This window comes from Rattus rattus, chromosome 9 (assembly GCF_011064425.1).
Source record: "Rattus rattus isolate New Zealand chromosome 9, Rrattus_CSIRO_v1, whole genome shotgun sequence".
Taxonomy (NCBI): domain Eukaryota; kingdom Metazoa; phylum Chordata; class Mammalia; order Rodentia; family Muridae; genus Rattus; species Rattus rattus.
In genome coordinates, this window is record NC_046162.1 from 63,014,983 (window position 1) to 63,085,452 (window position 70,470).

A 70,470-nucleotide genomic window follows, 5' to 3' on the forward strand; every position below is an offset into this window, starting at 1 on the left:
AGGGGACCTGGGTCTCTTGTTTTGTTTCCTCGCTTATCTGTGAAACTTTGCAGACCTACCTCTCATGCAGAATTTGGTCTAGCCACCTCCTGCCAGCCTGACCACACCTCATGTGACCTAACGAGGCCTGGGACTCAGCTCGCCTCGGGTACCACATCCCCTAGAAAACCCTGCCCACGCACTCCAGGTATACAATCTCTACAATCTCAAGATGAGCATCCCTCTTAATAGCATTTGTGAGGAACCCCAGAAACTGGGCACATCTTGCTCCCCTATGGGCTGTGATAGCTTCCAAGTTAGAGTGCAAGATCCTCAATAGACACAAGAAAGAAATGGAGTGGGAGAACTACATCTTAGCTCTCATAAATCATCAGTGAAGGGATAGCTTCTCTGATGAGATGCTGACCCCCTACAAGGATCCCCTGGGCTCAGCATGGAGATCTCAGATACCCTGAGCCCATGAAGAACCGACCTATTAGTGTGTTACAGGTCACAGGGGCAGCAAGTGACCAGGCCAAGCACCCACAAAGAGCCAGGTGGTTTCTAGCCCCAATTTTCAGGGCCCTGGTCCTTGTCTTTAAGCCTTAACAATTAAGAGGAGCCCCATCCTTTCAAGTCCTAAATTAGACAGCACTCAAGGACCAGGGGTGCCTACAAGTCTTAGGTACTTCGCCTTGCCACTTGGGTCATCTGTGGGAGCAGAGAGAGGTCTAGCCTTCCACCATTAGTCCGCAGGAATATTCCAAAATCCCAGGGCAGAAACATCTCACCCTCTGTCCACCAATTTATTCAGCAGACCTGCAGGAATGCCCCACCTCCTCCCACAGGCCACCCTCCTCCAGTCTGCTGTAGAAGTCAAGTCCAGGCTGGGGATTTAGCTCAGCAGTAGAGCCCTTACCTAGGAAGCGCAAGGCCCTGGGTTCGGCCCCCAGCCCCGAAAAAAAAAAAAAAAAAAAAGAAGTCAAGTCCATATAGAGTCAGCCAATATCTGCACCTACTCTGTGTCAGGTAGCCTGTGCCAGGTGGGTCCCAGGTAGAGAGCAATGCAGAAAACAGGATAGCAACTCTCTGGCCGTTCTGGAATAGATGGAGCCACAGGAACCCTCGGGCAATCCTGTTAATGTGATCTGAGAGTCAGTAGGCACCAAGGGGTGGCCCTGACAAGACCCCTTCAAGGTCCTAGTGTTGTCTTCTAAGAGATCCATGAGGAAGCTCAGTCCCCTTCTCTCACACTGGGCCAAGGCTAGTCACTCTTAGCCCTACCTGTGGCAAAGGGGTACATATCACATCCAGAGGGTGGCCCCAAATTCTCACTCAAGCGTGGAGAACCATGAAAAGGTCAGAGCCATAGCTAGCACACCCTGAAATGACCTTTGCCTCCAGAACCTCCATTCACCTCTTTCCCCACCTCTTACTCTACCCCTTCTCTCTATGCAGGGACCACAGACCTCAGCCTTTCAGCCACAAATGCTCAAAGGCCACCTTGGCCTTTCACACCTGAGAGGAGGGCCTCATAAGAGAATAGGCCAAGTCTGGGTAGGACCTCAGTCAAGTTTCCTCTTCCTGGCTTCATATCTGCTGCCAAAAGGCTACCTACCACTTGTGGGGCAAAAGAGGCTGGGAAGGGAGGGGGTAAAGAAAAGTAGGGATCCCCAAAAGTTACCCTTGTTTCTGCATCTGCCACCACTGGCCTTGGAACCCCAGGGACACACTGACTATCTTCATCGTGGTCCTGGTCACTGAGACTGAGTGGGTAACCGTAGGACATGGTCCCAGTTAGGTCATCCCCCAAGACATTGAAAAAGTCGGGCACTTAGGAGTAGAGCCGTCTCCCTCATCCCACTCCCCAGGATGCCATTTGTATCCTGGGACAGCTTTAAGCATCAACATCTCCCTGAGCTTCTCTCAGTGTTCGTTCCACTTCTAGGCCAGGTGTCCCTTTTCCCCTGGGCTTTTCTGTTTCTGTCAGCCCCTGATATCTGAGATGAAAAACCTTCTTCCTCCTAGAGAGTCTTGTTTTTCTACGTCTGACACGAGTCATGATATCTTCCTTAAACGTCTTTAGGTTTTCTCATATTCCTCTTGGGTCCATTCTATCTGCCGAAGTCTCCGACCCCGGTTCAGTACCCTGGTACTACTCATCATCTGAGCCTGAGGCTGAGCCTAGCTCTAGGAGACTGAGGACAAGCATCTCACAGGACAGCATGCTCCACCACTCCCTGTGAACCTCCTTCCACAATATTCAGGCTTTAGAATACCTGCAGCACACCTCTCTCTCTCTCTCTGTCTCTGTCTCTCTCTGTCTCTCTCTCTCTGTCTCTCTCTCTGTCTCTGTCTCTCTCTCTCTCTGTCTGTCTCTCTTTGTCTCTGTCTCTGTCTCTGTCTCTCTCTGTCTCTGTCTCTCTCTGTCTCTCTGTCTGTCTCTCTTTGTCTCTGTCTCTCTCTGTCTCTGTCTCTCTCTGTCTCTGTCTGTCTCTGTCTCTCTCTGTCTCTGTCTCTGTCTCTCTCTGTCTCTGTCTGTCTCTGTCTCTGTCTCTGTCTCTCTGTGTCTGTGTCTGTGTCTGTCTCTCTCTCTCTCCCTCCCCTGATCTGGAATCCTCCAGAACTGCCCCCAGGGCAGCCCTGCCTTTGCTGCCCTTGGAAAAGCTCCTGGAAGGTTTCTTAATATGGTCACTGAATAGTCCCACCACTCTGGGGACACTGGGACCATCCTGTCTTGATGCTAGGATAGCACTCTCTAGGAACCATCTAGAAACTTAACCCTGGAGACAGGGAAGGTCCTGGGAAGGGTTGGCACTGAGGTTTGGGCAGGGGCAGACCAGAGGACTCTAGCACAGAGAGGCAGGGTCCAAGGCCAGTTGCAGCCCTAAGAAGGACTGCCTGCCCTCTGGTGGCTAGATAGAGCAGAAGCGGGAACAGCGTGATCAGAGAGGACTGCCCCTATGTGGAGGGACCAGACTGAGTCTGTGCCCTGAGAGTTTCCACATTAATAGAAAGCAGAGTGATCCTGCCTACCTCCACCAACACAGTTCCCTTGGTCCACCCTGCACACCTCATTTTCCCTACTAGGAAAAAAGATCAGGAAAGAGAATGAAGCCTAGCTGGATGAGTGTCAAGGAAGAGGGAGCTGGCCACCACCTAGGCCCGTTTGGACAACACAAAGATGTCCCATGAAGGAAGGACATCCATCTATGCTTGTCTTCAGGCAGCATTATTTCCAGGGACCCAGGAGGAGTTTGTTGTTTGTTGTAATAAAATGAAATTCGGAGAGGAGCGGGGGTACCTTTGACGGGCCTGTGGCAAGGCATGTCCTAGAAATTACACCAGGCAACAGATCTAGTCTAAGAGGTTTACTAGGGGAGGGGAGAGCAAAAAGCTGTCTTGAAGTGGGGACATGAGGGAGAAATAGAGGCAGACAGGCAGACAGACAGACAGACTGACAGACAGACAGACTGACAGTCAGACTGACAGACAGTGAACAGGAGACACAAGAGAGGGAGACAAGAGAGAAGGCAGAGAAACATAAGAGAGAGATCTGAGGTGGCTGGAGGCACTTTGATGCACAGCACCCTCCTGTTGCACCTGACAGCATCAAGTCATGATGTAAGCTGCTGCTAGGTCCCTGAGAGGCCAGTGCGATTGCCTGATTACTAACAGAAAGTGTGACTGGGAGGGGACCAGGTGGTCTTCCTTGTCCCTTCTATCCCTGTCTGCTACATATATCTATAGTAACCTCGTAGGGATCTGTGTGTGTGTGTGTGTGTGTGTGGAGTAGTAGTGGTAGTAGTAGTAGTAGTAGTAGTAGTAGTAGTAGTGGTGGTGGTAGTAGTAGTAGTAGTAGTAGTAGTAGTAGTAGTAGTAGTACTAGTAGTAGTAGTAGCAGCAGCAGCTCTGCCTCTCTGACTCTCTGTGTACCTGTATCTCTCTGTCTCTGTGTGTTTGTGTCTGTATCTTTCTGTCTCTCTAACTCTTCTTCCCCCTCTCCATGTCTGTGTCTCTCTTTGTCTCTCTGTGTGTATCTCTCTGTCTCTGTCTCTTTGCCTGCCTGTGTCTGTGTCTTTGTCTCTCTACCTCTCTGTGTCCGTATCTCTGTGTCTCTGTCTCTGTGTGTGTGTCTATAGCTCCCTGTCTCTCCATCTTTATCTCTGTCTCTGTCTGTCTGTCTGTCTCTGTCTCTCTGTGTGTGTGTGTGTGAGTGTGTGTGTGTGTGTGTGTGTGTGTGTGTGTTACCTACTCTGAAAGGCTGACTGAAATTTGGAGATTCCATCTCTTCACAGAGATCTTTGCAGGAGTTTAAGCCCAAACTGGCCCACACGCTAGTGCTGGCAGGGCCCTCAGCCATTTATGGAAGTAAGCTCTGAGACTGGCCTGGAGGGCAGAGGCATTCTTTAGCCTCTGTGCTCCTGGACCACATAGGAACACTTCCTCCTCTCTGTCCAGGCTATGGGAAGCACAGGCCTCCGGCTGCTCCTCCTGACCCACAGCCCATCCTGACTGCCTGGTGACCTGACCCCAGCTCCTGCATCACACTGTAGGGGAAATCCTCCAAGACTACTCAGGCAGCCCTTAAGCAAATGTTTCTTCTCTCATGAGCCTTAAAATGCCCTCACAGCAACCAAACAACCTAATCACCGTGCCCCATTCCAGCTGATAAAAACTGTTTCAAACAACTGGTGCAGGACTTTTTGGCATCTCAAACTTCCATGAACTTTAGATAACCCTGCAGCACTTTCTACAAAGACCGGGGTGTGTAGCCTTTCCCCCACTAGAGGGCCTAGAGTAAACAGTCCTGCGTTTCCAGGAAGGTCTGTTGAGATGGTGCATTGTCCATGTGTTTAAACAGGTGGTTCTACTCATCTTGTGGGATAGCAAGGAGACACCTTCCTGGTGTTGCAACATTAGGCCCAATAAAAGGTTTCTTTTGAGTGGTCTTCTGCTAAACTTAATCTTCACTGTAGGTAGCATGAGCTGAGCTGGTAACCCAAAGAAGAGGACAGAGTTGGTGTGTGTGTGTGTGTGTGTGTGTGTGTGTGTGTGTGTGTGTGTGTGTGTGTGTATGTGTGTATACGCAAGTGCATGTGTGCAGTAGTAGTAGTGAGAGAGAGCAACCAAAGTAGAACTCCAAAGAAATGTGGGGCAGAAATTATAGCATGCAGAAGTAAAGAGAAGGTTAAATCCTGGTCACCGGCCCTGGCTGGCACCCAGGGAAGGAAGCTTCTTCCATATGTTGGAGGAACACAGAGTCTGAGTCTAAGAATGGAAGAAACACTGGGAGACACCTGCAGTTGTATCAGGGGAGTGGGCATGAGTGAACATGCAACACAAGAAGGTGAAGCCTGGGCCTTATGGGGTACACACAGGACTGCTGTGGCCTGGGCCTTGAGGAGCCTACACTGGGCTGCAGTGGCCAGCAGAAAGAGCTGATGGTGGATTGAGAATAAGCAATCAGAGGCTCCTGAGGCAACCACTATGGCTATAACTTTGTCAAGCAAACTCAGAAGCATTCAAAGCAAAGGTGTTCACACAAAGGCATTTTACCCACCTTGTCTGACAGTCCTTTTCTCAAAACATTCATGGTCTAACAGCTGTCAGGTACAAAGTCAAACTACCAAACCTCCATTATCTTAGCTTATTTTTTTAAAAGATTAACTTTGAAAAGGGTGCTTATAGTAAAGACTTAGCATCAACATTAGCCGTGCCTCAACAGAGTTTCACTTCTGCTCTGAGGAGAGATGGTGCTTTCTAATCTGTTTTTCTGAGATAACAGCCTGAGGCGCCACACCTACTTCAAAGAATCAGTGATTTTTCCTCAGTGACAGTGAATCCACGGCCTTAGACAAACTAGACAAGTGCTCAGTCTCCAAGCCACATTCCAATCCCTAGTGTCTTGTATTATCTTTTCATTAGTTGGCCAGTGTTTCCAAGTTCACATTCTCTGAGCTTTTCCCATACTCCCTGCCCATACTTCCTGGCAGACTCTGTCCTGGGTTTAAGTAAGGAAATCCTGAGACAGGATAATAAGGAGGAAGTTTTAGAAGATATGGATGTTAAATACAAGATGAAGAAGGTCATGGTTGCTACTTTATAAAAGGGGATGATACATAGTTACTCTCCGTGTTAAATAGAAGAAGAGGAAGGTCATGGTTGCTGGTTTATGAAAGGAGATGATACATAATTACTCTTCATGTTAAATACAAGAAGAGGAAGGTCATGGTTGCTGGTTTATGAAAGGAGGCAATACATAGTTACTCCTCATGAGTGAGGTTTATTAGGAGCCGGGATGTGGCCTTAAAGTGGAGAACATTAGAAGAAATAATAATATCTTAGAAACAGAATAATAATAGCCTACAAGAGAGGAGAGCCTGCCCTTTAAAATCTGGAGGGGAGGTTCACTAAGAGTGAGGATAAGGGACTTGGCTAATTGGGTAAGAACACCAGCTGCTCTTCCAGAGGACCCAGATTCAATTTGCAATATCCACATAGCAGTTCACAACTATCTGTAACTCCAGTCTCAGGGGCTCCCCTCTTCTGGTCTCTAAGGGCACTGAGCTCACATGGTGCACAGACATACATACAGGCAAAACACCATACACATAAGATAAAAAAAAATAAAGATAAAAAATGTTTGCGAGAGAAAGATGGGAAAGGAAGGCTTTTATACGTTTTGGCAGCTGGCCAGAACTGGTCTTCGTGAATACACATGGCAAAGAGGACGGAGGAGCCAGATACAACAAATTAAGAGCTGTTAACCACAGCACAGATCAGCCTAACTGAAAAGCTAGGTGGTGGAAATGGAGAGGTGCCTCAGCCATTAAGATCTCCTGCGTCGGGTGACTCTCAGCTCCCTGTAACTGTGGCTCCAGGGGATCTGATGTTCCCTCTTCTGGCCTCTGAGAACACCTACATTCCAACATATATACACATAATTTAAAAATAAAATAAATATTTTAAAAAGAGAGAGCAAGTGTAGAAGGCACTGAAAAGCACTGGAGGGGCCAGAATTGTTAAGCACTCAGCACTATGTTCTTCAAGGGAAAGAAATGGCTTTTCACCGGGAAGACTGGAGTGCTCTTTTTGCTATTCTATGAAGCCAGCCTTCACCTGAACCCCACCCCCCATATCCTGAGCATTGTTTAGGCCCTGATCCTGAGGTTTGTCTCTCAGTGAACAGAACTCTTTCCTTTGAGAGAGGCCCCATGTTCTCTGCACCCTCCATCAATAGATTCTATCCTTATGCCTAGTACAAATCATTTCTCCTTTGGCCCTTTTCCCTGAACGCTGCTTATCGGTCAATAGGACGTTCTTATTGTAAAGGTCACAGGTGCTTTTCTATAGAGGTGTACTTTGCAAGGGCGTTTCCAACAAAGCTTTGCTGTGATAACTGTCACGTGGACACCCCCAACCCCACCCCCAAGCTTTACTGCGCTTAAATGGGTAAGAAAAATTAACAGCTTGGTCAGACTCTGGAAGTTTTTGACCCAGTACCCACTAAAGTGGTGCTGACCCATTTCATTCTTCTCCTCCGGCAGATTGCTCCCCTGCTGGCTGTGAGGCTTACAGGAATGCTGATAGCAGGATATGGCTTGATTTCTTCCGGCTGAACTGCCACCCTCTTAGAGTGGCCAATGTCTTAAGGAGATGGGCCTATGTTCTAACAATGGAAAAGAGGAAGAAGCCCTACATCCCACAATCTGGCCAGGAATCAGAAAACTGAACACAATTTATAAGCCCAAGATTGCCTACAGAAAGATATCTGTGTCCCCAAGAGAGATCTCAAACAAGGGGGGGGGGAGAAAACATTAATGAACCAAGTGTATTCAGAGCAAACTGTCTGACCTTGAGTTCATGAGTGTAAACTCTCCTCTCTCATCCCCAAATCCAAACAATGAGCCTCAGAAAATCACTACACAGCTTCATCTGCAAAATGATAGGGGGGAAAACAGTTCAGGTTTTCCTCAATTCTAAATTGTACTTAATCATTAAACCTTGCTGTAAGTTATATCCTTTGAGCACTGTAATTTAGAAAGCTACAGAGTCAACTAGATGTGGTGGAGCACAGTTGTAAATCCAGCCCTTGGGAGGCAGAGACAAGAAGATCACTATAAGCTTTAGGCCAATCAAGTCTCTACAGACTGAGTTCCAAGACAACATAGGCTACATAGCGAGACCCTGTCTCAAAGAAAAAGAAAAAAAAAAAAAAACTCAAAGGGAACCACAAAATATATTTGACCATTGTAAGGATATCTAAGAGTACCTCTCTCTAGAGGTGTCTAATACCCATGCCTTGAGAGAGGCAGTGTTCTGCCCTTTTAAGTATCCCTCTCGCCTGTGCCCATCCTGGTAAATATAAATATTAATCATTCATTAGCTTTATTAATAACCCACCAACTGTTTTTCACATCAGCTTGTCTGAATGCCTTTCCTATGATGTATGCACAGATCTGGCTTTATCCATGTGGAGGTCCTTAGTTGGGATCTCCTCCTCTGCCCTCAGCAGCACTGGGCTGCATCCCTGCTGCCTCTGGCAATCGGAGGGAACCCGGAGAGTTTAGCAGAAGCTGTATGTGGTGGTTTATGCCCATAATCCCAGCACTTGGGAGATAGAAGCAGAGAGCTAAGACACGCAGGGAAATCCTCAACTACACGGTAAGTTTAAGGCCAGCCTGTGCTCTCTGAGACCTCTGTCTCACAAAACAAAAGGAAGGACCAAGTATGAAGGAAGCAGGAGCAGGAGAAAACCAGGGTAGTATGTGATGTCATGTACGCTGAAGAATGTCTTCCCTAGGCAGATGGCTTTGTCCCAGTAAACACCAATTTCCTGCTGCCCTAGCTCTACAGGATCTCGGCTACTTTCCAAACTGTTTCCACTTCCACAGGCACCTCTCCCTAATCTCTGCTCACTCACTAACAGTTAAGGGCTTCTGGCTAGATGCCCTGTGGAGGAAGCTAAAGGGCCCTAGACATGTCTGCCCCAGCTCTATTCAGGTTTCTGAGAGCTGTCTTCAGCCAGAAAATGCAAAACAAAACAAAACAAAAATAAACAAACAAACAAAAAACAACCGATGCCCTGTTTTGTAGTGTTGGGTTTTTGTTTTGTTTTCTATTCTAAGACAGAATCTGAATATTTTACAAAAGTAAAAACAGAAGCATAGGGGAAACTTTTAATAGGAATCTGGGTGAGAATTTAAGCTTAGAAAACGCCTCCGCATTTGTATCTAGTAAGTTTGGAAGCACAGACGTCATGAAAGATGAAGGGAGATTGGTTAGGTCTTGTCAGCTAGCAGCGATGGTCCAGGTGCTGTTGGCACGCACTGCCTACTGACGTCTTCCCTCCAGGGGATGTCAGGCGATTGCTCACTTCGGTCCTGAGGCAAGCAGTCGGTTTGTCTGGAACCTTTCCTCATCTGGAGGCGGCTCTTCCTGGTGGTGGGAGCCTTGGCGCTGCCTTCTGCTTTAAGCTCCTTCTGCTTCGCCACTAGAGGCGGCAAACGCAAGGTTCTGGGCTACGCTCCGCAAAAAGTCCAGGCAGAGCAGTGGGAAGACTGCAAGATGCCAGACTGTGGCGTCAGGCTTCCGGGCGATGCGCGCACTTCCTCGGGTTCGTGCTATTACGTCATGATGAACTCAGTTGGGAACAAGCGAAAGCGATGCTGCAGTAATACAGAATGGCTAAAGTCCTGTGTGGGTTGAATCACTTAGATCCCATCTGCACTTATCACGCTAGGGCGTGTTTTCTTCCACTTAAGAGTGACCCGAGCTTCTCTTTGTGTCTTTGTACTCGGGGAAAACCTGTAACGATTAAAGTCGTGAGACACCCATCCCCACTGCAGAACAGCCACAAGATGACCGAGGAAGAATAAGGAGGCTGAGAGAGAAGGGAGAGTGTGGGAAGGGTAGGACAATGTTGGCTAAGAAGAGGGAAATCAGAAATTCAAGTATGGGGTAGAGGAAAAACTTCACAAGTTAGTTTGCATAACCACATGGAAACCATAACATAAGATTTCCACAGAACATTTCATTTGTTCTGTGTTGCTGGGTATGGAACTTGGGCCTCCAGTATTCTGGGGATTCCAAGTTCCTTTCCATTGGGCTGCACCCCTCTTCCACTCGGCTGTAATGTTTTAACTGGCCTACCTGAAACAAGGTTCCAGTAAATGTACACAAAACTGCCTTGGTGCCCTCCCTACAACCTGGGTTAAACAACCTGGGTGAAAGGCAGATACAGAGTTGCCATTGCCGAATGCTATCTTTTGTTTTGTGGTTTGTTTTTATTTATCTGTAGCCCAGGCTGACTTTCCTTTTCACTATGTAGCCAAGAAGGAATCTGTGATCCTCCTGCCTGCACCTCACAAGCACCAGGATAGAGCTGTGTGTTACCACACTCACCTTTGTTGAGTTTGATATCATCCCAGTCATCCAGGCTGGCCCTCCACTTGATATGTATCTGGCTGGTCTTGAACTCCTGATCCTCAGGCCTCAGCCTCCTGTGGGCTGGGGTTCTACCAAAGATGGAAGATGCTGTGAGATATAAGGAGAAGTAGCGCCAAGGGTTGCACTGATGTGCTTTAGCAAGAATTCACAGGCAGAAGAGCATCTCAGCAAGACAAGACACTCCCCGCACCCCAAAGCAGGAGCAAGTTATGCTTAGTTAGACAACAGTGAGCTGCAGCCCCCTGAATGTACCTGGTCTTTCTCACTGTTAACATGTCCCCATCAGTTAAGAAACAGCCCAGCATCGGTGGCTGGCACACCACATTTGGCCGACTAAAAGACTTCATTTGTCTGATACGCTCTGGGATGAGTGCCAGGGATGCCTGGAGCACAAGTCTGCGATTGTACCCAAGATGACTATAATCATGCCAAGTAGATCCCTACAGCAATTCTATTTGCAATACAGAAGTCATACTAACTAGATGACTTTTTTTTTTTTTTTTTTTTTTTTTTGCTGTTTTAATCAAGGGCTTGAAATATAGTACTGTGTGTTTGAAAAAGTCTTTTCCCATGTCATAATCCATTTCACGGGCATGTTCTCTAAGAAGTCGCTTATGTTAGATGTAGAATACTGTCCTCAGAGTCATTTAGCATTACCCCCTGTCTCTGTCTGTCTCTGTGTGCATCTCCCCCCCCTCTTTCTTGTGTGTGTGTGTGTGTGTGTGTGTGTGTGTGTGTGTGTGTGTGTCTGTGGTGGTCATGTAGGGTCCTCCTCTGGCATGGACAAGGAATTGAACTTCCAGAGAAGACAGAAGACCAAGTTGCCAAGTAAGGAAAAGTAACAAGAAGGAAAAACCTTCAGGATGGGAGGGGCCCTAAGTCCTAACTCATTCTAGCTTGGGTATTCTATAGGGCCCCTGGGTTCTCCCTTTACCCAACTGGTCCTGTTTAGAAACCTGCCTCTGTCCCCACCTTCTCTTTGTTTAATGAACATAATGTTCTTCTCCCAGGGAACAGGAAGCTGCCTCTGCTCAGGGAGCCTGCTTCCACCTTCTTGTCTTTGTATATCTCTCTAACAGCCCTTCACATTCCACCTTATTTGCTTTTAATTTTTTATTGCACCTATTTATGGGACAGGACGGGCTCATCTCTACTTCCACCCTATGGGTCCTGGGGCTGGAACTCAGGTCACCAGGATTGATAATGAGCACCCTCACTCCCTGAGCCATCCTGCTGACATACCCACCACCTTAATTTCTTCTTTAATAGAGAGTCTCTCGCAGAACCTGGAGATCATCAGCTCAGCTTCACTGAGTGGCCGGCAAATCCTGGGATCCTCTTTTTCCTATCTTCCCAGTGCTGGGATTACAAGTGAACAGGCCCATAGCTAGATGTTATGCGGGTGCTTGGGGCTGTGAACTGAGGTCCTCATTCTTTCAGGGCAAGTGCTTTATCAGTTAAGATTATCTCTTAAGCTCACCATTACCATCTTAATCAGAGAGGCTATGAAAGGGGTTGGGGATTTGGCTCAGTGGTAGAGCGCTTACCTAGGAAGCGCAAGGTCCTGGGTTCGGTCCCCAGCCCTGGGGAAAAAAAAAAAAAAAAAAAAACCAGAGAGGCTATGAAATCCGAGAGGGATTCTCACAAGACACCGCCTATTGATGTTCCCTTGAAGGAGGCATTGGTCCAGTCACTCAGCCCTCCTATGTTCCCCACCACCTTGGCTGCATATCATGTCATGTGACCCTTAGATAGGTGATGATGGGGCAGGGGGGCAGGAGCACTGTCTGCTAGGCATCATAGCCTCCCTGCCCCCATGTGTGTGTGCATGTGCATGTGTGTGTGTATGTAGGTTCATGTATGTGTGACTGTGTGTGCATGTATGTTTGCATGTGTGTGTGAATGTGTGTATATGTGTGCATGTATGTAGGTTCATGTGTGTATGACTGTGTGCATGTATGTATGTTTGTGTGTGGGTATGTTCATGTGCGCATGTGTGCACGTGTGTGTGCATGTATGTTCATATGTGTGTGCAAGTATGATGTGGGTTCATGTGTGTGACTGTGTGCATGTATATATGTTCATGTGTGCATGCATGTGAGTTGTGCATGTGTGTGCATGCATGTGTGTTTCTCTGTGTGTCTATGTGTCTGTGTGTGTGTGTGTGTGTGTGTGTGTGTGTGTGCTGTAAGAATGAGGAAATTGCATGGTGCAGCTTCAGAGAGTTTTTCGGAGATACAGTTGTTTTGCTGTCACCCACGCTCCTATAACCCCTCACAACACCCCTGTAAATAAACCCAATAAACTCGTGGTTCACTAAGCTGGACTGGAGTGGAATCATTTGTTTGGTCTGTTGTTGGTGTCCCATCTTGGGTAGATGTTTGAACATATTGCCCAAGGAAAAGTTACAGTAACCTCTTCCTCCTCCTACTCATCACCATCTTCTTTAAAAATGGTTTACAGTGGCTGTGCTGGCTAGTTATTCTCAATGTGATACAAGTTAAATCCCTTGGGAAGAGGGAGCCTCCGCCACATTGATCTGTGGGAGCATCTTGTTGGTTAATGGTTAATGAGGAAGAGCCCAGCTTACTCTGGACAATGCCACCCTTGGACATGTGATAATGGGGACAGGGATACAGGAGAAGGTGTGGGGAGAGACAGGAGAGAGGGCCGAGGGCCAGGAGAATGAATGGAAATCTGCAGTTGCTGGGGGCAGGGAGAGTCTCGAGGAAGTCCCAGAGACCTGGGATGGGAGGCTCCCAGGAGTCAATGTGGGTGACCTTAGCTGAGATGCCTAACGGCGGGGACATGGAACCTGGAGAGGCCACCTCCTGTAGCCAGTCAGGACCCCCAGTGGAGGGAATAAGAACACCAAACTACCTATAAAACTTTCGACCCCAAATTTGTCCTGTCTACAAGAAATGCAGGGACAATGAAGGAGCAGAGACTGGGGGAACAGCCAACCAATAACCTACCCAACTTGAGAGACCCAGCCCTTGGGCAAGCACCAAGCCCTGACATTACTGATGCTCTGTTATGCTTGCAGACAGAAGCCTAGCATAACCATCCTCTGAGAGGCTCTACCTAGCAGCTCACTGAAACAGACACAGACACCCACAGCCAAACATTGAATGGAGGTTGAGGACTCTCGTGGAAGAGCTGGGGGAAGAATTGAAGGCCCTGAAGGAGAGAGGAAATCCCCAGGAAGACCGACAGAGTCAGCTAACCCAGACTCTTGGGAAGCTCTCAGAGACTGAGCCACCAACCAAAGAGCATGCAGGGCTGGACTGAGATCCCCAGCACACATGTAGCAGATGTGCAGCTCAGTCTTCCTGTGTGTCCCCCAACAACTGAAGAGATGGCTCTCCCTAAAGCTGTAGCCTGACTGTGGTATCTGTTCTCCAACAGAGCAGCCTTGTCTGGCCTCTGGGAAAAGGATGCACCTAATCCTGCAGAGACTTGATGTGCCAGGGTAGGGGGAGAACTAGAGGGGCCCCAGGAGAAGGAGAGAGACTCTATGAGAGGGAGACTTGGAGAGGGGGGTGTGTGGCATTTGGGCTGTAAATAAATAAACACATTTTTTTAAAAGGAAGGGAGGAAGAAAGCTAAGAGCTGTGTTATATTAGTATGTTTTTGTTTCCATCCCGGTTGCGAGCGTTGAAGCCGCTTCAGGTTGTCCACAGCTGCAAACTTTGACTGTCTCGTGCTCGAGAAGGGGCGTGACTTTTGCCAGCTGCAGATGGTTTATGTTTGGAATTCTGGGGTCTCTTGAGAGGGTATAAATTCAAGAGACCAAGACAGCCTACGGCCTGTAGTGGCTGCTGCTTTTGCTGCTATCCCCTGCTTTTCTCACCCCCCATCCCCACTTCCCTGCTTCTCGTCCCTGCTACTGCAGTTGTTCTTGCTGGATTGTTGGGTTGCTGGCTGGAGATGTATCCTGACAACAGAGATTGGACTCGCCCCAGGGAATCTGATGCTCTCAATCAGCAGGAAGTAGTCTAAAGAGGTCTACACCCCCTTTTGCTTCTAACCTTCTTTCTCTCCTATACAATGTTGGGGTCTTAAAAGGGATTGAGGTGGAATAAGGGTTGGAAGGGTGGTAGATGATAGAGCCCAATGAAGTAGCCCCCCAGAAGAATGTCTGTAAGGAGCAAGGTATGGCGGCGCATGCCTTTAATCCTAGCACTCCAGGGGCAGAGGCAGGCTCATCTCTTGAGTTCAAAGCCAGCCCCTGCTCTACATTGGGATCTCTAGGCCAGCCGTGGCTACATAGCAAATGCTGTCTCAAAAGGAAAAGAAAAAGTCCACAGCAGCTATGTTCTTGAAGCCAAGTATCGGTTAGTAAAGGGTGTGAGTGCATGCAGTGTGCTTAAGACAGTGCTACTCAGCAAGACGACTGAGACCAGCGCAGTGGCTCAGTGCTCAGAGCACCTGTTGCTCTTGCAGAGGCCCTGGGTTCAGTTCCCGGTGCCCACATGGCAGCTCACAATGGTCCATAACAGTTCCAGGGGATCCAGCTCCTTCCTCCGGCCTCACTTAGTGCACACCCACACATGCATGCAAAACTCATACACATAAAAGTAAATAAATCTGCCAGATGGTGGTGGTGCACGCCTTTAATCCCAGCACTGGGGAGGCAGAGACAGGCAGATCTCTGAGTTCGAGGCCAGTCTGGTCTACAGAGTGAGTTACAGGACAGCCAGGAAAAAACACACACACACACAGAGAGAGAGAGAGAGAGAGAGAGAGAGAGAGAGAGAGAGAGAGAGAGAGAGAGAGAGGAGGAGGAGGAAACCTTTAAAAGAACACAGACTATTGATAGATGGATACACGGGAGATCATACATGATACATAGGAGATTTGCAAACACATTGTAGAAGGATATTGACCCCATGAGCATGTGCTGATGATCTCACATGACCTTTGAGGATCTCGGAGACCCCAGAACAGCGATGCTTCATGGATAGGGTGACTTGAATAGCATGGGTCTTCTGGGCTGCTGGAAAGTTCTGTGCATCTGCAAAGCATCTTGGGTAATATAGTAATGGGTATTTGCAAGAACTCAACAGATGTGCAGTTACAATTAATCCTTTCTGTCATTCATTCACATATATATATATATATTTCTTTTCTTGGAGACAGTGTCTCAGTTTGTAACCCTGGCTGGATTGAAACTCCTTGTAGATCAGACTGGTCTCAAATTATAGAAATCTGCCTGTCACTGCCTCCTGAGTGACCAGAATAAAGGTGTGTGTGACCATGAGAGACGTACAAAAATACTCTAGTATTTGGCAGCTGATTCCCCTGCCAAATCGTTTTCTTATGCCTCAGAAAAGACCCTATACCATGAGGGTTCATTCCCTGGCCCTCAGAATCCACTGAGACTCGCCTATAACACAAAGACTATGCTACTTGTGTGTGGCTTATCTGAAGCACAAATTCATCTGGAAATTCTATGGTCACCTGTAGCTAGGTCTCCAGGGACCTCATTTGGGGAGGTGATCTTATCTGGGCCTATCTGCCCATGAGATGTCCACTCTCATATTCGTACTTCTCACTGGTTCCAAGAAAGCAGGCAGCACCCGAATTCACCCTGGACTGCATGGTTCCTCTGAATGCCCTAGACGCAGTTCTCCATGTCTTCAGATACAGTATTAAAGGGACAGTCGGTGTAATTTTAGGTCCAGTAGGATCAAAAGATTTTTCATGAGTGTATTGTTGCCTGATTTTTTGTTTATCTACTCCTAGTTCCTTCTATATATTTAAACATAAAGCCCAATATGGGGGCACATGTTTGAATCTAAAACATTCTAGAAGTGGAGGCAAGAACAACCAAGAGCTGAATGTCGTTTCAGCTACTTAGTGAGCTTAAAGCTAGCCTGGGCTACATGAGATTCTATCTCAATCTCCTTTTGTCCCTCCTCCCCAATTCTAAATCTGTAAAATAAAAAAATTTAAAAAAAGAATAGTTCTCTCTTTTTTTAATTTTGAGATGGTTATGGTGCTGCATTGGGCCTGCCTACTAGCCTTCTGGTAGCATAGCCACCTTCTGTCTCCTGATATACCTACTTCAGGCAATCCATCCTCAGGTCTTGTAATATAACCTGGTTCCTAAGCACCAGGACTCTATAGCTTCTTGTACTTCACACACACACATACACACACACACACACACCACACAGACACACACCACACACAGCACACCACACACAGAGACACACATACACACATACCGCATACCACACACACGCACACACCACACACACACACTCCTTGTCCTCATCCTCTGATCTTCAGGTAGGTCTTTCCTGGTGTGTCTTGGTTGCCTGTGTCTTTATCACATGACTAATAGAAATGTGTATTCTTAGGAAGCGCAAGGCCCTGGGTTCGGGCCCCCGCCCCGAAAAAAAGAACCAAAAAAAAAAAAAAAAAAAAAGGAAATGTGTATTCTTGCTGAAACCACTAGAGCCAGACGCAGGTTGGTAGCCCTTTGGTCCCAGAATTCTGAATCTGAGGCAGGAAGAACCTTTGAATCCAGGATGTTGAGGCCAGCCTGGGCACCTCAAACAAAACAATAAAATATACAATTATTAGCAAGCTAGGGGGCAAAGTCCATAATGTGGGACCATTATGAGACCTAAAATAATTAAAAAATATTTTCCACATCAGTATTCCACATGGCCCGTTTCCCACGGGTAACATTCTAACGAACATGGTGCTTCTGGGTTTGCTTTGTTTATTCACGTACAGTAACTGTGCAGATCAGTGGGTTTCCTGATGCCATTTTCACGGAGAGAGGCATGGCTGTTTACCATTAGGAGCCCAGCATTGGTACGTGAAAGTCATACGTCAGGGGCTGGTGCTGCAGCTCAGTTGTCAGAGCAATTTCTTAACATGCTCAAAACACCATGTTCTATCCCCCATACTGTATAAGACCCAGTAATGGAGGCCAATGTAATTCTTCCACTTAAGAGGTGAAGGCAGGAGGAGTAAAATTTTAAAGTCATCCTTGGCTACATAGCAAGTTGGAGGTCAGCCTGGGCTACATGAAGCTGTCTCTATTTTTTTTTTTTTTTCAAGATTTATTTATTTATTTTATGTACAGCATTCTGCCTGCATATGTGACTGCAGGTCAGAAGAGGGCACCAGATCTCATTACAGATGGTTGTGAGCCACCATGTGGTTGCTGGGATTTGAACTCAGGACCTCTGGAAGAGCAGTCGGAGCTCTTAACCACTGAGCCATCTCTCCAGCCCAGCCAGATTTCTTATACAGCCCAGGACTACTTGCCTAAGGAAGGTGCTTCCCACAATGAACTAGGTCTTCTTGCGATAGAAATCGAGTCAGTCCTCCACAGACAGTCCCACAGGCCAGTGTGAGGTAAGCAATTCCTCAGCTGAAAATTTCCTCCCAGATAACTAAGCTGTGTCAAGTAGACCAGGCTAACGAGGACAAGAAAGTGAGGCAGAGATCTACTTAAGCCATATGGAATGTTCTACTGGGGGACATTCATCTCTTTTCTCCAAGTTACAAGCTCGATCATTTTTCCGTTTACTGTGGACCCATGTGGACTCTAATTTAGATTCGGCTCGTGGCCTAGCACATGTTACCTATTGTACTGTTTAGAATAGAGATCGTTCCAATTTGAACCATCAGGAACACTTTCCACTCGTGTGTCTGGCCTGATGCTATCCTTGTGGGTTTGCTGTTTTGTTGATGCTTTTTTTTCCCTCCCTAGGTGTGTTGATCCGCTTGGGTCACCTGACTAAACGCCACAGAGTGGCTTCAAGAACAGATACTCCTTTCTTTCAGTTCTGCTGGACACCTGCAGTCGGGATCTGGCAGGGCTGGTTTCACCTGAGGCTTCTCTCTTCAGCCTACAGATGTCCTCTTCTCCCTGTGTCTCGCCCCTCTCCTGGCTTTCTCTCTGTGCTCCCAGGAGTCCCTTCCTCTTATAAGGGAGTCATCCACAGGATCAGAACTTCGCCCTGATGATCTCACTTAACTGTAATTACCTCATTAGATAATTTGGCTCCTAACACAATCACATTGGGGCATCTGTATGTGATTTGAGGGGAACACAGTTTGGTCCATAGGAGCAGCACTAGAAGATACTCTAGGAACACAGACATCTGCTGAGACAAGTCCAGCGTCCTCCATTTCTCCAAGTGCTGTGGGTTCTCTACTAAAGAATGACGTACGTATCTGTGGTATTTGTGTTCACTGAAGCGCCATCGCTTCTTTTTTTTTTTTTTTTTTTTTTTTTTTTTTTTTTTTTTTCGGAGCTGGGACCGAACCCAGGGCCTTGTGCTTCCTAGGCAAGCGCTCTACCACTGAGCTAAATCCCAACCCGCCGCCATCGCTTCTTGACTGACCAAAGGTAGAGACATATGTGTGCTACTCTCTGCACATAAATACGTGTCATGCATGTATACCTAAGTCTTTGCATTAGGTAGGAGCTCAACTGGTGTCTCCCATCTTGATTTACTACCACCTGGGTCACTCCACAGTGAGAAGCCATCTACCTCATTTCATTCAACTCTGTCTGCTGTATTTGTGATATCACAAGTCATAGTCCCTCCTCAGGGCTGAATTCCATCTCGGGACTCCCCACCTGCTAAATGACTAAATTTGCATACTTTAAGGTAGGGTTTCGGGTGTCTACAATTACAAAGTAGTTCCACTGTCTTGAAATTTCCAGTGCTTTACTTCTCATCCCTTCTTCCCACCCCACACCCGTGAACTCCTCGATTTCCCCATCTGCGTAGCATGCAGCCTTTTGAACTGGCTGAGCGTGTGACTCACCCGTTTCCACATTCCTTCTTTCTGTGATTAAATGTATGTAATGACTTATTTATTGCTAACATTTGAATATGACTCCTCTTTCACAGTGTACTCAGGCGTTTGGCAGCCAGCTGAGGACTTTGGAACTCTGACTGGATCCTGAGAGCTCTGACCTCATTGAGAACCAACCCCTTGATGGAGTCATGGTATGATGACATCCTGTGACCTGCTCCCTCTCCTCTCTTTATTTGCTCAGTCCACCAAGAGGTAAGAAACTTTGCTCTACCAAGCCCCCACCCTCATGATTGTGTGGCCCAACAACTGGTTGCTAAGGGACCTTTGAGACTGTGCTAAAACCTTTAAGACTGTGAGCCAATCATCCCTTAGTTATTTCTCCTTGGATATTTTGTCACAGCAGTTAAAAAAAAAAAAAAAAGCTAACACACTTATCTATCCACCTACTGGATGGCACCCTCCTTCTTTTAGTTGGGGATAATTATTATGAGAGATGCTACAAACCTTTTTCCTTTGCTCCCACCATGGTATACAGAGGCAGAGGCTCATGTGCAGGCAAGACTCAGCTTCACTTATAAACCACAGTATAGCCATAGCAGAGGAAACATTGATGCTGGAGATAAAATAGACAATGTTACTGCTTTACGGAAGGTGTTGCAGCCTACCCCTCATCCATGCTGGCGGAATTAGATGGGAGCCAAGCCTACCTTTGTGAGCTGGTATACAATTATGGTGAGCCTCTGTACAGCAAGTCGGTGGATGCCCTTTGAGCCAAGCACCAAAGCAACCTAATTAAGGTTGATGACAATAAACTTGGGGAAATGGATGGGCTTCTTTAAGGCCCATCATGAGGAGAGACCACACAAAGTGGTTGATTGGAGTTGTGTAGTGGTTAAGGACTGTGGCAGAAAAACAAAAGACAAAAATAAACAAAAAACCTCTCAGGCCAAGGATGTCAGCAAAGAGTGCTTCAAATGCAAGAAATAAAGGGAAAATTTTGAATCTTTTATTTTTTTTTTAAAAAAGACACTATGGTTTTAATGGGGGAGCAAACAAAAGTGAAAGCCACGCTTACAATTCTGGAGAACGAGGCACGGAAGTAACACCAAAGCCTGCCTGGTTTTTAAAATATATCTATTTATTATGTGTATGCAGGCATGATGTGGGTAAACCCTCCCACGGCCCATGTGTAAGGTCTGAGAACAGCACTGGAGAGTCGGTTCTCTCTTAGGTGGGGTGTAGGGATGGAACTCACTTGCCAGTCTTACATAGCAAGCACTTTTACTAGCCGAGCCATCTTTCCAGCTGAACACAAGTTTTCAATTCTATTGGGCATCAAGAAGGATGTTTTGTCTTGAAAGCTGTGTAAAGCAGGGCCTGCCTTGGAAGTGTTGGTCTAGCCATGGTCTTGGCTACTGATGTTTTTCTATTACACACACTTCATTATACATTACATATACATTGTATAACTATACAGTGATTTTAATCATAAACAAAGGAGACAAAAGTCTATCCTCTCCTATCAAATGATGTGTCTGTTGAGTTAATGATAGAAATTGTTCCCTGACACTTTTCCAGAGAAACCTAGGCCATAAAGTCTAATGTACAATTGGATCCAGCTCCTGACAATGTATTTTTTTTTCTTTTTTTCGGAGCTGGGGACTGAACCCGCTGAGCTATATCCCCAACCCCCTGACATTGTATTTTTAAATTTGCATTTGTTACATTTATTTAATCTGGGGGAGAGGGCTGCCTGTGCTATAGCATGCATGTGGAGGTTGGAGCACAATTTACAATGCACTCTCTCCTTTCAGCACGTGGGTCCTAGGGATTCAACTCGGGTTGTCAGGCCTGATTTACCTGAGCCATCTTGGCAGAACCCTATTTATCTGTACTTGGGCTCCTAGTGAAATGGGCTCTCACACATCCTTTGTTTGTCCTTTCTGGTCTGGCTTTGCAAAGTCCTGACCTTGTAAAATGAGCTGTCACCTCTATTCTACCTCCAGAACATCTTATTCAAGGCAAGGACTCACTTGTCCCAGGAAGCTGGGTGGAACAGCCCTTTCTGAGCTGTAGAAAAGGAGGCTCCTAAAGTCACTGTTTAGTCTTTTCTGATTGTTTTCTTCTGTTTTGTTTTGTTTTCAGGTTTACAGTCTTCTGGGACTTTTTTCTTCATTTAGACATTCATCTTTATCAGGGTATTGGTGTTCCTAACTCTGTTCTTCTAAACTCTGCCCCTGTGTAGTTCGCTAACATGTTTTCCTGGCATCATTCCTGTGGGGAGTCTGCCTGCTGGTGTTCTTCCAGGACCCGCTTTCGGTTTCGTTGATTCTTGTTCTGCCCTTCCTACTGACTTTTTTTCTGTTTTCTTCAGTTTGCTCTCAATTGACTAGTTATAGTTCTGGAATGGAAGCTTACCTGGAGAAGAGCTGGTCTTGTGTTCACTATCTCTGGTACCCACCCCTTCCCTAGCAATTATTTTTTTTTTTTTTTTTTTTTTTTTCGGGGCTGGGGACTGAACCCAGGACCTTGTGCTTCCTAGGCAAGCGCTCTACCACTGAGCCAAATCCCCAACCCTCCTAGCAATTATTTCTTCTCGTGTGTGTGTGTGTGTGTGTGTGTGTGTGTGTGTGTGTATAGTTTGTGCAAACATATGTATGCAACTATGTGTGGGGGTCAGAGGTCAACCTTGGGTCTCATTCCTCAGACATCTTTTATCTTGTTTTTTGTTTCGAGACTAATTTTTTTATTTTATAAATATTGTGCTTGCATGTGCACTGTTGTGTGTCTGGTGCCCAAGGAAACGAAGAGGGTGTCAGATCACCTAGGACTAGAGTGAGTTATAGATGGCTGTAAGCCACCATGTGGGTACTGGGAATGAAACCTGGGTCCTTGGTAAGAGCAGCAAGTGCTAGTAACAAATGAGCTAGTCTCCGGCTCTGACACCTTATGTTTTTGTCTCCCATTGCCCTGTGCTGAGTAGGCTAGGCTGATGTTGCTAAATTTCCTTCCCAGAGGAAACCTGTGCAATATCTACCCCCTCTCCTAAATCCTAGTGACAAAGCCAGGCATGATTTTGCCAGAACTCACTGTGGTGGTTTGAATATGCTTGGCCCAGGAAGTGGCACTATTGGGGGTGTGGCCATGGGTGGGCGTGGCCTTGGAGTGGGTGTGGCCTTGGAGTGGGTGTGTCACTGTGGGGACAGGCTTTGAGACTTTCCTCCCGGATTCCTGTAACTCAGTCTTCTATTTGCCTTTGGAACAAGATGTAGAGCTTTGGGGTTGGGGATTTAGCTCAGTGGTAGAGCGCTTGCCTAGGAAGCGCAAGGCCCTGGGTTCGGTCCCCAGCTCCGAATAAAAGAAAAAAAAAGAGTTGGTACAGACTACCATACCGGTTCCTTTGTGTCTGTTGCTTGTTTTTGACAGTATCCCTAGGTATGCCAGGCTGGCCTGGAACTCTACATATGCCAGGCTGGCCACTGCTTACTGAGTACTGGGACGAAGGCTTGTGCCACCACACCTGGCATGCCTATTTTTTGTTTTGTTTTAAACCTGGGTTCTAGGGTTGACTTGTACAGCAAGTGATTACTAATTAAACCAAGTGCCCAGCATTGTTTGCTTTTGTTTTGAGACAGCTTCTGATGTACTCCTAAAGGATTCACTGTGTAGTGAAGGATAACCTTGAATGCCTGGTCCTCACGGCTCCACCTTCTGAGTGTAGGGTTTGCAGGCTTGAGCCACCTTGTCTAGCCCCAGCAACTATTTCTGATAATCGTGGCAGTTGTGCCTTCACTGGCACCTGTGTATGGCCATCTCCCCAACCTCATATGTCCGCTTTGTCCTCCCAGTCAGGTCTTTTGAGCCTCCTTAGAGAGGATCAAAATCTTACCCTGATTTCACCCCAAACTCCCTTAGTACTACACCACGCCCTTTCTTTGGCCGCCTCCAGGGATCATGCTCAAGGTTGGACGGAGCCAGAGAGTTCTGCCAGCTAAGCTGGGTGTGATGGCTTGCCCAGAGGGGGAGCACAGACATCAGAGGCTGCCAGCACCCATCCCTTCGTGATTGACTCCACTGGGAACCAAGCCTGTTGGGGTGGGTAGGCCTCACGGAGGAGGTGCTGAAGATGTTCTCATGGCTGCCAGCTAACTGGGTGCTCACCTTGGGAAACCGAGAGAAACTGGGCTGGTGACTCACTGGTCACTCACCGGTTGGTGCCCCACAGGCTTGAGATGCAGGGATAACACGGGTGGGGAAGGGGGTTCAGAGCTCGAAAGTCAGTGTGTGTGTCAGCTTTCATGCTGGTCTGGCTGGTGCCTGGATGCAACCGGGTACTGGATAAACCTCTCATCTGCCTCCCTGCCCACAAGGAAAGACCTCAGGCCAGAGACAGGCATGGCTCTCCTAGCTTTGAATCAGGGTGGAAGCCCAGCCTGAGCAGCGAGTATCTGGAAACTACTGAGATTTTCTTCAGATCAGGCAGGTATTCCCCATTGCCTGCTGTGCTGTGGCGTCTGCAATGATGTCAGGAGTTCTTGTTACCTGCCAGGGCTAAGTGAGGGGTTTACTGAAGGGAAGGATTTTGTACCTGATTGAAAGGCCTAGGAATCAGGATAGGAGAGGATGTGGGGGAAGAGTGGTGGGCTAAGAGGAACTCTCTGGAGAGGCCACTGTGGGCCAGAAACTGCTGAAATATGCCCACACACACACACACACACACACACACACACACACACACACACACACACACACCTGTACCTGAGTGATATTCAACAGGAACTATATCAGGTCAAGAGTCAAGATTACGAGGCAGCCTGAGGGCCAGCTTTATCAGAGCAGTGCTAACTCAACCCTGAGCTTCAGCCCCTATTAAATATCAGGACTGGCACAGAAGTTCTGTGAACCCAAAATGCTGCTTTCCAGGGCTCTTACAGGTGCCTGTGTCTCACCTGAGTGCAATAAGCCCAGAACTTCCTGGAATTACCTTCAGCATTTGGCTGGGTGCTGGCTTGGCCCAACACACATACACCTGTGTGTGCGTGTACGCTGCTGGCCACTCCTGCAGTTAACCCTCCTGTTCCACTGGGGGGGTCTTCCACGGGGACAGTTCTCTACCAGACCTTAGGGTCCACACAGTGGTCACCATGGCGGCTATTCTTGGTTCTCAACTCAACTACATCTGGAAGGAACTGAAACCCAAGTGGCTGTGCACGCCTGTGAGAGGTTCTTTAATCAGATCATTTGAAGGGGGAAGACCCACTTTTAGTCCAGATCCTTTGAGATTGGAAGATACACCTTTGATCTGGGCCACACTTTCTGCTGGCAGCCTCTATAAAGGACAGGGAAGACGGGAGCCTTTGCTCTTTGTCCGTTTGCTCTCGTTCTAGCTGGCAAGTCCATTCCTTCACTGGCATTGGCGTCCACTCGTTTGGGATTCCAGTGCACACTGAAGACCAGTTGAGACATCCAGCCTTGTGGACTAAACAACTACTGGACCTTCCATTGATAGCCGTTGTTGAACTACTGTAAGCCATTCTAATAAATCATATATATATATATATATGTATTTTTTTTTTCAATTAGTTCTGTTCCTTTAGAAAACTCCTCCTACCCTACACACTGCCAGAAGTTGCAAACTGCAGCCAGGGCAAGCCCTGTGTTGCATGATGCCATTATGAGACCCTGTGTCCTTTGATAATTTGTCGATTTCTATTCACTTGTGAGTTGATTTATTCATCTTCACCCACCCCACCAGCGATGACAGGATTGGTGCCACCTTGGGTAAAGTGCATTGGCATTCCTGGGGTTCTGCAGGGATAGTAGGGCTGCAAAAGGGACCCCTGATCTTTGATGCTCATCGGGAAGCCAGCTGGTATAAGCTGAACTGATGGCCATCTCCCCAAGTACAAACCCCTATCGGTGACCCCAGGAGTACCAGGGGCTACTTCAGGAGAGGCTGGAGGCTGCCACAATTTGTGTGAATGACCCAGTTCCCTCCTAACTGTCTCCAAAGTGACAGTTTGGGCTAGCCAGTGATCTATGAACTATGATCTGATGCAAAAAAAAAAAAAAAAAAAAAGAACTGGCTAATTGCCAGCTATCACTCTTACCAAACTGAATGGATTCACTATTGGGAAGCCAGGAAAGCTGTTATGAGCAGAAACTTCTAGAAGTTAGAGTGGTCCATTGATAAGAATGGAGTCAAGTGGCCAGGGAAAGTGGAACCACCATGAGAGCTGCGAATGGATCTCCACGGCACCCTCTCATTCTGTATTCAGCCTGAGCCAGGTCTTCGGACACAGGCACACATACATACACAGCACCCTTATTTAAATGGAGTTCACACTCATTCAGGCTGCTCAACAGGAGACACCTTTCATACTTCCAGGAGGGGAGGATGTGTTTATTCTGTTCTCGGTCCCCTCTTCTTCTGATGGCTCGGGATGGAAGGCAGCTGGATCAACACTCACCAGACATGGCTTCCCAGCTGGGGTGGTGAAAGGGAACCTCACCCTGTGCCTGGGAGGCTGGGGAAATTTGGACTGAAGCCAAGTGTTCTTGTATGACTCTGGAAGCTCACACCTACTACAAGCCTTGGGGTTGGGGGATTCTGCAGACATGTACAACCCTCAGTGAAGCCCAGTGGGCAGAGATATGGCTGTGCTCGGCAAGGCCAGGATGGAGTTTACACTCCAAGTTGTTGGGGGCACCTGGAAAGTTGCCTAGCTCCCTAACTCCCAACAAGGGCTACTCAAACCTTCCTGAGACAACTGTGCTTCTGTTGGGCTTTGTGGTTAAAAGACTTTGGTTGGGCAGGGGTGCCCAGTCTACAACATACTTAGGGAGTCCACATATGAGTTTGGAGGGAGAGCCTAAGTCAGCGCCCTTGTTGGGAAGTGAGGATAAGAGGATAGCCAGGACCCTGCAGAAGCTACCCCATGTCCTCAAGGCAGTATCTGTACCTTGTTGTCTTGCTTTGGGCTGTTCTGGCCTCATGCCCCACACTGGGCTGGGCATCTGATCACGGGAGTCATTTGTGAAGCTGATGTTACTGAGTACTTAGTGTGGTTATCGCTTAGGGGGTCACCATGAACCAGAAAGCTAACAAGGCTATTTCCAGTAGAGCGCAGCACCTGGTCTGCTAAGCACCCGTGTAGGCCTTTGCGTGGGCATTGTTACTGCAGGAGAAGGGTCTACAGGCCTGATACTTGGCCCCCTCTCAAGAGTGTTCAAATTACTAGCAGTGTGGTGAGAAGGTGGAGCATGGAGTACAGAAAGAGCCTGGGCTTCAGAGGTGCCGGTGGTGAACAGCTGCTGTGAGCTCAGTCTGTGTGGTCCCTGCCAGGCATGCCCAAGGGATGGTGATGGCTTTGGCACATACTTCCTGCAGCAAGGTACTGTGATGGGAAGCCAAGAACCCCCCAGCACAGGATGCTTGCAAATGACCTTCGGAAACCAGAGCATCGATCCTGCCTGGGGCCTCCTTCTGACCAGCGAGTAAGTACAGCACAGCAAGGACTTTGGTCACTTTATCCGCTGACTGTCCTGATTACAAGAACTAGGAAGGGCGTGTAGAACCTAGGCACACGGCAGCTCACACCCTCCGTTCCCTATTCCAGACAGAGCGAGTGCCTCCAGAGGGAGGACCATCAAGGTCAGGCCCAAGGTTGTGGAGAGAGTTAGGCCAGATACCAGGTTTGCACTTTCCAGTTCAACATACGGGCTTCTCTGATGAAGTTAGGTGTTGTTCGTCAACAGAAAAAAAAATTATAAGGGAATTCTGCCAGTAAGATTATTTTTACTAGTTTGGTCCAGTCTGGCCCTGACTCCTGGACTAAAAGGCTGGGCAGTTCCCAACCTACCCGCCTCTCGGTGACCACTGGTTTCAGTTTGCCTTCTGGTGTCTTCTGTCTCCAGCTACACTGTGTAACATTCCCCAACCCAACTGTCAGCTGTGTGCAGGCAGGCACTGCGGGACCTCCAAGGGGAAGGGTGGCTGAGCCAGGAGACTAGGAGACATATGAGCTCCGTGTGCTTCTGCAGGGCAGTCGCTGAACTGCTTCTCTTGCCCACGAGGCAGGCGGTGCTGAGGTGACAGCAGATTTACACCCTGTGCAGAGAGCTCTAATGTAAGCATTCCCTTGATCTATGACTCTTCTGTTCCTAGCTGGGTGGGAGTGGGCCTAGAGAAGCATCTATTTGGAAGGTTGTCCCCTCCTGGTTAGGGTGCACCTCCTGTGTGGTGGCTCCTCCAAAGGCCCTCCCCAGTGGTCAGAATGGACAGCCAAGTCTTGGAAGCTGGCCTCCGGCCTGAACTTCAGAATTCATGTTTGTGTTTGCCAGGAAGAACATTCAGATCCAATACAGACCAGATAAAAATGTTGACTTGTTCTCCAGGCAGATGGCCCTGGAGAGAGACCAGGGTCGGGACGTGCGCTCTACACTCTCTGTGAATTCAACATTCACCTTCCTGCCCACCCAGGAAGGGGTCCCAGGAAAACTACTTTTCTTCCACCCTTGATGTGTAAGAAGCTGGCAGGCAGCAGCAGGCACGATTTGCACCATTCAAAGCCCAGGACTGGTGATTCCTACAAAAGCTAATCGTTAGAGGTTGGGGATTTAGCTCAGTGGTAGAGCACTTGCCTAGGAAGCGCAGGCCCTGGGTTCGGTCCCCAGCTCCGAAAAAAAGAACCAAAAAAAAAAAAAAGCTAATCGTCCAGGCCTGCCTGGACCGCCTTCTCTGCCCTGTTACCCTATCTGCAAAGGGCCTTTCCCGGGGTTTACAAAAGAAACTGCTGTTTGGCTTCTTGGTATACGTGGTGTGTTTAGGGGCCAGGGTCTCTGTGCCCCAGGCTGGTCTCGAACTCCCGAGAGCTGGAACTACAGGCATTCCTTACCACACATAGCTTAGCTTCCTCAGACTTCTGTTGGAGACAGATAGGAAGACCAAAGTGACCAGCTGTAGTCATCCTTCGGGAACGGCGGATACTGGGACAGAGAAACAGGCCTGGTTGCGACTGCGCAATCCATCAAGTAGCCAAGCCCCGCCCCCGAGCACGGTGGCCCCCGCCCCCTTGGGTTGCTAGGGGAAGTGACGTCACAGCGCGATGGCGGCGGCTCCTTTAGGCAGCTGAAGGGGGATTTAGGCCCGGAAGATCCGAGTCCATCCGCGGCGGGGAGAGGGCGAGCGGGGCCGGCAGGGGCCGGAGCAGCGGCGGCGGCGCTCGGACTGTCCCATCCGCCCCGTATTGAGGCGCTGAGAGCGACGGGGCGACCAGAAAGCGATGGTGAAAGCGGGGCCGTGAGGGGGGCGGAGTCGGACCGGACCCGCAGTAGCGGCAGCAGCGGCGCCGCCTCCCGGAGCGCAGACCCAGGAAGCGGCCGGGCGGGCAGTAGCGAGCCGCACCGCTGCCATGGAGCTGAGGGTCGGGAACAGGTACCGACTGGGCCGCAAGATCGGCAGCGGCTCCTTCGGAGACATCTATCTCGGTGAGGCCCAGCGCCATCGAGCACCGGGGAGCCTTGCGGGTCGGCGGGCGGGGTCCCCGGCAGGCCGAGGCCTGCGCAGGGCCGTAGTGGACACTCGGCCGCTCGGCATCTCCGCAGTCCGAGGGTCCGGCCACTGGCCGCGGCCAGACACCAACGGCCGCTGTGCGAGCGCGGCCGGGGGGCTGGGCGCGGCAGGTCGGGGTGGGGTGCGGGGAAGGGCTGGGGGACAGCTGGGCTTGGGGACTGCAGGACCGTGGGTGAAGAGCTCGGAGCGTGTCTGGGGAGTGGTCGGGGACCCGGGGGAGGAAGAACAAGGCCTAGAGGCGGGGGGCAGCGGGCCTTGGCCAGAGGTTGTGGGGTGTCAGAGGGCGTGGGAAAAGGACAGCGGGCCTGGGCCGGGGGGCAGCGAGGAGGGGGAGGGGAGAGCGGGGCAAGGGAAGGCAACGCGCTGGGGGTGGGGCTCGGAGGGGCAGGGCCTGGGCCGGGCGTCAGCATCCTCCCCCACCTAAGGTCACCGCGGTAAACAAAGGCCATGCTCTACTCTGAAAAAGGGTCTGGTACTGTTCCTCATCCCTGCAGTGTGGTCCTGGATGTTTTCCTGCGTGTGGGAGAGATGTCAAAACAATCCAAATGTAGTGTGGAGGTGGGGAGTGTCCCAGTCAGAAATGGGGAAATGACCGGCTGATTTCTAAGGGTTCTTGGGGCTGTCTGGGCCTGCCCTTTTCCACAATGGTATCTCCAGTTAGCTGACCCGCTGAAGGGATCACCCATAGCCTCCTGGTTGCCACCTTAACTCCAAAACAGGACTGAAAATGTTCCCTGTGCCTGGCCTGAAAGGCCTTGGTTTGGCTGGGGTCTTCAGGATATGTTGAGCATCTAAGTTGACTCCTGGACACCTGGAAATCAACAGGAATGAAGTTTTGATTAATGCAGATACATTCAGTGTCAAGATGTTGGCAGAATAGAGGGGAGACAAGCGGTGTGAAAGTTCTCATGGCGGCTCTCAGAACTCTAAAGGTAGACATGAGAATCCTAGACTTGGGGTTAAACTATCCTGGGTTATGTCCAACTTAATATGGTGAAAGGCTATGCATGTATATACGTGTGATTAAAGGTTTGCTTAAACCCGGTAGTTGGGATTTTTAAATGAAAACTACCCCCTGCATTTATTAGAATTATAAGTTATTCCAAAGCCCCTTGGTACTTGGAGCTTTCTGGTGGTGAACATCCTGTTAGAGGTAACCGTGTTCTGTTGAACAGTAGCCCATCTCCAGCATTTGTTTGGCTGTTGTATCTCTAATGGAGAGTCAGTAAGAAGCAATGCTTTGGGCCTCACCTTTCAAGCTTCCCAAGTTTAACAGCTTGTACTCTAACTCCTCTTAGGACCTTGGTAGCTGGCCGTGTGGGGTGAGCAACTGTCCCATTTGGGTAGCTCATAAGTATGTATGGTGCCTGGTTAGGCTAACCCTGCGATGTGCCACATCAATGCCTTTGAACCTGAACTTCTTGCCAGAGTGGTCTGATGAGTAAAATATGCTTTAGAGAGACTTAGGGTTTGCTTACTTAAATATTTATATGCCTTCTCGGCAGTGTTTGGGAGTCAAAAGTGCTGGGTAAATTGGAGCTGTTTGACTTATTTTTAGAACAATAGATTTTGGCAGAAGTTTAACCTCAGGATATAGGAGCTATACTGAAAACCAATCCATTAGCCACCCTTTCGTGGGCATTAGAAAATAGGTATTTTGAAACTTTTTGTTCCCTGAGATTTTGCCAAAAGGTTTTGTTCTTTCTGAAGATTGGTTCTAACAACCATTTGTGCTATGGTGGTCATGTGTCATTCAGAGATGTAAACCTTTCTCCAGGAGAGTGCAAGCTGTGTCTGGGATTGCACCTTACTCAGTCACATCCCTTCTGCCCCACCTGGTTCCTACAGCCTTAAAAAAGAGAAAGAAAAAAATCACCTCCATCTAGAGCAGGGGGACGCCAGGGACAGGACAAAGGGCTGAAAGACTGTCTTGAACCAGCGAATACACATGCTAGGCAGGGTCTTCTACAGTGTGTAGGTGGTGGCTGGCTTAGACATAGGCCTGGGCACAGCAGCTGATCACGTGAGCTAACCTTTTCCAGAAAGTTTTAATTTGGTGACTCCTCTGTTATGCTCCAAGATGGACACTGGGTTAGGGTTAGAGTCACTGGCTTATCTGTCATGGTATGAGTTTTGTTGTTTTGTTTAAGACATGGTCTTACTATGTAGCACTGGCTGGCCTTGAACTCAGAGATCTACCTTGTGAGTGCTGTGTGCCAACATGCTGGCCTCACAGTGTGCTTTCTGTCAGGGATTAGGCACTGCCAGTCTTCTCTCTCTCCACTTGGCTCTCATCACTGTCCTTTCAAGCTACCCCTTGGGGAACTGAGCATGAACTGAGTGATTCAGAGTAAGATAGGCTAGAAAAGCAGATCTGCAAGACGATTGGAGACAGAGGACCTGAAGACAGCAGATGGGTTGGCTCACCCATACCATAGGTCAAGAGCCACGTGAGTATGAGTGGAGTTGGATCCTCATCTTGAAGTCTGTGTGACATGCATTCTGGTGCAAGTGTAGTTGAAAAATATTCCTAAAACTCCTCTTTGGTATTCCTCATAAGGCACTTTACTCTTCCAGCGAGGTTCTCCCTGTTTTGTTTTGTTTTTTTTTTTTTTTTTTTTTTTTTTTTTTCCTTTTTTTCGGAGCTGGGGACTGAACCCAGGGCCTTGCACTCGCTAGGCAAGCGCTCTACCGCTGAGCTAAATCCCCAACCCCGGTTCTCCCTGTTTTAAGCCTGGGGTTTTTTTTTTTTTTATATTTCTTCCCGAGACATTTTTACATAGAAATATGTAAAAGTGTGGTCATAAGTCATTAAACCTGTGCTTGTTCCTTCCCTGGTGGCCTGCTATGGCAACAGGCAGGAGGAAAGTCTGTAGTGGCCCACCATGTTATTGTTCTTGTCTTCTCTAAAACTCTCTCTTCAGGGGGAAGTGACATCATGAGTTTATTTCTTGATTGCCCAGATTTTAGAAAACCCAGTCTCACTCTTTGTCTAAGCCAGCCAGATGTAGAATGGGCCACTGCCCGCATACCTGTAGATGACCCTTGGACAGGAGCATTTGCTGATTGAAGCAGCCTCTCTGCCCTAACCTCACCCCAGTGTGTGTTTCTTTGGAACTGATGTTTCTATCACTTTGGAAACCAGAGGAAAGCTCTATTGCTGGCACTGTGCCACTTGATAACTTTCTTTTCTTTTTTTAACTTTATATGAATGTTTTGTCTGAATATGGTATGTATGCAATGCCCTTGGAAGCCAAAAGAGGGCATAGAAGCCCCTGGAACTGGAGTTACAGACTGTTAATGTGCAGCTAGTGCTCTTACCTGCTAAGCCATCTCCTCAGTCCCTACTAGATAACATTTTAAAACAGAGATTATACTCTAATAATAATAATAATAATAATAATAAAAAATAAAAGTTTGTTCCCAGCCCAAAGGGAGCATGGGTAACTTGGGAAGAGTTTGCAGGATAGGCTAGGCTGTGTGGTCCATGTTGTCCAGTGTTAGGAAGTAAGTGAAGGTCTGTTCAGTGGAACAGTATAGGCCCAACCTACAAAGTGCAAGAGGGGCAAGGCAAGCATTATCTACTACTGTTTTCATCCTTATTTCTCCTCTGGAAGCAAGCAGTGAAGTCCTGAGCATGTCATTGGCAAAATGGAAGTTTATTGTCCTCTGTATAAATTTGTTCGTTATCCATTATTCCGGTTCCTCTGCACCTCAGCTGACAATGAGGTCAGATTTCATGATGTGCCTAAGCATCCCTTGGGAGTTAAAACTTACTAGCATTTTCATCTGATTTTTCTCCTCACAATTTCAAATGGTTAATGAGAGTGGTACTTCGATCTCACAACGGCATTCAACAGGAAAGATGTCTTTTATGAAAAGTTGTGTATGCATGTGGTGTGTCTACACGCATGTGTGTTTACATGTGAATGCATGTGTGCGTAGGGTACATATACATGTGGAAGCCAGAAGCTGACATCAGTGGCTTCTCAGTCCCTCTCTACTTTATATATTGAGGCAATCTCTCTCACTTGAAACCAGAACTCTACAATTTGACTAATCTAGTTAACAAGCTTGCTCCAGAAACCCAGTCTGTGCTCCTGCATGTAGGGGTGACAAGTGGGATGCCATACCTACCTGGCATTAAATAGGTGCTAGGAATATAAACTCTGCCTCTGTGCTGGGTAGTGTGTTACCCACTATGCCAGACATCAAAGAATTAAATTTACCCATTGTTGGAGAAAAGTCAAGGCTGCAGTCCTGTACCACCCAAAAAGGAACTGATTGCCCAAAAAGAATTCACACAGTTCTGACAGCTTATGTGATTACCTTGCAGAACAGATCTAGAACTGAGACAATAATGGTGGAACCACAACTTGATTTTGCCTACTTCTTGCCCATGTTTGAAGTTGCAGGAGGGTTCATCCTGGGCCTTGTGTGCCTACCATGTTTGTAGATGTCCTATATAGTCAAAACCCTAGGGCAGCATTGAACCTCAAGTCAGTACCTTAGTGATGGGGACAGGGGAGTCACTAGATTTCCTTTTGTTGTTCTGCCTGGTGCGACCAAATTAAATAAATCTCCTTTTCTTTCTTTTTTTTTTTTTTTTTTTCAGTTTTTCAAGACATAGCCCTGGCTATCTTGAAACTCACTCTGTAGTCCAGGCTGACCTCGAGCTCAGAGATCCGCCTGTTTCTGCCTCCCCAGTGAAGACCTGCCCACTGCCCAACTGTTCTGTCGTTGTATTTAGCTTTCTCTTTTTTTTAAAATATGTTTTGTCTGCTTCCATGTCTGTGCACCACGTGCTTGCAGTGCCTGGGGTAGCCTGAAGAGGATGTCTAATTTACTATTTAGAGTTATAAGACAGGTGTTGACTGCTCTGTGGATACTGGGAAATAAGCCCAGGTCCTCTGGAAAAGTATCCAGTACTCTAACTACTGGGTCATCTCTCCAGTCCAGACAAGCTAGATCCTGATGAGAGTGACCAGCATCTGGGCTTGTCATTCAGTGTTCCCTTCCTGCCCTAGACAGAGTGGTACACTGTGTTAGTTAGAGTCATATAACCTTTTGGACTGTTCAACCTTAGGGCTCCCGAATAATGTTTTTATCTGTTCTGTATCTGATCCCCTGATTACAGTGGCATCTTTAGGTACTAGTGTCTTCTGGTAGCATTTATCAGACTTATATATGGTAGAGAATCTGGTATTATAAACTTCAGAAGTATAAGTCACTACCAGAGTTCCTAGGTCCTTCTGTGTTTGGCTCAGGAACAGTGTAAGGTCTGGACTAGATTATCATGCTAGTGGGGCTTAGGAGATGTGGCCCTCTGGGGTGATAGGACAGACACACAGGGCCAAACCAGTGCCTACACTGGCACCTGTAAGACAGATGGAGCTTGAAGCTGCTTGGTCTTTCTACAAAAGTGATGAAGTGTCTGGAGTAGGTCTTAGGCTGTCTGTCCTCTCAAGTTCGTATGTCCTGTGTCCATCTGCTACTCTCCTGACTATCAGATGCAGGCAGTACAGCTCTTTTAATAGATCCTACAGGTTTTTTTGTGACAAAGTGACAAATGGCATTGGCTTTATGAAAAGATGTAATTCATTATTATATGGCATTTGGCTGCATGAAAAAAAAATGTATTTTAGCTGGACGATGGTGGCTCACACCTTTAATCTCCACAGAGGCAGGCAGATCTCTGAGTTCAAGGACAGCCTGGTCTGCAGAGCAAGTTCCAGCACAGCCAGAGCTACACAGAAACTTTCTTGAAAACCAAAAGAAAAAAAGGTGGGGATGGGGAGAAATGGTTTAATTCACATTATGTTGAAGAATTGTCATTGGTCATTTGTTCCCAAGGCTGAGCATAGCACAGAGGTGATTTGTCAAGGCGTGAGCTGTAGGAGCCACAGAAGAGTAAAGTTAGGGGCGTTTTCCACCTTCCTGAAGGTCCTGATCCAGTAGGCTGGTTGGCCCCAGCCTCTTGTCCCTGTGGACCTGCCAGCTGGCACGGGTGGTATGATGTCCCAGAGAGTACTGCTTTGGGGTTCAGAGAGTCGTTGACATAACTGGTGACGTGAGTCACCATGGCTCCTGGCTGGCAAGTTCAGCTCAGAGTCCAGGTCCTTAAAGGAATCCAGAGGTCACTTTTCATCTGAGATTCGTTCTAGATGAAGTCATTTCTTGTGTAAGTGGATAAGTTGCTCTGCCTATAGGCAAGAAGAATAAGATATATTTCTTCTTACTTATACTAGTGCCTCCAAAGATTTCTTGTGGAACAGTAAATGAAGTTCTTAAACCTAGATTGGCCAGTGGCAATGATTAGATCCTGTTATTATGGATCTACAGCACTGGAGATTGGCTTTCAGCCCAGATGTTCTCAGCAGCAGTCATCTGACAGACCAGAATGATTACTCTGTGATCTTGGGTGGCAGTAGACACAGTTTGTTGGCCTTAGGTTGTCCCTATGCTTAAGGGCCTTGCTCCACTGTCTACTGTCTACCTCAGGGACTCATTAACCATTTGTTTCTTCAGCTCCCAATGAAACTCTTACATACCCCTCCTGTCCCAGTTGACAAAAGAGAGTGAGTCACAGAGAGCTAGTCAGGCTGCTCAGTCCACACCTTGTCTACACAGCACAGACCCTGGTCATGCGTGGTTGTATCAGGCTCTATTAAAAATCCATGTTAATCCTTTTCAAATAACTACAGTCCTGGAAGTATAGAATTGCTTTTTCTTAGAAACAACCTGCCAAGGAGGAGGACTGCATGGTACATTACGCTGTTTTTATTAAGCACCTGGATGTACCATGTGGAGGCAGAGGAAAGTCCAGAGCATCTTGGAAGGTAGACTGAGGAACGTTTATGCAGGAGCCTTTAGAGCAAACATGAAAGGGACACTTACACATAAAACCCTTTTTCCTCCAAACTCCTAGGCTCTAGTTATAACATTGTTACAAACTAACAAAAACTGTACTTTGTGTTGCAGAGGCAGAACTGGCCAGGGCTTTGTCCCCAAGAGGGTGAGAGGGTGTCACTTGCCTTTAATCCTAGCATTTGAAAGACAGAGGTAGGCAGATTTCTGAGTTGAAGGACAGTCTGATCTACAAAAAGAAGGGGTAGGGAGTTGTTCCCTGGTTTAGTTGAGGGTCTTTGCTGATAAGCCTGTGGTGGTTTGTTTGGAGATGATTGTGTCCACGTAAGAACTGTTGAGATGTGTAGGTAGACGTCTGGCTTGTCTGGCCTGAGATTGGGAGGAGGGAGAATAGGGGAAAACCCAGCTCTCCTCCTCCTGGGAGACTCAAGCACACTCCAAAAGGCCATCAAACCATCACAGAAGCATCCTATTGCTCTGCCTTGGTATACCCTGAGTGGGTAGAAGGAGTGGGGCCTGCAGCTACATTGATTGGCTGGTGGGTACAGTGGGTACAGGTAAAAATGGAAGGTAGAATGCCAAAGAGATTTTCTTACATGTTTTTGAGTAAAGATCGCTTTCTGTGTTGGTCAGCCAGCAGTACCCACTCTTAATAGGAGGTACAGAGCAGCTATGCTTAGTCCGTCTCAGGAAGCCGGTGCTCTAAGGTGTGGTTCCAGCCATGTGCAAGGGTTGGGTTCCTGCCTCACAAAGATGTAGAGGATATTAAATAGCACTGGTTCTTTCTGCTGCAAGCTTTGGGCTGTGTGGTAGACACAGAATAATACATTTAATTTTCTTCCTAAGGTACGGACATTGCTGCAGGAGAAGAAGTTGCCATCAAGCTTGAATGTGTCAAAACCAAACATCCTCAGCTCCACATTGAGAGCAAGATCTACAAAATGATGCAGGGAGGAGGTAAGGTTCATTTTCGGTTAAATGTCTACCCATAGTCTAGCTTACAGATACAGAAGACACCCACCTCCACCCCCCCAAAAATAAGGAAGCATAACCTTAATGTATCTTGCTTAAGAACTACCTTTATTAGCTTCCCATTAGATGGTAATGTCTTTGAAATCTGGATTTTGTGTAAGTTTAAAAATAAACATGGTGCTGTGTGTCACAGCTCAGGGCTTCCTACATTGGCCTCTCCTGGGTTACATGCTTACCTTTAGAACTTGAGGGTAGTCCCATAACACTGAAGTTTCAGTTTTCTCTTGGATAGGAGTTTTGAACATGACTTCTCTGACTCCCAGCTAAGCCACTGTTCTCAGTTCTGTAAAACCTTACTGCAAGATCTAGGAGTACTAAATACTTTGCTTGATGAAGCAGGGGCTCTAATTTGAGGCTTTCAAGACCATGAGGCCCAGCCCTACCTCCTAGGAGAGGAGCCTGCTTGTGACAGGCTTTGTATCTGAAAAAAGAAAAAAAAAAAAACAGCAGAAGCCTCTGTGTTGCTGTGATAGTTGGAGAAGGGAGGAGAGCCCCCACCATCTGACAGACCATTGGCCTCAGCAGGGAAAGGGAAACTGTTGGTTTGGTGTTTGATTGCCCTCCCTCAGCAAAAGCAATTTAATTCTACTTCTGCTGGAAACCAACATTCTCTAACAAAACGTCTAAGGCAGTGGCTGTGTGCTGCTGCCTGTCATCTTAGTGGCCATTGTATCCTGTCCTGGGCATTAGACCTAAGGAGGTCATAGGTCGATGAACACTTGCTGGTGACATACACACATGTCTTCTAAACATAGTAGGGCTGGTGCACATGTGAACTCACAGAGACAGTTTGTGGGTTCCCAGCTTTGAGAGAGGAAGTAGATGCAAGTGACCATCCCTAAACCAGAAGCTATTTGCAACTGATAAGTTCACAACGGAAAGATTAGTTTTCTCCGACACAGGGAGTATCACTGTGCCTAGCAGTAGATGGCCAACACAAGATGAACTCAATTTTTGTAGGTTCCTTGTCTCAATGATTTGTTTGGACACTTTTGTTCCTTTTTTTCTTTTGCTTTTCCTGTCAGATCTTTTGCTTATGTGTTACAGTTTCTGGTATTGTGTGTTCATGGAGTTTCTCTGTGTTTCTGCATCTGTATGCTTCACATGCTTGCTCTTTGGTTCTTCTGTTGTTTTATTCAATTTTGTTGGGTTTACTTTTAATCTTTATTGTCCCCAAAAGAAGTCAATAGAGTCCCAATCCTGTACACCTGCCCTTTGGCACCATCCTCAGTTAGGACAGCCTTCTTGGGAGCATTAGCTTTTGTAACAAGTGGAGCAGAACAAAATAAGGAGGAAGCTTAATGCATTAAGGGTTATAGTTGTGAGAATGTGCTAGCCTGGAGTGCCTAAGGGTGAGGCGGCCTGACAGTGGGCTCCAGACAGGAAGGTGTCTGGCTGCAGCATCACTGCCATTGCTGTGGTTCCTGTTCTTTGGCTGTGGAGTGTCCTATGTGTCAGTTGCCCTCCCAGGTTATGATTAGAGAAGTCCTGGACAGTGTTAGGTACCCGCTGGTGGATAGCATTACTAATGTGTGGGACCTTAATCATTTGCCCACATCCCTTCTCTAGACTCCTAGAATCCAGACAAGATTCAGAAATGGGTGTTACCCTTTCTTGGCCTTTGAATCTTGTTCTTCCGGCTTTGCTCAGGTTTTACTCTTACTGCCTACTTCTGTTTTAGGAAACACTCTGTGTCCAGGGAAAGGATGCACAGTTATGGCAGTGTTTGTTTTCAGAGACTAAATGGAAGTTGGCAGATAAAGGATGGGGGGTACACTTTGCTCAGAAACCACAAGGTACTGCTCCCTGACGTGTCATGTTTCTCTGTATGTAGGTGATAAGTGTCGCTTTGCCTCCTGAAAGGAACAAGTGCCTCTTTGGTTGTCTTGACCTTGTTTACCTTGGCTCTGCCTGTGAAAAAAAAGAAAGAAAAAGAAAGAAAGAAAGAAAGAAAAGAAAGAAAGAAAGAAAGAGAGGCATGGCTGGCTGAAGCTTGAAGCTTTATCTGGGAGACTAGTGGTGTCACGGTGCCTAATTGAGAGCTGCTGTGCTAGGTGAAAGCCAGCATGGGGTTCTGTGCAGTCCCTGTGCAATGGATGCTGCAGAAGGGAGGACTTTCTATAGGATACAGGTTGCAACCTGGACATTCAGCCTCAGAGTTGTGACCCAAGGACTTCACCAGCCCAAAAGTCAGGAATGTAGACTAAAGGTGAAGTACGAGAAATAAATTAGAATTCAGTGTTAATGGACATCTTGAGTAGTCGCTGAGTTTTTATCAACACCTGGTGCTGCCAGATAAGCGCTGGTAGCTTATTTAACTGCTTGTTCCATTCCTAATATAGACCACACCCCCTTCAGTAACTCCTCAGCAAAAAAACATTAATGAGCTCACATAAGCTTCTGGCAAATGTTAACTTTGTGGGAGGGGAGAGAAGATCTTTGCGATAGGACCTGGGTAGGGAAATAGGCACAACATTTTTCTCTTGTTTTGTTTGACTGTTCTTTCTTTTTTAGCAGTTGTCTATGCTGCCCTGGATGGACCAGGCTGGTGTTCTTTCTTCCTCTGCCTCCCAAGTTCTCTGATAAACTACTATGCCTGCCAGTGTTTTGTCTTTTGCTTTTATCGAGATTTCAATTCACTGTGTTCCTTCTCCTCTTCCTTAGTGTTGGGGTGAATACTATGGGACTGTGTCTGGCACAGAACTGATTGTAAACATGCGGCAAATAAGGAGTCTTAGCTATTGGCGTAAAAGACGCTGTGACCCTCACCCCCTTGAGGAAGTCCAGTGCTCCCCGGTGCTGTGAAGACATGTGCCTGCCTAGTCCCCTGGTTCATTTCCTCTGGCCCTTACTTACACGTTGTTTGCCATGATTTAGGAGGTGTTGGGGGTTGTTGTGGAGCCCTAGGATGGAGCTCTGTTGTGGAGCTCTTGGCCTGTGCTAGGTTAGCACTCTCCCAGTGAACTAGAACCTCAGCCGTGGTGGTCTTCTTTGTTGTCCTCCCACATTACTTGTAAATATTTGACAGGTTTAATCTTGCTGGAAATGTAATGTTTTCTTTTGAATTAATTCTGAGTAACCACATTTACATTGAAATACTTGTCAAGTCGTAATGGAGCGCACTTGCTAGTGCCTGCTAGTGCCTGTGTGTGTCTTCTAGGGTCTGCTAGTGCCTGTGTCTTCTAGGGTCTGCTAGTGCCTGTGTCTTCTGGGGTCTGCTAGTGCCTGTGTCTTCTAGGGTCTGCTAGTGCCTGTGTCTTCTGGGGTCTGCTAGTGCCTGTGTCTTCTGGGGTCTGCTAGTGCCTGTGTCTTCTGGGGTCTGCTAGTGCCTGTGTCTTCTGGTGTCTGGCCCAAATTACTTATTTTGGCATCTTGGACCCCACAGGGCTAAAGCACCCATGTTTACAACCGTGAACAGCAGTGGGGGCAGCTCATTCCCAAGTCACAGCACAAACCAGTACTCAGGTTTTTTTCTTTAAACAACTGGCAGCATTTTCTAGGCATAAATCTACTTTGGATTCTGAATTTTGCTAGTCTGAAATACCTGGCTTCAGAGTAGCAGTGAACGAAGGGTCTTCATCCTGCATTACCAGGAACCTTCTAATTGGTTTTATAGTTACCTTCTTCTTAGGCTTTACCAGGAGTTAGTTTCTGGCAGTTTGCTGAGAGTAAAGTGTACCACAAATGAGACTCTACATCTTTTCTGGCCAGGGAGTCTGTGAAGGTAGTATTTTATCCAGTCTCCAATGCCATGGAATAACAACACTATTGTTCCCCATTGAAAAGGAAGGTGGTGCCATCTATCACATACACTGCCAGTCATGACATCAAGAAGCCATGACACCCCTCCTAAAGATGAGTTTGATGTTATGTAATGCAATCATGCTCTATGCCTTTTGTAACCTTTTGACATTCCTGGTACTTGTTTGCATATGATAGAATTTCCTAGAGTAAACATAGAAAAAAATTAATAGTTTATTCAACTTAAGATCAAAATTCCATCAGTTGGGTTGGAGAGTTATTAGCTCAGTGGATTAAATTATGGAAGGTGGAAACAGGAAAATAGCCCAGAAGTTCATGGGCCAGATAAATTGCCTGGATTTCACAGGCCAGAAGCAGAACCTAAGAGAGACTCTGTCTCGAATTCCTAAAAAGGTTATCTTCTGACCTTTATCTATGTACACAATGTGGACAGCATGTACACACACATATACAGATTAAGTAAACATTTAAAATATGGTCAGTTTAATTCAATGAAACTAGTTGGAAAATGTAATTTAAAAATATCATTTATGGTAGCATACACCTTAAATATCACAAAATATCATTTTTAAAATACGATTTATAGCCAGGTGATAGTGGCACACACCTCTGATTCCCAGCACCTGGGAGGTAGAGGCAGAGGCAGAGGCAGGTGGATCTCAGTGAGTTTAATGCCAGCCTGATCTACAGATTGAGTTCAGGATAGCCAGGGCTGTTACACTTGGAAACCCAGTCTCAACAACAACAACAACAAAACATTTATAGTAACAAAATAGGAAGTACCTGGGGTATTTAGGAATAAATGCTAAGATAGGCAAATATTCTGTGTAGAAAGTTAAAAGGCTTTGTTGGATGGCATAAAGAAGGCTCAATGTTAGTTCTCTTAGAGTCGGTTTTAATGTTAAATGAAATTCCAGTTAAAGCAACAACCTTCCCCTCTCTCCTCATCTTCTTTTTGAGCCAGGGTTTTTCTGTAGCCCTGGCTATATTAGAATTAACTGTATAGACCAAGCTTGCCTTGAACACAGAGGGTCAACCTCCGTCTGTCTCCTGACAACTGAAATTAAAGCTGTATACCACTATTTCCAGCTTTTTTTAAATCTGTATTGTATGTGTGTATGTATGTGTGTATGTGTATCTCATGAGTGCCTGCTGCCTTCAGAAGTCAGAAAAGAGTGTGAGATCCCCTGGAACTGGAATTATGTGTGCATAATTGTGAGCCACTGTGTGAATTCTAGGAATGAAATCTGTGTCTTCTGCAAGAGCAACCAAGTGCTCTTACCTGCTGAGCCATCTCTCCAGTTCTGTGTGTGCACGCGCACACCCCAGCAGCTCCCCCTCCCCCATACATTTTGGTTATATTATTATCCTTCCTACCTCCCTACGACCCAACTTCATGTTTTTCTCTTTCAAAGAACAAAAACACAGGGAAAACTTTAAAAAGAAAAATATGACAAAGCTAACAACACAAAAAGCACATAGAGGAAAAAAGTTGGAGTCTGTTGTTGTTGTTGGCCAATGTAGCCTGTCCTTGGAGAGAGTTGTTGAAACACATACCCAGTGATACTACATTGGAGAGAACTGGTTTACCTTTCGCAGCCAGTATTAATTGTAAGTAGCTACTTGGATAGGGATGGGATTTTATGCCTATTCACCTTCTCAGTGCTGGGGTTGCATGTGATTTGAACCTGTGTAATCTTGTCCAGTGGCTCTTAGAGAGAATCACTAGACTGAAACTTTCACTCACTTGCTGTAGAAGTGAAGATTAAAGTTGTGTGATTCTGAACAGGGCCTGGTCCCAAGCTTTCTCAGTGTGCTTCCAGCTGAGAGATGTCCAGACTACTTGCATTGGCCAGTTCCAGGACTGGAGCAGGAGCTCGGACAATGAGGGAGCATTTTAAATGACATGCCTCCTAGCCAACTCTGAGACAGCGAGGGCTTGAACAAATGATGACAGCAGTGTATTAACGCACATTGGGGAGGGAGTAACGACTGTCAGGTCCACGGTATGACCTGCTGTGACTATAGCCATGATTTTCTTCAGAGAAGGTTACATCTAAGAAGTACTATTGCTCCCAAAGCTATTGGTGGGAATGTGTAGTTAGGACCTCACCTGGTGCTCCTGCCCTCTTTCAGAAGGATCTCTTATGCAGGACTGCTGAGGAGGGAGCACCACCTCTCTGGGCAGTTTGTTGTACACTGGTATAGCCATCTCCATAGTTCTCACACCTGGCTTCATGGAGCTGAGTCTGGATTTGTTTTCAGATGTGAGATGTGTTGTAGATATGAAATGTGAAACTGCTTTCGCAGTTTCTTTTACCTACTTTTGATTTCATTGGTCTTTATAATGTTTAATTTGCTTGTATTTTTTTTTTTATCTTAAGAGTTTTCAACTTTTACTGTTAGATTTGTGTGTGTGCCTTTCCTTTAACTTTCTAGACATGGGATTTAGTTATATTTAATAACAACTTTTTTCTTTTGCATTATTGAGTTTCAATCTGAGTCAATTGAGTTCAATCACATGCTAGGCAGCCCCTCCACTACTGAGGTTTATCTCCATCACTTTTGTGTTTGGTTTTTTTTTTTTGAAACATGGTTTCAATAAGTTACCTAGACTGGTCTAGAACTCACTCTGTAGTCCTAACAAGCCTTGTGATCTTGCCTCAGTTTCCCCGAGCAGCTGGAATTACAGTCCCTTGCCATATTTTAATATTTTTTTAAGGCCCTTCTCTACCAGCTCTAATATGTGGGCCCGTTTCTCCATGCCTTTGCTAACATGTCTCACAACTTTTTAATTGTGCCAACATTGAGAATCTTACCCCCATATGTTGGATATTTCTGTCATGTACATTCTTCCTCTGTTTCTGGGTTAAAGTCTAGTAACATTGGTCTTTTTAGTTCTGTCTTATGGTGACAACTTGCGCATTTGTTGGGGGGGGTCTTTAAGGCATCAGCATCATCTTAATTCTCTTGAGTTACTTCTTAGTATGGGGTGGATTGAGTTCCTTAATGTATCACTGCATTAAACTGTGACTTGCGTCAAAAGTGACTTCTGCAAGTAAACATTTTTTGTTACTGTTAAGACAAGGTCTCAGTATGTAGCTTTGAACTTTGACATTTTTACAGGATAATGATGGGATCTAGGGTCAGAAATAATTTCATAGAGAAAAATGCTAGAAGCAAGCAGGACAGGCATGTCCATATAATCCTAACATAATCCTAACAGTCGAGAGAGCAGAAGACTCTTAACTCCAGCCCAGACTGGATATGTAGTAAAACCCTATCTCAGGAGGAAAAAAATACTGAAATTATTAACAACAAAAAGATACTTGCCTCACATAAAACCACACAATCTTTTTTTGAACATGCAATAAATAGGAAGGTTGTATCCTGATAGAAAAAATATTGTCAAGAGAGAAGAAAATGGGTGTGATTGTTCTCTTCATAAAAGATACATTCAAGGTCACAGATTCATTCTCCACTCTAGATACGAGTAGGGAATTGACACAGCTGAGCAGTAGCAGGACGTTGGGAGCAGAGCCTTGCTCGTGACTGCTCCATGGCTTACCCATTACAAAGCTGATGTCATCACGCCTTGTATAGTCAAATAATTTGTACTGTAACAAATGTGTTTCTAGGTACATACTCAGAGGTAAAGGGGAATTAATTCCGTGTATTACAATGGACATACATAAATAAGAGCGTACTTCAGTGTCATTTATAATAAGAAAAGCAAACCTAAACCATCTGTCCTGTCTTAGTTAGGGTTTCTATTGCTGTGAAGGGACACCATGACCTCGTAACTCATAAAGAAAAGCATTTTGGGGCTGGCTTACAGTTCAGCAGTTTAGTCCAGTGTTGTCTTGGTGAGAAGCATGGCAGCATGCAGCAGATGGTGCTAGAGAGATCTACATCTGGGGTCAGCAGACAGCAGAAAGGGTGGGGCTGTGCTTGGCTTGATCATCTGAGACAGCAAAGCCACGCCTAATAGTGGCACTCACTGTACAACTATGGGGGCCATTTTCTTTCAGACCACCACACCATTGAAATGACAGATGGGTTGTTAGAGATTATGGAGTACTGGATGGAAGAAATGTTATATAGCACAGGAGGTAGGTCTGAGTGCTGATTACTAGAGAGCACAAGTCACATAAGGCATATGGGATATAGAAGATACTGTTAGGAATATATACTAGGTCTCCAGTTAGGTTCCCAGTCTCAGTTACTTTCATATTTAGATATTTGTCATATAGGTTCTCAATGAGATATAAAATACTTTTTTTTTTTTACATTTATTTATTATGTATACGTCATACAGCTTTCTGCCTGCATGTATTCCTGCAGCCAGAAGAGGGCACCAGACCTAATTATAATTATAGATGGTTCTGAGCCACCATGTGGTTGCTGGGAATTGAACTCAGGACCTCTGGGAGAGCAGACAGTACTCTTAACCTCTGAGCCATCTCTCCAGCCCCATAAAATACTTTTATATGATATAAAATATATGATATGAGATAATGAAACTTTTTAAATTTTTCAAGTGGGGGGGGGTTGAGGATTTAGCTCAGTGGTAGAGCGCTTGCCTAGCAAGCTCAAGGCCCTGGGTTCAGTCCCTAGCTCCGAAAAAAAAGAAAGAAAAAGAAAAAAAATTCAAATGGTAGGATCTCACCGAAAACATCTAAACTCACATTGAAGCTCCACTCAATGTTTTACATGAAAGGAAAGAGAGGCCTTGGGCTCATGACAGAACCAAAAGTGGAGTGCATATGGTAAAAGCCAGTGGCAGTAGGTGGAGCTTCCTAGACCTCATGCTCTGGTGGTAGGCAGAGGAGAGCACAAGGCATCGTATAAAGCTTCTCTGTAGTGCTTGCTCTTTGACTTGAGCAAAGCTGCTTTGTGCATCCTTGTTCCTAGCAGTATTCAAGTGCTCTCAGCTTTTTTCTAACCATCTTTTTGTGACTGTTGTGTATGCTCTTAGATAAAATACTTGGTCTTTGTCCCATTCTTCAAAAGTAGAGAGTGTTTAGAATTGACTGCTTTCAGGTCTAATATCTGAAGGCATCCTTCAGTTCTTCCCTCATTTGGAGTTCTGGGTTATTCAGTGGTGTGATTGCTGTTTTCTTCTAGACAGGGTCTTAGTATGTAGCCCAAGGTGTGAACATTCTGATCCTAGAGCTCTACCTCATAAGCATATCACCACACCTGACTGGTTTCTTAATGTTGGATTTGTCCTGGTTTTTTGTTTGTTTGTTTTTTTCTTTTATTCTCTCTCCTACCAGTTGGTGTTTTCAAAATCTGAATGACTCTCCAAGAAGTTGTCGTTGTGTTTGCTTTTCTCCCATCGATATTGGAAAAAGGAAACGCTTTTTTTCTCTCTTCTCCAACCCATGGCAGTTCTTTCTCCTTAGTTCCTCAGCATTTGATTCCAGCCTCACTGGTGCAACTGTGGCATCCGGCTGGCTTCTCTGGACCTGTCTTACCTGATGTTTTCTCTTTCCATGGATGCTGATGTTATGAAATCAACTACCTCACTTGCTGCCACTGCTTGTTTGACTCCTGTCAGCTTGCTCTTTGTCACGTGCTAACTGTGTCTAGCTTAATTACAAGTGGACATCACACTCGAGGGCAGACATTGCCAGTATCGTCTGAACCCCTTGAACACCCACAGACATAATCTGCTAAACACCTAATAGAGGTGATATGATGCAATAGCATGGGCTGAAGTGCTGTGTTTGGTTTCTTTTCCAGTGGGCATCCCTACCATCAGATGGTGTGGGGCTGAGGGGGACTACAATGTCATGGTGATGGAGCTACTGGGACCCAGCCTGGAAGACCTATTCAACTTCTGTTCAAGGAAGTTTAGTCTCAAAACTGTTCTGTTGCTTGCTGACCAAATGGTAAGCAATACCCCTTTTCCTAAAGTGTTCAGGCAGTGTAGCAAGCACTTGGCATGTGCTTGCTGGCTTGCTAGAGTAAATTACTGGGTTACATTGGCAATGGTGGCTTGCAATCCCAGCACTCAGGAGGCAGAGGCAGACAGATGTTTATGAGTTTGTGGCCAGCCTAGTCTACACAGCAAGTTCTAGGCCCATAAGGGCTACATAGTAAAACCCCATCTCAAAAAACTAAACAAATTACTAGGTTGCCATCTCTCCATTATTACACCCATTTGTGCATGAAAGAAAGGGGGATTTGTTTAATCTTGGCCTCAAGATGATTGAATTAGAAAGTAACTTCTCATGGGGTTGGAGATTTAACTCAGTGGTAGAGCGCTTGCCTAGCAAACGCAAGGCCCTGGGTTCGGTCCCCAGCTCCAAAAAAAAGAAAAAGGAAAAAAAAAAAAAGTAACTTCTCCCACCCCCTCCTCCCTGTATCCATATCGAATGGACTTTCAGTTCTCTCAGGGAGCCCACATTTGGTAGCAACACTTGGATGGTTTTCATGGAAATTCTTGTTTATGACTCATACAGAGTCCATCTGATGTGAACCATAACCAAGCAGCCTGCTGTCTTACCTATTCCTCTGGGAACTAAAGAGAAAAAAAATGTCTGGGCCTGTGGCGGGACAGAGAGTTGAGGATACCTTGAGAGAAGACTACCTTAACTGAAATCACTGCTCTCCAGAAAGTAGAGAAGAGAATGTGTAATGGGAGCCTCACTGCCAAGCAGCCTCCTTTTCCAGCATGAACCACTATGAGATTCAGTCTTACCTTTGTTTCCTTGTAGATAAGTCGTATTGAGTACATTCATTCGAAGAATTTTATCCACCGAGACGTGAAACCAGATAACTTCCTCATGGGGCTGGGAAAGAAAGGCAACCTGGTCTACATCATTGACTTTGGGCTGGCCAAGAAGTATCGGGATGCCCGCACCCACCAGCATATCCCCTATCGAGAGAACAAGAACCTCACAGGGACAGCACGCTATGCCTCCATCAACACACACCTTGGCATTGGTGAGCCCTGACAGAGATGGATCACTTGACGTTGTGTACCTTTAGCTGTCCATCCCTTAGATTAGGGAAAGTCCAACTTATGTAGCAGCCTAGGTGATGAGAGATGTGGAGGCTGTTAGCCAACTTTGGTAGCAGACAAGCAGAATTGAGCAACCAGAATCTCTATATTGCCAAGTACAGTGGGGTAGCAGAAGCTGGCTTCTCCAGCAGTTCTTCAAGATGTTGATGTTGCTCCCCTGAAGTCTTAAGGGGGGGTTTCTTTAACAAATGTGAGGGACAACTTCTGGTGACATAATTCTGCAAGTATATTTTTCTGTTATTTTTTAAGTTTCTAATTTTTTGTTTGCCAGGTATTGATTTTATACACACGCACATGCCATCTTTGACATAGTTCCCTTTTTCTTCCAGAACAATCTCGAAGGGATGACTTGGAGTCTCTGGGGTACGTGCTGATGTACTTCAACCTGGGCTCTCTCCCCTGGCAGGGGCTGAAGGCCGCCACCAAGAGGCAGAAGTATGAGAGGATCAGTGAGAAGAAGATGTCCACTCCAATTGAAGTGCTGTGCAAGGGCTATCCTTGTGAGTCCCTCACATCCTTGCTGCAGAATTTGCTGGGGCATGCCAGCAGCCACCTGTCCCAGTGCTAACTAGATGCTCATATGGAGAGCCTCTGGCTGTGCTGTCAGACTTGCTCACCTTCTGAGAAGAGTTACATGAAATGGGCACTTATATGAAGGTGGCAGTGGGACCTGCCACCACCACCACATCATCCCACTCCCAATCCCTAAGCACTTTTGTCAAGGTATTCTGTGGGGCCCAGAAGAGACTGGAATGAGGCAGGACTGAGCCTTGGGAAATGACCCCCATGACTGGGGAAGGAACACAGTAGTGGGAGGCCTAAGGACATCTAAAACTGACCATCTTTACCCTCACCTCCTAGAGCCATTTCCGAGGGAGTTTTGCTGTTGAGGGAAATTGCTCCTGGGATAAGAATGCCCTCAATGTCTAAATTTTGCTCTGGTGTCTGACCCTTTGGAGGATGTGGAGGGTGCAGGATATGGAATCCAGGGCCTCACACGTGCTGTGCAAGCCTTGAAGCATTCAACCATTGAACTGTACCTCTGCTTGCATGCTGAGTTTATTTTCCAAGCAGTCTCCCTAAGGCCTGAGTTCCTGAATCTGACTAGTCTTCAGATCTCACCTTTAATGTCTTTAGTATATGCACTGTGGGAGGTGAACTGGATGACTTTGGCAACAGTTGGTAGTTCCGGGCTAGCTTTGAGTTTCTTGTTTCTTTAGCTGAATTTGCCACATACCTGAATTTCTGCCGTTCCTTACGTTTTGATGACAAACCTGACTACTCCTACCTGAGACAGCTCTTCAGAAATCTGTTCCATCGCCAGGGCTTCTCCTACGACTATGTGTTCGACTGGAACATGCTCAAATTTGTAAGTAGACTTGCTAGAGCAGGGGATGACATCAGCCTGGTCCTCAGGGCGCTGGCACTGGTGGCTGGGCTGGGTCTGTATGTAAAGCTATGCTATCTGTGCAAGCCTCATGTTTACAAGGCACAGTAGAATTGTAAAAGCCAAACACACTTGGTAGAAACTGGGCCTACAGACCACTTTGCCTGTGGTTCGGAGTACTGGGAAGGAAGATGCTGAATAAGGCAAAAACTGTATAGCATTTGGGGCACAGTAGTTAAGGCCACTTGCTGCTTTTGCAAAGGACCTGGGTTCAGTTCTCAGTATAACTAGGTGATCCAGTTTCCCTTCATACCCTCTTCTGGCTTCTGTGGTTACTGCATGCAGGTAATACATTTACTTAATGCAGCCAAAACATGCTAAATTAGAAAAATCTCTGACATTTATGGATGTGCATACGAAGAAGCCCAGTAAGCTGTGGTGAAGGTCTGCTAAGAGTCAGCTCCTTCTAGATTGGTGAGTCCTCCTTAGGGAAAGGCTTGCCTGCTGTTCTTCCTCTATTTTCATCCTCTCTTTAATTTTTAGGGAGTAAAGCTACTTCTGAAATTATTTTTTAAGGTGTGTGTGTGCGTATGCTTGTGTTGTCAAGGTCAGAAGAGGTCAGATTCCCAGAAACTGGAGTTAGAAGCTATTGTGAGCCTCTGTGGGTGCTGGGAACCAAACCCAGGTCCTCTGCAAGGGCAGCAAGTGCTCTTACTCATGAACTTTGGCTTTCCAGGTGCTGCAAGTAATACTGTCCACCTATATTCTAATTATATAACCAATTTTAAGAACTTTGTGGATTCGGCTGCCTATGGTGGCATGGCCTGGTGGTCTGGGCTAGTAGGAAGCATAGTAGTAGTCTTAAGCCCTGCCCCTCTTTGTCCTCCAGCACCCTTACCCCATCCCAAATCTAGTGTATACTGCATAGGCCTCAGAAGAGCCTCTGGGTTAAAGTGCCTGGTGTTCTGTCAGAATGTGATCCTGTGATCGTTCAGACATTGCTGCTGCTAAAATTCAAGGCTTTGTGAAACTTTCGTGTCTATTTTAATTAAATTTATTCTTGGACTAGCCATGGTAGCTCACACCTTTAATTTCAGCATTCAGAGGGCAAAGGCAGGCAGATCTCTGTAAACGTGATACCAGCCTCGTCTATATAGTGAGTTTCAAGCCGGCCAGGGCTACAAAATGAAACTCAATAAAATAGACAAAAACTAAATTTAAAAAAAAAATTCTTGTTTGAGCTAAGCATGGTTGTTAGCTTGAAGCCAGTCTTGGGCTGCAAAGCAAGATTCTGTTTCAGTCAATTACTTTTGTAATTTGAAGTAGAAATTATAATCTTTGTAGGTAATGTATCTAGTCTGAGTGCATACCTTGTCAACTGCACTATGTATGTCCCTGCTCATAGAGGGCACTGTGAACTAGAACTGCCTGCCTGGGCCTAGTGCTACGTGTGTGTATGTAGATCAACCTAAGCTGGAAGGTGACAACCTAGGGGGTAAGCTGGCTCTCAAGATGCCTAGACCTTCTGCCATAGTGGGGCTTCAAAAGACAACTAAAGCTAATAAATCAGGTGGCACAGGGAAATGCTTGCAGACCCCCTCTGACAGTGGTAAGACTGATACCTGACTCCTGTCCTTGCCATTGGCCTGTACATAGAAAGGCTGGCATTTTCACAGTGTCTGGATTCTACCTTGCTCTTCCCCCTCCTAGGCAGTCTCCTTTTCCTTCCATAATGCACTCGCATGCCAACACTGCTAGGAAGTGATTAAGATGACAAGTTGTACATGTGAATTCCAGTATGGTAGGGGGTGCAGAGAGACTATGGCCTTCGTGGGTATTGTGTAGGTAATCATTTCTGTGGGAGCATGATCTTTCTGGTTTCACTGTTTGGTGTGGGTGATTTCAAAGGGCAGTCTTGTCCCAAGAGCTGCCTTTTTTTTTTTTTTTTTTTTTTTTTTTTTTTTGGAAAAACCCTTTTTTTTATTTGCTCCCCCCCCTCCCCTCCCCCTACCCCTTTTGCTTTTTTTCCCTTTCCCTCTCTCTTTTTTTTTTTCTCTCCCCCTCGTTTTGCTTTTTTTTTTTTTTTTTTTTCTTTTTTTTTTTTTTTTTCCCCCCAGAGCTGGGGATCTAGTCAGTGCCCTTAAAAAGACAAAACAAAACATCATGGCCACTTTCCTCCTGTTCATTCTGATCTTTCCTCATCAGGGTGCCAGCCGGGCTGCAGATGATGCTGGAGGGAACGCCGGGACCGAGAAGAACGATTAAGACACTCCCGGAATCCAGCCACTCGTGGCCTCCTTCTACAGCTTCCGGCCGTCCGCGGGGAACCCAGGAAGTGGCTCCCCCAACGCCCCTTACCCCTACCTCACATACGGGTAAGCACATCTCTTAGTGTTCTTCACCAAACTAGGACCTCTGTTTAATGTGTTGATGAATTGCTAACCACACCAGTATGTGGCCTCAAAAAGATTCTGGGTTAATCAGTTGAGGGTTGCGTCCCTACTTCATTCTGAAGAGTAGGTAGGACAGGGACATAGGACATGATGTTACCTTTAGACATGGCATGGCAACCCCAAAATTTGGGAAGAGGGCAGGGTGGCTTTCTGTGAACTTAAGGCCAGCCTGGTCTACATAGTGAGATCTTGTCTCAAAGGAAAGAAGAAGTAAGAGTTGACTTTCATGGGACTGGAGAGATCACTCAGTGGTTAAGAGCTCTAGCTGTGGGGTTGGGGATTTAGCTCAGTGGTAGGGTGCTCTAGCTGTTATTCCAGAGAACTTGGATTTATTTCCTAACACCCATAAGTAAGTTTTTACATTGAATCTCTAGTTCCAGGGGAACCAATATCATCTTCTGGATTTCTTGGACACATGGTACACAGAGATGTGTAGGGAAAACATCCACACATATAAATAATTTTTTAAAAGTTTAGCTCTCATAGATATTCTCATAAATCTTTGAATACTCAGGGCAGACATGTATATTGCTAAACATTGGAGCCTTAAAATGCATTCATCTACTAGGGTTTCTTGGAATTGCTGAACATTTGAACTTGAGTTGGTTATGTGAAGCCCTGAGCCAGTTCAATGGGTTCAGGATATGTACTTGGCTGGGGCCATTAGCCTCTGTTCATGAGATTTTTTTTTTTAAGTTAATTACATGTGTTATGGGTGTTTGCCTCGTGTGTGTCCAGTGCCCATGAAGGTCAGAAGATGCATCGAATCTCCTGGAACTGGAGTTAGAGGTGGTTTGTAGCCACCACCACATGGATACTGGAGACCAGACTGGTCCTCTGTAAGAGCAGTGTCTGTGACCATTGAGCAGTCTCTCCATCTAATGAGGTGTTAAAAGAGCCATGGATATTTAATAATTGTGGTTTCTCGTCCTCTCCAGCCAACACCTCTCCTAGACCCGTCTCTGGCATGGAACGAGAACGGAAAGTGAGTATGCGGCTGCACCGTGGGGCCCCAGTCAACGTCTCCTCATCTGATCTCACGGGCCGACAAGATACCTCTCGCATGTCCACCTCACAGGTATGCGTGTAGAACTCACTGAGGCCTAGCTGCACCAGACCCAGGTGTGGGGATGCATGTCCTTGTCACTGTGCTGACGCCGGCTCTCCCTACCTTTCTTAAGAACTGACCTTTATAGGTTCATAGTCAGGAGTGGGGCAGCATTTGTGAAAAATGTATTTCCTTTCTTCCTCCTACTTTTTTTCTTATTTTTGTGGATGCTTAACCCATTGGAGCCTGCGACTTGCTGGGTTTCTAAAGGGTTTGTTTCCTGGCTAGGACTGTAATGATTGGCTGTGAACTGTGTGTGAAGCTTTTCCTCTTACGCTCATTTCAGAGGGACATCCCTATCCCTGCCCCGCCGCCTTCCCCACCAGGGAAGACAAAATATGCCTGCTTGCTTGTACCTTTTGATGGGGAGATATCTGTCATTGGCACACCTGGCTTTAAAACTACTTGTGTTTGCTAGCCAGGCTCTCCTTAGCAGAATACCAGGAAAGGCACTGGCTGCATAAGAAGGGTTCCTGTGAGCGATCGTTAGAGGTGCCAAGCTATAAAGTGTCATCTTCTGTTGACCTGTCTGTCTCTAATGAAGTACACAGGCAAGGTAGGGTAGTTGGAACTAATTCCCAGTCCTCTTTCTCATAGATACTCCTTCATCTACATCTGAGTCCTCTTCCTCTCTGCTTTTGCTGCTTTTGCATTCAACACTGCTTTGTTCAACAGACTAGAATAACTTCTGTCAACATTACACTTCTTTTTCTGAAGTAGGGTCTCCCACTTATGGGGCTAGGTGGGGTCCAGGATAAATTTGAGGAGGTTTTTGCCAGTACCACTGCCCTTCTAGAGCTTGTTTTGAAGCGCACTTGTATGGCAACACCTCTCTGGTTCACTATGGGACCTAATATAGTGTTTGTGTGGGGAAGGACTGAGCATGTATTGATTGAGTCAATGCAAGATCCCTGGGTCTTTCTGGGCTCAGGCCACACTGGGGACTGTACTGGTAAAAGGTGTTCCTGTGCGTTCCTTATTTGCCAGAAATTTCTGGGTTTGTATAATTTTCTCCTGAAAAGACAACAGATGTAGGAGGTTTGACAAGAGATCACTTAAGTTCTAGGCCTTGAGTTTTGACATCAGGAGATTGAGTTCCTCAGTGTGTACCGTACCCTCTTAAGCTCGGCTTCCTTGTGGAAGACTTAACAGTTTGTTTTTCTTTGGTTTGGGTTTTTTTGTTTGTTTGTTTTGTTTTTGTTTGGGTTTTTTTGTTTTGTTTTTCACACAAATCCTTGTGTTTACATTAGGAAATGGTTCAATTCTGCCTGTTCATCTACAACCTGTGGTGTGTTGGGTCCTGGCTGGGTTTGGACATATTTCATGCCAGCAGCTAGATAGAGGCTAAGGAAGTGATGGCAGGGATGGGCTCTTTTGCTTTTAATTCAGTATGAAAATGAAACATCTGTTAGTTTGGGATCCAGGAGGAAAATGGAAGAATCAGGTTTTGTGGATACCAAGAAGACATGGGATACAGCCCAGCTTCTTCCTGCCAAGGCTATGGCTTCCTTGGCCTTATGGTATCAGAATAGCACTTCCTTCCACATGATGAGTCTCTGATTGCTTGGTCTCTCATGTTTCTGCATGGAGAACTATTAACAGGCTTTAACATGGTTGGGAGGCTCCCTTCCCGGAGTTTCTTAATTTCTCCTTGGCTGTGTTGGGGATTTTCTAGACTGTGACTCACACTCTGCCATGTGTGGTTGTCTCTAGGGTGCTCATTTGTCTTCATAGCTGCACCTTTGGGGGAGTTGTGCTGTCACTAAAAGGCAGCTACCCTTAAGAGGATCCTTGTCGTTACATAGTACCACCAGCATCAGTGTGCTCTTATTATATACGATGTGTTCTCTCCTCCAAATAATTCATTCCTCTCTACACTCTTTTCTAGGCCCTCAGCCAGGCTTCTGTTCTGGCCTTTTAGAAATTAAAGGCTAGTTGGGGTTACTGGGGGCATGGCAGGCCAGTATTAACTTCTCCCTAGAGAGCAGGGGTTCAGGTAGGAGTGATGGCGTCTACTTAGCACAATGAACTCTAGAGAGCACCGTGCATATAAGCTCTTGTCACAACAGCACATACCTTTCACTCGGCCTCCTTACCTACAGCTGCTCGTTTTCTAGTAGTTGGTGCATCCTATGAGATAACATGACACCCACAAGTCCATACACTTGGTTAAAGCCAGTCTTGACAAGCATCTGCTGCTCTTGTCCACCACCTCATGATGCTGACAAGGCATGGTACAGGTCACTGGAGTCACCGCTTCTTTCCTGTAGAACCCTGCCCTCACACTCACTGCCTGTAAGCAGCTGGGCTTCTTCAGCATCTTCCTTTCCCTGAAGGGCCCTGCATTGGGCAAGTCTTCTCGGGAGACCATGTTCCCATTTTGCCTGATATCTGTGAGTTTGCTCTCGTTAGACAAAAGAACATAGGCTTTGCAGGGCATCTGATGAGTGCATCTCTATTGTTTTTCCTTCGTTGAAAAGAAAGGTTTCCAGTCTAGCACAGTTCAAAATGTGCCAGTTACTGCTTTTGATGCCTTACTTAGTACACACCTGCCCCAAAATAAGGTCCTAAGATCAGCCTGGTACTCTGTTAGGAGGGAGTGTATCCCTGGGTGCATCCTGGGAGGTGCTATCCCTTCCACCTGCTGCGTAGTGCTGTGAAACCAGTCTGTAGGGCTTCCTCAGCCTCGCCGTCCACCGGATTTCAGCTTTTCTAAAGCATGACGTTAGGAAGCATCAGTGGTCACTTTCATCAAGGGTCATGAGAGACAGATGAGTTGTGCACTGTGTGGAGAGACTTGCCATTAGCTGGAGTCCCCAGAGTGTCTGTTCGTGTCTTGACTTGGTCAAGGCAAGGGACACATCAGGACTTGGGCTCAATACAAGAAGCCAGGGGACCAGGATCTCATGTGCTGGTGTGGCCAACAGGACACTTACCAACAGCTGTCTTTTCCCCCACCTCAGAATAGCATTCCTTTCGAACACCACGGCAAGTAGCTGCTCGTCTCCATCGGAAGGCAGCACTGGGTGAGTGTGCTCATGGTGGGGCTCTGCAAGTAGCAGGTGCCAGGCAAGGTGGGAGCAACTCCCCACCTGTCATCTGGGCTCGCTGGTGGGCTGGGCTTGCATGCCAAATGCTGGAGGTAGAGTGAGGCTTCTTCTGCTTGTTTTTCTTTGTGTGGGTTATGGAGTAGCAATGGTGAGCTACCCAGTCTGGGGATCAGTGGCATCCTTAGAATCTCTGGACTGAGTGACCTTAGGGAACCATCCTGCTGTGCCTTTGTCCTCTGGCCTCCTGTGATTATATTTAGTATGCTGGAACTGCCCTCAGTCCTGGCTCTGGGCAGATGTGCTGGTAGCACATGTGTCTGTTGTACTCAGCTGAGTGGTCCATGCTTGGTGTTGGGCTTTCTTGAGCTCTTGCTACATGCAGACCCGGTGGTCTGTGCCCATCCTGGCTTTTTCAGTCATCCCTCTTCCTCTTTCATTTATCTCTGTCCTCATTTTATGTTTCTTTCCAAACTTGGTACCTGCCCAACCATCTTGTCCATGCAGCTGTTGTCTGTATTAATCCAGCCACAGCCACCTGCTACCCTGCCGTCAGTGCATGGCTGGGTGTCCACGCTGAGCTCCTCTCTTGTTGGCCACATGGTATTTGGTGGTTCCTTCCATCAGGGGCTTGAGCTTTGGTGGGGGTTGTGCTGCTGGGAGATCTGCTCTGTTTAACACATGTGTGCACTCTTGGAAGTGTGTCGATAAGAATTTTTCCGTCTTCCCTAAGGGGTGTGCCTGTTCTTTCTAGGAAGGGAGGCTGGGAGCAAGTGTCGCTGCTCCACTTGGATCTACAGGAGCACAGCTCTGCGGTTTCCTTGCTTGCATGCCACTTCTTCCCCAACTTCTGTCCTGGCTACAGAGGCCGTTCTGTGCAGCCAGGGATGAAGGTGTTTAGATTGAAGCCAGGTGGCAGTGTATCCCTTCCCTCCCAGGCTCTATTGTGTTATGTGCACCCAAACGCCTGGCTGGCCTATTCCTCTGGCCTTATGCTGACCTTGTACTGTGCTTTGGCTCCGACAGATTCCCGGTCGGGTGGCTTCCAGTGGTCTTCAGTCTGTCGTGCACCGATGAGAACTCTCCTTTTTGCTGTGAAGGGCAGACAATGCATGGCTGATCTACTCTGTTACCAATGGCTTTACTAGTGACACGCCCCCCGGTCTAAACCCGAAATGTTAACGCCGGGAGCTCTCCAGGCCACTCACCCAGCGATGCACATGGGGAATCAAAACACAAACTAAATGGACAGGCTCCAAGAGCTGCCATCGCCAGGGGCTGCCACCATGGCCCCATGTGAGCTCAGTTGTCATGGGGCTGGGACGAAGAGCAGAGGCTGGGAAACCATTGCAGAGAGAACCCGACTCCCTGTGAAGAGCCTCTCAGCTCCCACCAGTGGTGGCGGACCTGCGCTCCCTGATGATCCCACCGCAGCTACCAGTCTTCTACTTGGTTAAGACAGTTTTGTATCATTTTGCTAAAAATTACTGGCTTAAATCTGTGTAAAGAAATCTGTCTTTTTATTGTTTCTTTCTTGTCTGTTTTTGCGGTCTTAAACAAAAAAGATGTTGACCTTAAAGAATCCTAAGACACGCTGGCTTGGAGCTTCTGTGTAAAATGGAGGCAGGCAAGAGAGGGGCACATGTGAGTGTCGAGGATGTGTGTTTTGTTTTGTTTTCTTGTGTTGTGCTGTTCACTTTGGAAAGGAAATTCTCATCAGTTGTGTATGTGTGTGTGTGTCTTGTGGGCTCCCATCAGCCTGATTTGGGCATCTTGCTTACTCTTTCCCACTGTAAACGGATATGCCTGCAGCCATCAGAGCAGGTAGGGTACAACATCATGGAGTAGTAGGGTTCAGCAGTTCTAGCCTCAGCTGAGCACCATGGCATGGCATTCTTCCCAAAGGAGGCAAGAAGGAAGTCAAAACTGAAGAACCCACGTGCAGAGACCTTGAGAGCCATATAGGCTGCTGGAGAATTCCAAGATTCAAAGCTGAGCTTGTGTTTGTGGTTTCTAGGGAGAGGATTGATATTTTGGTAGGATTGGTTGCCTCTATGCCTTTGCACTTGGGAAGTTGTGGAACAGACTGAATAGTCCCATGCAGATGCCACTTGGGTTTGTCATTGCCTCTCAGAGCCAGGGAGCAGGCTGTCCTAGACACCATGGTTTGCCCAGAGGGACCAGTGGCCAAAGGGAATCACCCCTGAAGTGCCAAGAAGCAGGTGACTGCCTACCTGACTCTAGAACCTTCACCTCCAGAAAGGTGTGGTGCCACACGCCTCATGATCTTCAGCTGGACACATCTGCGGGCTGGGCTGCTCTGCCGCTGGCGGTTAGGATGCCAACATGCTCTTCCCTACCATGTGCACCGGATATGAAGAGACGGCAGGACCTGAGCTCCCCATCTGAGAAATGGGGTGCAGTACATGGGTGTGGGTCCATCTCTTTATTTTTCCTGTCAGCCTGTGGAGAGAGTTATGCTGGGTACCTTGTTCCCTGTGGAGGTTTGGGCTCTAATGGTGCCACCATGGCTTCTCCCTTCTTCCCAGAGTTCCCTGGCTCTGAGCACTGGCCCAAGGTTGGGGGACACACTGCTGATGTGTGATAGCATCCCAGAATGTGGCTGTTAATTGTGCCTGCCAGCCACGTGAGCCTGTGGGTGCTTTCTGAATCCTGAGCTGGTTACTCTGCAAGCATTTTAGGGTGGAGAGACTTGACTCGGTGGGATTGTGTGTCTAGGAGTGCAGAGGGAGGTTGGGGGGGTCGGGCGAGTTTGAGATCTTTGTTGCAAATTCTTTATCAGAGTTGGCCCTTCCCTCTCCAGTGGCAGGCCTGCCTGGCAAGTGTTCTTGTAGATACCTGTGGTGCTGGAGGGGTACAGGGTGGCCTTGAGACTAATCCAGGTTCAGCCTGGCTTTGTTGGGTTGTGCTCAGATTAGGCCCATTGGAAGTCTCCAGGGTGTGGCCCTGACAGTTCTTGCCCAATATTTAATCCCACCATCCCTCGCAGGAAGCGTAGTTAGAATGTGTGTATCAACCTGTGTCTTGGTGAGCAGTCTCTGAGCTGTGCGTTTGTACTACCACTGTGTTTGTGTACTTTAACAATTGTGTAAATAATAAATTCATAATGACTTCTACCTTTCTTCCCTCCCCTTTGTGTGGTCTTTCTTTCAGCAGCATGTAAGCCACATGAAAGCTAACTTGGTGTGGGTTGGGGCTCTGAGGTTGATAGTTTATACTTAGACTGGCCTGGAACTCTGAGCAATCCTTTTGCATCAACCTTCTGTGTGTTGGTTTTACAAACCCAACAGAGCCAACTTTTCCAGGATGACATTCCTGCTTGTCCTTTTCAGAATTGTGGGTATTGGGAAGCTAGGTGAAGTAGGTGCCAGAAAGAAGATTCCCTTGGACTCTGGTGTGCATGGGTGTATGTGTATGAGTTCCCTTAGTGACGTTGTGACATAGTTCTGTGAGCCCTCCTAAGTACCTAACTTAAATAGGCCTCTGTGTTAGTGCCTTAAATTTTCACCTTACCCGAAAGGGAAGCTCTGAAGTGGGTGTGTCCAACTGCCTTAGTTACCAGCAGGCACTAGGAGAATCCATGTAGGATTCTACATCCACGGATCTACTAGCATTCGTGTAGACCTAAGTTTTCCACAGCAGCACCCTATTGGGGGAACAGGCAAAGTCTTGTCAGGCTGCTAGAACTAAGTCTGTTCCTGTTTGGAAGCCTGTCCTCTTGGGAATTCCTAATCTGTGTCCCACAGCCTGATGAGTTTGGCCAGTTGAACTTAGAGGCTCAATTGTAGTAGTAAAGTTCTGGCAGGATTTATGGCCAAAAGCCACTTGGTAGTCCCTGCATGTGGCGAGTGTGGACATGCTAGAAAGTACCTCCCACTGTCCTGCCCCTCTAGCCACCCCTCAACTCGCTCTAGTCTCTTCCAGGTTACTCTTCAGTCTTCTCTACCTGTACCTTGAACATTCCAACCTGGCTCCAGAAGGGAATCTGTTGTCCCACTCCATCACCTTCACCTTAACAGTTTCTTAGCCTGTGGGTGGGTCACAGCCACTTAAATCTCTATCTCCAAAGATACTTAATTATGATTCATAATAGCAAAGTTGGTTATTAGTAGCAATAGAATACTGTGTTAAAGGGTCACAGCACTAGGGAGGACTGAAAACCACTGAGCTAGGAGATGAAATGTGGGCAGCCTTCCCCAGCCTAGTACTCCCTGCTCTTTGAGCCAGGGGAACCCTGTGAGCATTGCAGTGTTAGGGACTTCCCTCTCCTGTAAAGGATCAATCAGTCTTAGCGCTAGAGCTGGGTGGACTGCACATCCAAGAGAACATTGTCTACACTGGAGACCCATGGTCCTGCAACCCCTCTGTGAGTCTGAGCAGCTGCCTTCCAGGAGCCCCGCCCAGACTCCTCAGATGGTGCAGGATCTGTCCACTGGGCAGCCGAGTCAGCCACACCCTCACCTCCATGTGTCCTCTACTAAGAATAGGGCACGGGACTGAGGAGACAGGTCAGCAGGTGGGGCAGCAGCAGCCTATAAACTTGCTCATTTGCTTCAGGCTGGTTTGGGGGTGATGGGGTGTCCTAGCCTGTTCCCCTGGGTTATAGCAGTCCCAGTTATAGCTGGGTCTAGATGGACAGGCCTCTCCATTGTTTGCTCAGGCTTGGGTCTTCATAGGATCTGAAGTACAACCTTCCCTTGGTAGTCATTCAGCCCCCTATAGGGTTCAGTGTTGTCCTCAGCTGCTGCAGGGGCACTCAGGCCTTAACTCTTCTGGCTTCTTGCATCAGCTGCTTGGGTTGGTCACCACTCTAGGGAGCCCAGCAGCCATACTTTGAGGGCAGAGATGCAAATGGATGAAACTAGCTGCTCATTTTAGGGCCCAGAGACTGCTGCCATGAGCGTGGGGTCCCGTCATGTGTAGACCTGAGAGGAGCCTCCGGGCCACCCAGCATCTCCCTTACAAAGGCCCCAGCCCACTCTCTCTCCCCTATGAAGAACAACTACTAAAAAAAGGGCCCTGGCATCTTATCCATGATTGTCTATGTGCAGGAAACCTAGCCCATTTTGCCATTTCTTGGCTGCTTCATGTTCCCAACTATCACATGTTCTGGGTGCGAGTAATGAGTCTGATCAGTACAGATAGTTGTAGGAGCCTGCCCCTCCCAAGAGCCACTCTCAACCAATGATTCCATCAGTACAGTCAGTCGCTGCAGCTAGGTCTAGAAGTAGAAGGCCTGAAGCCTGGGGAGGTGGGGGTGGGAGGGCTGAGGAGTGGGACTGAGGGTAGGCAGAGCAGACTAAGTCCAGGGGCCCAATGTCTCTGCACAAGAATGCTACCCACTCGCCCACTGGCTTCAAGAGGCAGCTAACAGCTACAGCTGGGGCTTGGCCTATCTTGAAGCCTTAGGTCCTTGCCATTCCCACTAGTTCTGGTGAGGTTGGCAAATGAGACTCCCAGGATGCATGTGACCGCTGCTGCTACCAGCAGCGCCCACCAGCTGACCTAGTACAGAAAACAGACCAGATGGGAGAGGCGTCCCAGAGCCTCAACTGGGTCATGGAACTGAGCAGGGCCAGACCCAACGTGGGGTATGGGAGGCTGGGCCCAGATATGAGCACTCGCCTCCTTTTCCTTGCAGAGGAGCAGGGACATGGCATCTCTCCGGCTGCACGCGGCCCGCCAAGGTGCCCGCTGCCGTCCCCAGCGCCCACGACGTACCACCTACTGAGGCGGCCCCAGCGGCCTCTGACCGGGCTTCCAGCCACGCAGGCCGCCACCGGCCACAGGGCAGGTGGGTGTGAGGTGCCCAGGGCAAGCTGAGCATGGGCTGGACAGAGGACGGGGAACAGAGATCAGCAGGTGCTGACCACGTAGAGAAATTTACCAGCCCTCCAGAGGGGTGAATAAACAGAAGGCAGGAGACTTATGTTGGAAGCCCACCCACAGTGACAGCTTACGCTGTATCTCAGCTCGCCCTTGGGGTTCCCCATGGCCTCCACATGCCACCCAGGCACCCCTCTCTAGCATGGGGCTCCCTCCCTTGCTATGTCCCCTCCCATTTTCTTCCTGCTGTATGAATGCTGTGGCTACTGAACAAACCCTAGGGGCAGCAGAGAGTGTTACAGCAGGCAGAACTGGGAGAGCTCATGAGGGTCAGAACCACTTCTTAAGAATCAGGAGTTTGTTATTTAACAAAGGTGGGACTCAGGGTGAACAGACCACTGCCCAGAAACCACACAGCTCCTAGAGACAGGCCCTTTGGTGCTCCTCCCACAGAGATGTCTATCTCTGCCTTCTCAGGTAGAAGGAGTTCTTTGTCCCCTAGACAGAGATATGGAGGATTGGCAATATAGGAGACTGGGGCTGAAGTTGGGGGTAGGATGGTGGGGATCAGGGAGGACCCTGCAGGCAGTGCCCACCTGCCAGCCTGTCCCAGCCCTGCCCTCTGATTAAAGTCGTGTTGTCTCCTAAGTGTGGGTTTCTAGGTCCTTGGCCACAGTGGTGGGGGCGGGGGAGCCACAGGCTGCTTGGGCTCAGCAGGCTGGGTCCCTGGTTATAGGCGGCTGGTAACTGTGGGGCTTCCTTGGCTTCACCGCAGATCCACTTTGGAATGACGCGGTTCCCACCCCGCCACCTCTCCCCGCAAAACACTGACCCGCTGACCAGGCAGCCAAGAGCTGAGCCGATGGCCCCGCCTCAGCTGGTCCTGTTTGTGAAATAAATATGAGCGTTGCCAGTCTCTGGACCTCTTCCCTGCTCCCTGCCCGCCCGGCCAGGCCGCTCACACGCTGGTTTCCGGGGTATGAACCACCTCCCCGTTTTTCTCAGGCTCTGCCTTCAGGAAGTGCTCCACCTCCCTCGAGTCCACCCTCACGTCCACAGGGGGCTTGTGGAGCTTCTCCTCCTCTGAGGCCACCTCCTCAGGCTTTGTCACCTCGGGCCTCTTCCTCTTCCCGATGCAGAAGAAGTTGCCCAGCAGCAGCACAAGGGAGGAGGTGAGCACCTCAGCCCCCGCCAGGATGAACACATACTTGTAAACTTTCGTTGCGTCCAGCAGCTTGCCTGCAAAGAAGACCCAGGTCAGGTCACTAAAAGCTGCAGGGAGTGCCCTGCCTCCACCCTGGGCCAGGGCTCCATCTCCTGGCATTGAGGAAGTGCCTCAGACATGCAGTCACCCTGTCTGTTGAACTCCGTCCCCAGTGGCACCCACCCAGCCCTCTCCAGTCTCCTCTTCATTCTCCTCCCCATGGGAGCAAAGGCTGAATCAAAAAGGATAGATAGAAGTAGCCTTGAGGGTTCGCGAACACACACCCACCCCTCTTCCCAGTCATGGACTGGAACCCCTAGAAAGAGACATGGCTTAACAAGGCCCTTTGTATCTAGTAACTGAGGACCCCAAGACCATTCTGGGAGAAAGAAGGAACCAGAGGGTACAAGGAGATCAGATAGGGCTATAGAGTCCCAAGTCCAGGATGGCTAGGCTTCCCTCTCCTGCCAAAACCACTCTAAATTTCAATGGAGTGGGTTTTCTTTGGCTGGCCTTTAAAAAGTAAAAGGACCAAAGTAACAAGCATTGCCCCATTCCCTTGAAAGCTGCCCGTGTGGTGTTCAGACGCCCGAGGGAACAGCCAGGCCCTGTGTGTGGAGGTGTCGAGTGTACGCCTGTCCTGGCTCAGGGCCAGCATTTAACTGCTGACATCTGCTGGCCCCAGTCTTCTAAAGCAGGGAGGCCAGGCCTTGCCCTGTCCTAGTCTCTCCTGCCAGCAGCACTCACCTCCTGACGGGGGTCCGATGAGCACAGCCACAGCCTCTAACAGCAGCACGAGACCAATGGCACTGGAGAACTTTTGAGTGCCCACGATAGCCATGAGCACCTCAAACTGTAGCGCTCCCACCATGCCATACGAGATGCCAAAGAAGATGCAAAAGACCACCAGGCCACCGTAGTCACTGGCCGTGGAGCCTGTCAGGTCAGTGAAGCCATTGAAGAACATGGCAAAGCTGAAGAGGTAGACAGAGTAGGGCCGCACCTTCTTGAGCCCTGTTATGAAACCAGCCGTGGGCCTGGCAAAGATGTCGATGAAGCCCAGGATGGTGAGAAGGAAGGCGGCCTTTGTGTCAGGCACACCCATATCCTTAGCATAGCTCACCACAAAGACCGGAGGCACAAAGAGCCCCAGCACCATGATTGAGGCAGCCACAGCATAAATGAGGAAGCCACGGTCTCGGAAGACACTCAGGTCTAGCAGGCGCGGAGACGGCCGCTGGGGCCCCTGGGGCTCAGCCCCTCCACTCGCCTGGGGTGCTACCAGTGGTCTCATGAGTGCAGCACACACGCAGCAGTTGAGCAGCAGGCCCCCCAGGATGAGGAAGCCACCCCGCCAGCCATAGTGGTCCTGCAGCAGCTGCCCCAGTGGAGACAGTGCACAAAGGAACACGGGACTGCCCGCTGCTGCCAGCCCATTGGCCATAGGGCGGCGCTTGTTGAAGTATCGATTGAGCATGATGAGGGAGGGCTGGAAGTTGAGAGCCAGACCCAAGCCTGTAAGAGAGGGGACAGTATAAGATCCCCAGACCTCCAGGGAGGACGCGGTTAAAGCCCATGGCTGACCGAGATTCGCAGGGAAGGCAGTGTGAGACCTCATGATCAGATGTCCAAGCAAGGCAGCTTAGACCCCAGACCTTTGTCCATGCCCCAGCGTCCCTGGACGTGGGCTCCATTGCAGATGACGATGAGCATCCAATGGGCCTCAACGTACAGGACCTCAGCCATTGGCCACTGCTCCCCAGCAGAACTGTACTCACTGCTCCCATAGACGATTGTGGATGGGAGGGAAGGATACAGCCCAGGGGCCCAATAGTCCTCAACCTTCCCCCAAAACTCAGAATAGATGAGCAGAAGTGTCCATCTTTCCTGACACACTAAGGTCCTCAGGTCCCTCCAGACTCACCAGTGATGACCCCTGTGGTGAGGTAGATCTGGGTAATGCTTCTGCAGAAGGATGCAGCCACCATCCCCAGGGACGCAAAGAGGCCACCCACAAGCATGACGGGCCGGCAGCCAAAGCGGTTCACACACATACTGCAGAGTGGGCCTGTGTGAAGAAGATGGGTAGCTGAGGGCAGGCCCAGGCCTCCAGCTTGGCTCTGCCCTCTCCCTGCCCAGCAGAATATGTCAGGCCCTCAGCCTATCAGGTGTGCTGGGCACGGGGGGCCAGGTTCTTAGTGTGGGTCACTCATGGTCACTCAGCTTCTCACATAAGCAGGTCAGCAAGCATCAACCATCTTCGAAGGAACTGCTTGTGGAGCCTGACCACTGGGAGTATCGACACAGCCTTAGAGAACCAATAGCTTCCTGTCAAGTTTACCTACTCACAGATTTAACCAACTCCCCTGCTCCCTGTGGACCCCCACCTCACCTGTGCCATACAGCATAGCCAGCAGGATGGAGGAGATCCAAGCTGTGTCGCTGTAGCCAATCCCAAACTCATGCATGAGCTCCTTGAAAAAAACACTGACCGCTTTGGGGAAGGCATAGGAGAAGCCCGTGATGATGAAACAGCCAAAGAGGACGGCCCAGCCCCAGCCCCCATCGGGGGCCTTGATGCCGGTGGGACCCTCGTCCACCACAGCTCCTCCCATGGCCAGGAGGGCTGGTTTCACCTGAGGGAAAAGAAATGTGGATGACTCAGGTTGCCAGGGTGCGCCATTCCCGCCACAGCCAAGCAGAGGAGGGTAGGGACAGAGACAGACAAGGCACCTGGAGAGTTGCCGGAATTAGCAACTGACTGCTCCAGCAGCAGCTCAGCCACGGGCAGCCTGCTCGGGGCTCCCACCCCTGGTGACCCTTAACTGGTACCTTGGAAAGCTGTTTAGACCCCTCATTCAGTTGCGTATCCCCACACTGTGGTTATGAAGTACAGGGACTCTGGGCTCAAGCAGGATTCTACATTACTTCCTGGGAAGCGCAGACCCAAAGAAGTCAGCCTAGTGGGCATCTTCTGAACTTGTGCTAGGCATAAGCATTGCCCTCAGAGTAACCTGTACTTCCTGTCTCTTTTTAGGGCACACTCATGAATCCATGTCTAGGATGGGTATCCAGCACCCCTAGGTGGACCCCCTAGGTCTAAGTAGGGTCAGCCCTGCCTTGCTCTCCTGCCCCTGAGGAGCTATGCTGCATCCTTGCCCAGTCTGGTCCCACTGGCTGGCTGGGAGGACATGTCTCTAGAGCAGAGGCAGATGATGAAGCAGGCTGTGGCATCTGAGGGGGCTTGTTTCCCAGTTCCCCCGAGTAGATCTTAGTAGCTGTAATTCTGCCTGGAACAATCTGTGACACTGGCTTTTGGGAAAAGCTAAAGATCCTGATGGATTCTGGGAAGGCTTAGGATTAAGGGGTAAAACAGTGAGCTGTGGCAGCAGCTCATATCCCGATCTGTGGGAACGGGCTGACCCAGACCCTGCACCCATCCAGCGCTAACTTCCCCTTTCATGAATTTCAGGGCCTTATTGATTGTGAGACAAAGCAAGTCCGAAAGCTAGGACCAAGCTTCTGTTTGGCTATCGTACCCCAGTCAGTATTCTCCTAATCCCAGGGGTTAGCCTCATCCCCTGTCTCACCAAGAATTGAGCTGCAGCGAGGGAGGCCTCTGACCTGAGTATTCAGTCCAGCCTACTGGTCTCTCTGCAGATGGTGTGCTGCCAAACAGTACCCTGGGGAGAAAAATCAAGCCATGATGCATATGTATATAAGGGCAGCTAGCACCGGAATGTAAACTCCTGACCAGGTGGCTTTCCCACCTTGGCTGCTCATCCTGGGATGGCTGAGCGTGGAACTCTGGGCTCCAGCCCTGCCCCTGCCCCTGCCCCTTTGCTGGCTTTCTCCTGTGAGCAGTTCCGTGGACTGGGGCACAGATGTGCTAAACTGTCCTAGGAAGCCCAGTGTGACTCTCTGTTCAGGTTTCCCTGAGGTTCAGAGACAACACACAGCTGTGCTGGGAATGCACACCAGTCTTCGAAGGCCGCACCCCACATCTCACCATCTGACTGTGGCCCAACCTGAGCACCCCCTCCCAAGACTCACTGACAGGATATGCTCAGTGGGAGCCCCAAGTGAGGCCCAGACACCTCTTATCCATTAGCCCTGAGTTTAAAAGGCCCTTAAGGGAATCTTTAAAAACTGGAGTGGTACATTCTGGGAATATGTGATTTAGAGAGGAGACCAAAAGACAGGGAGCATGAGGAGCACCCCAGGCACACAATGTAAGGAAGAGAGAGGACGGGGGGAGGGGGCGGTGCAGATTGTGGATTTACAGAAAGAAGTTTCTTGCCTTTTTTGTCCGTGTGTGTGTGTGTGTGTGTGTGTGTGTGTGTGTGTGTGTGTGTGTGTGTGTGTGTGTGTGTGTGTGTGTGTGTGTGTGTGTGTGTGTGTGTGTGTGTGTGTGTGTGTGTAGACAGTATTTCACTAGCCCTAGATGGCCTTGAACTGTCCTGACTCTTAACTCCTAAGTGCTGGGAGTAATTCTGATGCACTCTTTAAAATAAATCCAGAGTGGGCAAGATGGATCAATGGGTAAAGACACCTTCTACTGAGACTGACAACCTGGGTTCAATCTCCATGACCTGCATGATGGAAGACGAGAACAGACCCCCGCAGGATGTCCTCTGCCCTCCACAAGCAATGCCACACACACACAGGCACATACGTTCCTGTGCCTACACCCCCCTGCCCCCGCCCCTCCAATGTTCACAAAATAAATTAAGATGTACCAAAAAAAACAAAACAAAACAAAAACCAACAAAACCCAGTTTCCACATGAAGCCAAAAAAGAAAGCATCCCCAAAACCAGCAGTGAGCATCAGCCTAAGTCTGGGCACCTGAGGTTCCCCACAGAGGAGTTGGGGCTCCCAGGATCGTGCTTCTGGGCTCTTATCAGACACACCTAGCACTTGTCAAGGTACTAACAGGCCCAAGGTACTATCCCAGCCTTGTGAAGTCTCTTCTACCTTTGCTAGTTTATTATAAAGGTCGGCCCTCGATAGAGCTCTCACAGTATATAGGGGACAGAAATGGGGGACATAATTACCTGCTGTAGATGAGGTCCCCTCTGAACTAGGATCCTGGAGGGCAATGGGGGCCAAAAGAGTACCGGTTCTGGGACTTTTCTGTCCCATGGCTGCCATGTAAGGCTTACACAAGGAGGGCCACCTTCAGCGCCAAGAGGTGATGGCACGAAGACAGGAAGCTCCTCGCCAAGGCCCAGCACCAACGCTGTCCTTACCCAGCCCAGGCGCTAACTACCTTAATGGCACCTCACCAATGCCCACCCCAGCCTGTCACCAGAGACCTTGCAGAGGGAGACTTTGCCGGGAAATCATAATTCCCCAACCAGGGATGGAGTTTAAGCCTGCTATTTGGCCTGCTGTTTATCACCCAGGCCTGAACACATCCCAGTAGAGTAAAAAGGCTAGGATACCCAGCTTGCCTTGAGGATGAGGTCCACAGGGTAACAGCTCTAACCCTAGGGCTTCCCTGTCTACATCCATAGGGTCCCCACCTCCAACAGCATATCACATGAGCACACCCTAGCTCTGTGGCCTTTCAGTGACATTTACCCTGCCAGGGAAGCGCGTGAAGCAGCCCAGAAATAACTCAGCCTCCAGGTCACAGAAAACTGATATGGGGATGGGGGCTGGGTCAGAAGAGGCTCCGGGGTGCCCCTGAGGGCTGGTCACTAGAGGCCCTTGGAAAGCCTAACACCACTGGCTGTGGCCTATGACAGGAGTACACGGAAGTCCTTTGGTACAGCACTTTGCATTTGAGGGCCTGGACTTGCTGGGTCTTTGGACCAGTTCAAGGAAGACAGACCAGGTGTCCATTAAGTGCCTGTCACCCAGAGGAGCAACCAGCCTTGGTCCTGCCTTTGTGGTCAAAGGAGGCGACAGGAACTAAGGCAACTAGGTCCCTTGTGTTGCACTGCAGAACCCCAAAGCAGCCAGTTAAGGCTAACACCCAGTTTCTCAGAGTGGCGGGGGCAGGAGGTTGCTGAAAGACTCCCAAGTTCCCTCTCTCCCTCCCTCCCCTTACCATTGTACAAAAGGGAGGGGCGTAGCAGTGTGCCTCTCCTCTCTGAGCCCTAAGCCTTGAGCCCACCTGTGTGCAAAGGTATACCATCAAAAGGTCCCTAGGGGATTTTTCTGGAGAGGCCTCCATGGGCAGCAAAGGATGGGCCACAGCCTTGCCTGTCTCCCCATCCGGTCTCTACTGGCTTGCCCAGCCTCCAATGTGTGCCTGGCTCCCCTGCACGTTGTCCTGTCAGCTCACATCAACTTTTCAGGGATCAGTGGGATAGAAATACTGGCCTTGTTTGCCAAAATAGACACTGTTGCCCAGAGCCAACCACCACTCAACCTCAGCACTGAGATCCCCCCTCTTGTGAGGAACCTTGGCTGTCACAAAATGGGGCAGCCCTAGGGACCCGATCCAGCTTACTGCCAGAGACCCTTCTATGCAAAGTTCCACCAAGACTTGCTGAGCATTGAACGGGCCACCCCTCCACAAGTGTATCTTAGAAGCCCTCAATTCCCATGCAGTCCTCTTCCCTAAAGCTAGGATCTGACGCTAAAGCTAAAGGGAGTCTCGGAAGTCAAATGCGCCCCCCAACTCCCATCACTGTCTGGCAAGGAGATAGGTCTGGAGATGGCTGAAGTCGGGCGGTAACCGACTGGAAGTAGTGGTCCAGTCGACCTGGGCGGGGTTCAGTGGGTCGGGCTAGGGTCGGGAAGGGAAGGAAGCTCCGCCCAAGCGGCCTAGGTACGTGGGGGACGTGACCGCGCCAAGGGAGGAGCCGCCGCCGTATTGCCTGGAGTAGGCGGCCCTTCCCGGCTTCTACCGTACTTGCAGCACACGGCGCCACATGCCCTGAGAAAAGCTACACCTCACCCGCAGATTCGCTTGCAAGGCGGACCAGTTCATAATGCCCTTCACAGAAACGAGCGAGGTCGCGCGACTGAACCTCTGGGATGTTTAGATGAGCTGCGGGTCTCAGCTACTTCATGAATCCATCTGCCCCCTCATGGCCCATTCCACTGATGGGAACAACGGCCAGAAATCCGCTCTGACCGCTAGGGCGGTCTCCATTCCTGACCTGTCCCTAACCCTGAGCCAGTGCTCAGTGCCAGTGCCAGGTGGACCAAGGCCTGGTCCAGAGACGTCTCCAATTGCTTAGCACCACCATCCACAAAGTCCCGCACGGGGCCCCAAGGAGCCGTCTGCTTTTGGCCCTCACCAGCCCTCCCCTTTCTGACCAGCTCACTGCAGGACTGACCCCTAGAGTCCCCGAACACCGGCATATTCTGAGATATCAGAAAGCAGCCCCTTCCACATTACTTTTTGATGGTTCTAGGACCGAGTGTGCTTTCTCCTTGCTGCCCCTCCAAATTTAGGCGTCCAAGCAGTGAGATCGTTTTTTATGGGGAGCAAGTCCTGCCCAAGGTCACTGGTGATCTAAGTCCGTCTTGGAACCAAATCACTGGTTATTCAAGGTTTTGTTGGCACCACAATGTCCTCGTCAAGAAGAGGCCACACGTACCGTGGTAGTGTCATCAGTGCCCCTTTGCCCAACATCCTAGCTGTGTACGAGTAGTCACTACTCATCCTGAGTGAGTCTCCACACTTTTGGGACTGTCCTCATTCCTCAACACCGACAGACCCAGCACCCACTGGACACCAGCCAACTTTTGGGCCTGTTGAATGATGCTAGAAACTCTCGGGGATAACCTGCTCCCGACTGAATCCACCCCCAGCTTTGGAAGAAGCTAATGAGCCCATATTGTATGGGGGGAGCCTTGCCGTCTACTGTCTCTCAGACCAACCTGTTGCCCTGACTCAGTTATTCACAGAAAGCGTTCCTGTCCGCCTGGACCCTGCTGCCCCTCCTTACTTGTAACCCAGACT

At 48.1% G+C, this 70,470-nt stretch overlaps 2 protein-coding genes across 4 annotated transcripts in view; one reads left to right on the forward strand and one right to left on the reverse strand.

Moving 5' to 3' along the window:
• The first annotated feature begins 28,336 nt into the window (after nucleotides 1–28,336).
• Csnk1d (casein kinase 1 delta) lies at nucleotides 28,337–58,635 on the forward strand. Its single transcript, XM_032913562.1, is given in 11 exon segments — nucleotides 28,337–28,719; nucleotides 36,518–36,628; nucleotides 46,214–46,362; nucleotides 47,191–47,419; nucleotides 47,828–47,998; nucleotides 48,719–48,867; nucleotides 51,091–51,115; nucleotides 51,118–51,177; nucleotides 51,180–51,260; nucleotides 52,277–52,416; nucleotides 56,520–58,635. Coding segments are annotated over 11 exon segments (1,242 nt in total). The 5' UTR covers nucleotides 28,337–28,643; the 3' UTR covers nucleotides 56,571–58,635.
• A 3,048-nt stretch (nucleotides 58,636–61,683) lies between these two features.
• Nucleotides 61,684–70,470, reverse strand: part of Slc16a3 (solute carrier family 16 member 3) — a 9,943-nt gene continuing 1,156 nt past the window's right edge. The window contains exons 2-6 of one of the 3 annotated variants that reach the window (XM_032913561.1): nucleotides 66,169–66,227; nucleotides 64,937–65,180; nucleotides 64,469–64,612; nucleotides 63,292–64,059; nucleotides 61,684–62,579 (exon numbers count right to left, since the gene is read on the reverse strand). In XM_032913561.1, coding sequence (XP_032769452.1) covers nucleotides 62,299–62,579; nucleotides 63,292–64,059; nucleotides 64,469–64,612; nucleotides 64,937–65,159 — 1,416 coding nt within the window. In that variant the 5' untranslated portion in view covers nucleotides 65,160–65,180; nucleotides 66,169–66,227 and the 3' untranslated portion in view covers nucleotides 61,684–62,298. Of the gene's footprint in view, nucleotides 62,580–63,291; nucleotides 64,060–64,468; nucleotides 64,613–64,936; nucleotides 65,181–66,134; nucleotides 66,228–70,470 lie in introns of all 3 variants that reach the window. The other 2 variants (XM_032913559.1, XM_032913560.1) reach the window with 2 other exon arrangements.